Source organism: Manis pentadactyla, chromosome 1, assembly GCF_030020395.1.
Source record: "Manis pentadactyla isolate mManPen7 chromosome 1, mManPen7.hap1, whole genome shotgun sequence".
Classification (NCBI taxonomy): domain Eukaryota; kingdom Metazoa; phylum Chordata; class Mammalia; order Pholidota; family Manidae; genus Manis; species Manis pentadactyla.
The window spans coordinates 91,652,720-91,724,808 of record NC_080019.1 but is presented as its reverse complement, the minus strand read 5'-3'; the positions used below and the strand labels follow the sequence as shown (position 1 = coordinate 91,724,808).

General features: G+C 40.2%; 1 protein-coding gene across 9 annotated transcripts; it reads right to left on the bottom strand.

Annotated features, from left to right (window-relative positions):
- Positions 1 to 38,477: 38,477 nt before the first annotated feature.
- On the bottom strand, positions 38,478 to 70,460 carry MFSD1 (major facilitator superfamily domain containing 1). Of its 9 annotated transcripts, none has more exons than XR_005028564.2 (17): positions 70,186 to 70,457; positions 67,961 to 68,013; positions 66,979 to 67,091; positions 65,458 to 65,500; positions 65,083 to 65,150; positions 63,474 to 63,582; positions 59,408 to 59,510; positions 57,617 to 57,715; positions 57,063 to 57,174; positions 56,099 to 56,155; positions 55,606 to 55,762; positions 54,122 to 54,219; positions 53,406 to 53,518; positions 50,301 to 50,348; positions 49,428 to 49,485; positions 41,318 to 41,531; positions 38,478 to 40,365 (listed from the first exon to the last, which is right to left on the bottom strand). XR_005028564.2 is itself a non-coding variant. In XM_057499613.1 (16 exons), the coding sequence occupies exons 1-16, from the start codon at positions 70,355 to 70,357 to the stop codon at positions 41,486 to 41,488; spliced, it is 1,449 nt and encodes a 482-aa protein (XP_057355596.1). In that variant the 5' UTR covers positions 70,358 to 70,457; the 3' UTR covers positions 40,767 to 41,485. The 9 variants fall into 9 exon arrangements, 7 of the variants coding, with proteins under 7 accessions (XP_057355607.1, XP_057355612.1, XP_057355596.1 ...); XR_008996849.1 differs by having other exon boundaries at positions 38,480 to 39,351; XM_057499613.1 differs by lacking the exon at positions 38,478 to 40,365 and having other exon boundaries at positions 40,767 to 41,531.
- Between the last annotated feature and the right edge of the window lie 1,629 nt (positions 70,461 to 72,089).

Here is a 72,089-nt window from a genome sequence, read left to right as displayed (position 1 = left end):
CCTAATAGACATCTACAGAACTCTACATCTGAAAGCAACAGGATATACATTCTTCTCAAGTGCACATGGAACATTCTCCAGAATAGACCACATACTAGGACACAAAAAGAGCCTCAGTAAACTCCAAAAGATTGAAACCCTACCAACCAACTTTTCAGACCACAAAGGCATTAAACTAGAAATAAACTGTTCAAAGAAAGCAAAAAGGCTCACAAACACATGGAGGCTAAACAACACGCTCCTAAATAATCAATGCATCAATGACCAAATCAAAATGGAGATCCAGCAATATATGGAAACAAATGACTACAACAACACTAAGCCCCAACTTCTGTGGGACACAGCAAAAGCAGTCTTAAGAGGAAAGTATATAGCAATCCAAGCATATTTAAATAAGGAAGAGCAATCCCAAATGAAGGGTCTAATGTCACAACTATCGAAATTGGAAAAAGAAGAACAAATGAGGCCTAAGGTCAGCAGAAGGAGGGACATAATAAAGATCAGAGAAGAAATAAATAAAATTGAGAAGAATAAAACAATAGCAAAAATCAATGAAACCAAGAGCTGGTTCTTCGAGAAAATAAACAAAATAGATAAGCCTCTAGCCAGACTTATTAAGAGGAAAAGAGAGTCAACACAAATCAACAGTATCAGAAACGAGAAAGGAAAAATCACGACGGACCCCGCAGAAATACAAAGAATTATTAGAGACTACTATGAAAACCTATATGCTAACAAGCTGGGAAACCTAGGAGAAATGGACAACTTCCTAGAAAAATACAACCTTCCAAGACTGACCCAAAAAGAAACAGAAAATCTAAACAGACCAATTACCAGCAACGAAATTGAAGTGGTAATCAAAAAACTACCAAAGAACAAAACCCCCGGGCCAGATGGATTTACCTCGGAATTTTATCAGACATACAGGGAAGACATAATACCCATTCTCCTTAAAGTTTTCCAAGAAATAGCATAGGAGGGGATACTCCCAAACTCATTCTATGAAGCTAACATCACCCTAATACCAAAACCAGGCAAAGACACCACCAAAAAAGAAAACTACAGACCAATATCCCAGATGAACGTAGACGCAAAAATACTCAACAAAATTTTAGCAAACCGAATTCAAAAATACATCAAAACCATCGTACACCATGACCAAGTGGGATTCATCCCAGGGATGCAAGGATGGTACAACATTCCAAAATCCATCAACATCATCCACCACATCAACAAAAAGAAAGACAAAAACCACATGATCATCTCCATAGATGCTGAAAAAGCATTTGACAAAGTTCAACATCCATTCATGATAAAAACTCTCAGCAAAATGGGAATAGAGGGCAAGTACCTCAACATAATAAAGGCCATCTATGAAAAACCCACAGCCAACATTATATTGAATAGCGAGAAGCTGAAAGCATTTCCGCTGAGATCGGGAATTAGACAGGGATGCCCACTCTCCCCACTGTTATTTAACATAGTACTGGAGGTCCTAGCCACAGCAATCAGTCAAAATAAAAAAATACAAGGAATCCAGATTGGCAAAGAAGAAGTTAAACTGTCACTATTTGCAGATGACATGATACTGTACATAAAAAACCCTAAAGACTCCACCCCAGAACTACTAGAACTGATATCGGAATACAGCAAAGTTGCAGGATACAAAATCAACACACAGAAATCTGTGGCTTTCCTATATACCAACAATGAACCAACAGAAAGAGAAATCAGGAAAACAACTCCATTCACAATTGCATCAAAAAAAATAAAATACCTAGGAATAAACCTAACCAAAGAAGTGAAAGACTTATATTCTGAAAACTACAAGTCACTCTTAAAAGAAATTAAAGGAGACACTAACAAATGGAAACGCATCCCATGCTCATGGCTAGGAAGAATTAATATCGTCAAAATGGCCATCCTGCCCAAAGCAATATACAGATTTGATGCAATCCCTATGAAACTACCAGCAACATTCTTCAATGAACTGGAACAAATAATTCAAAAATTCATATGGAACCACCAAAGACCCCAAATAGCCAAAGCAATCCTGAGAAAGAAGAATAAAGTAGGGGGGATCTCACTCCCCAACTTCAAGCTCTATTATAAAGCCATAGTAATCAAGACAATTTGGTACTGGCACAAGAACAGAGCCACAGACCAATGGAACAGACTAGACAATCCAGACATTAACCCAGACATATATGGTCAATTAATATTTGATAAAGGAGCCATGGACATACAATGGCGAAATGACAGTCTCTTCAACAGATGGTGCTGGCAAAATTGGACAGCTACATGTAGGAGAATGAAACTGGACCAATGTCTAACCCCATATACAAAAGTAAACTCAAAATGGATCAAAGACCTGAATGTAAGTCACGAATCCATTAAACTCTTGGAAGAAAACATAGGCAAAAACCTCTTAGACATAAACATGAGTGACCTCTTCTTGAACATATCTCCCCGGGCAAGGAAAACAACAGCAAAAATGAACAAGTGGGACTATATTAAGCTGAAAAGCTTCTGTACAGCAAAAGACACCATCAATAGAACAAAAAGGAACCCTACAGTATGGGAGAATATCTTTGAAAATGACACATCCGATAAAGGCTTGACGTCCAGAATATATAAAGAGCTCACACGCCTCAACAAACAAAAAACAAATAACCCAATTAAAAAATGGGCAAAGGAACTGAACAGACGGTTCTCCAAAAAAGAAATACAGATGGCCAACAGACACATGAAAAGATGCTCCACATCACTAACTATCAGAGAAATGCAAATTAAAACTACAATGAGGTATCACCTCACACCAGTAAGGATGGCTGCCATCCAAAAGACAAACAACAACAAATGTTGGCGAGGCTGTGGAGAAAGGGGAACCCTCCTACACTGCTGGGGGGAATGTAAACTTGTTCAACCATTGTGGAAAGCAGTATGGAGGTACATCAAAATGCTCAAAACAGACATACCATTTGACCCAGGAATTGCACTCCTAGGAATTTACCCTAAGAATGCAGCAATCAAGTATGAGAAAGACCAATGTACCCCTATGTTTATCGCAGCACTATTTACAATAGCCAAGAATTGGAAGCAACCTAAATGTCCATCGATAGATGAATGGATAAAGAAGATGTGGTACATATACACAATGGAATACTACTCAGCCATAAGAAAAGGGCAAATCCAACCATTTGCAGCAACATGGATGGAGCTGGAGGGTATTATGCTCAGTGAAACAAGCCAAGCAGAGAAAGAGAAATACCAAATGATTTCACTCATCTGTGGAATATAAGAACAAAGGAAAAACTGAAGGAACAAAACAGCAACAGAATCACAGAACTCAAGAATGGACTAACAGGTACCAAAGGGAAAGGGACTGGGGAGAATGGGTGGGTAGGGAGGGATAAGGGGGGGCAGAAAAAGAGGGGTATTAAGATTAGCATCCATAGCGGGGTGGGAGAAAGGGGAGGGCTGTACAACACAGAGAAGACAAGGGGTCAGCTCACTCACATCTTCACACTGCCCAGTGCAGCCCTTGCACAAAGCTGGCACTCATGAGTGCTGGGGAGGTTAGCCTACACAGCACGCTCATTAAGTGAGGGAGAAAAGCTGTCATCAGCAGTCTGGGGTTTCTTCCTTGTTCTCAACAAAAAAGATACATGTGCTTACTTCTGGAATATGCTATTGCCAGATCAAGTGGTGTTTTAGTTCTAAGAAAAAAAGGGTTTGTCCTTTAGGTTTTCTCCGTTGACATAACCTACCTGTTTTTGCAGAGCCACAGAACAACTGGGGTTTTCTGGTAGCTTTTTCTTATTTGATTCAGGATCTATGGGCAATAAGATTTTTACTCAGTTAACGCTTGGGATTCTAAGTAGTAAGAGCTGGACATGAGCAAACAAACAACAGCCCAAATGGCATTTGAAGGACAACCTCTTCTCTTTCAGAATCCTTCCAGGTTTCAGAAAAATCACTCCACTCTTTAGAGCTTTGGGCTCAAACCACACAGGCTCTTGATTAAAAGTCAAGAGTATAATCTGGGAGAAATAATGACATATTGTTGTGAAACTTCCCTATAGTTTCTTATAATCTTTTAAATTCCTTTTGTGTGTGTCTTGGAAATATACATGCTGGTTAAGCCTGGATTTGTTACTTGGAAGACATATGATCCCTGTAACAGAAAGTTGTTTGTGCTCTGAACCAAGTTTATGAGTTTCAGCTTCAGTGAAGTAGTTAATGAGCACATTTAACCATTGTACTTAAACTATCTGCAAATTTCAAGTAGCACCTAGCAAGATGGAAAAGAGAAGGAGATTCTCTATCAGTTGAGAAAAGGAAATTAGAAAAAATTATCCCACTGATTGGGTAAAATGGTACCTGAGAAAGACAGAGATCAGGGAGCCACCACTGCTATGTTATCTTTCCTTTTGGCTTATGTTGGAGGTGGAAAGAAAACTTCAAAAGGAACTAAGTTAGAATTACGAGATAGTAGCTTCAGAAGCACATTGTGTAAAAATACAGTTAATGAAATTCACTAATTTGAAATAACCATAGGTGCTACAGCATGGAAGTTCAAAAAATTTCAGAGCCACACTGGTCTAAAAAACTATGGCCAAAAAGAACATCTGACTCTGCAACAAGAGTGGATTCAAGGAGTGACTATAACCTCACCCTGAGGTCACTTTTCCAGATACCACTCTAGCCCCTTCTCTAGGTATCTGCTTACTAAAATGAAGAATTGCTGACCACCTACTTCATCACAGTAATGCCACTTCCTGCCCTTATACCTCACAGACTTTTGCTGACCTCCACATCCAAGGTGGCTAGAACATGAAGCACACAGAGTCAAACCTTTATGAAATACTGAAAAGTCAACTTTAACAAAATGAGAGAGAGAACAATGAGGACACCGGACATAAAGAGACAGGAAGAGAAGGAGAGGGTTACGCCCTCTTCTAGAAAGTTCCATCATATCATTAAGGTCCAACTCAACTGCTTCCATCTTTTGAAGCCTTCCTAAACACACACCCCCAACCACAATTAATTGATTTCCTCTCCATGTTTCCACAGCATTTTGAGTATGATTCCTAAAAGCAATTTTTGCCTTATATCAGAGTTAGCAAAATTTCAGTAGAGAGCCAGTAGTACCTTTTTTTGGCTTCGCAGATCATATAGTCTCTGTTGCAACAATTCAACTCTTCCATTTTAGCATGAAAACAACCATAGACAATATATAAATTAATGGGCATGACTATGCTTTAATGAAACTTTACAAAACAGGTGTCAGGACAGGTTTGGTCCATAGATCATAGTTTGCCAACTACTTTTTGATATCATGATTACTTATTTTTGTGTTAGCTTTCACTCAGCCTATGAATTCTTCAATAGAGTATCACATTCATATTTGAATCCTACTCTTACACACAGAGTAAATGCTATGGACTGAATGTCGCATCCCTTCAAATTTTGTATTTTGAAGTTTAATCCCAATGTTAGGATACAGGGCTTTGGGGAAGTGATTAAGTCATGGGGGTGGAGCCCTTATGAATGGTGTTAGTATCCTTGTAAAAGAGACTCCAGAGAGCTCTTTCTCTCCTCTTCCATCATATGAGGACACAAGAAAACAGTCATCTATGAACCATGAAGAGGGCTCTCACCAGACAATGAATCTGCCAGTACTTTGATCTTGGATTTTGCAGCCTCCAGAACTGTGACAAATAAATTACTGTTGTTTATAAGCCACCCAGTCTATGGTATTTTGTTACAGCAGCCTGGATGGACTAAGACAGTAAGAGATCAATAAATTCTTACAAAATATATAAGCTGACAAAAGCTACCTGAAGAAACATTGTCTCATGCCTTGCTGAAGTCCAAGTTGACTATGACCATCAGACTTCCTTCATCCATAGTCTAGAACCAGAATAATTCCTTTGTGATTACTGAGCATCAGCTCAGGGAACTCACAGGGAAGTTCTTCTATGGCCCTGAATGTATTACAACTACTTCAAAAAGTCAGAATTATTTTTGTAATACTACCTCCCAACTTCAGCCTCTGTCCCCACCAACCCCCGCACAACATTTTACCACTGTCTATTCAACCCTTTTATGTTCAAAGAGCATTCTTCATTAAAATATGTATATATTTTATATATATATGGATTGAGAAGATAATATATTTTGCTAAACAATCAACATTATGCTAACCATCTTTTATTTGCTCTGGATATCACTTTTAAAAAATCTTCTATTGTCTTTGTCATTTTCCCAAGTTTCAACTCATTTGGGATCTTAGCTTCTATGTCACCATTTTTAAAGATATATACTACCATCTTACCATTGCCCTGGTATATACCATTTCTTTCATTTCTCTTATTACATAAATATATTCTAAAAATCTGAACTCTGTTTCTTTAGGTACCTCCATTTGCTCATTCAGATTATTCACCATTAGACAACCACAGATGGCTCCAAATTGTAAGAGGAGCCTAGAGACAGTAGCAATCTCACTAAAATAAAGCCTGGGTCTTAAACATTAAGATGGCAGTAATAATAAGCAAGTATCTTTTTAACCTATATAGTTTGTTACAGAACAAAAATAGATTAATATACATTCACACTTCAAATGAGATTAATAATATACCTACTATCCATATCAATAAATAGTATTTTATTAATACTCTCAGTATTAGGACTTCACAGGGAGCTAATAGAGATTATTGAGTGGGCCCTCCAAGCCATCCCTTGGTAGCACCTTTTGAGAATTGAAGTTGCACCTTTGTGAGCTTCCCATACCTTGGACTACCCTCCCTCCCTGCATACCATTCCACTGAAATGCTCACACCTTTCATTTCTCTGAACCTTTTCACATCTTTGGCATAGTCTGGCTGTGACTGCCCTCCATGGAGACATGAATTCTTTTCCAGAGGCCTCCGCCTCCTAACCTCAACCCTTCCCATGGCATTAACCAATACTTCCCTAATGGTCAGAATAAAAACCATCATGATAGTTTCCTTTTGGCTTCCTCTCTTCTTCAGTAAAGAAAAAAGTTATCAGGTTAAAAATGCTGGGAATGCTCTTTTTTTTTTTACAAAAATGGCTTCAACATACACCCAAGAATCAAAGTTCCCCTTTACTACGAGGTCTTAGGCTATGACAATGGCCAAGTTTTTCATAACCTTAAAGAAATATCCATTTCTAAATACGTTGGGGTTTCTTACCAAAAAAAGGAAACAAATCACCAGAAGTAGGTAAGCATGTTTAAGAAAATAATCTGTTGCACACTCTAGAATAATGTAATTCCCAAGTGAACCTGTTAGATACCATGCTAAGCACCTAAGTAGCAAGCTCTGAACTCCTTCAAAAATGCATTCTCCATCAGGGTCCAATATGATTCCTCTAGATCTTTTCTTCTTCTTTCATTTATTCTCAGCCATTCGCTTTCTCCAAAAAGCCATCCATCTCCAGCTATACCCAATCAATGAAGGTATAAAACTTTTTTATATTATTGAAACTCCCTTCTTAACAGTGTAAATGTGATCACTTTTTCATGACTGTGTCTTAAAATTCAGTCCTATTCCAAAAAGTCTTGTGGATACCTCTGAGAAAAACAGATTACTTTCATTTTAGCAGTGACCTTGGTACTTTTGCAAGAGTCTACCATTAAGGAATCTTAAATCTTATTGTAGAAATCCAAGGGCAATGGTTACCCAAAGATCATCTCTCTCTTCTAATGTTACAGTAAATGCCAAGTAAAAGAAAACATCATGTTTGTGGTAGCAGACTCCATACGTATGCCGGTCCAGACAGGTTCTGAGATCTGCTACCTTGCTTTGTCTACACAATCCTTCTTGTGAGAGAGGCTTCCTTCCCTTTCTGACCTGGACTTCCCTTCCCCACCACAGATAGGCTTGTATCCTTGCTCTAGGCCACCTGCTCAAGTTCCACTCTAGATTCCTTGATTCAATATTATTGCCCGTCTTCTACCAACCTAAGCCCAGGCAGAGCTCCAAAAGGAAGAATCTCTCCCTATCAAGACTATAGCCCATACTCAATCTCTGACACTTCCATGTCTAACCCAAGTCTCCCTTTCTCTAGTTCTCTGCTTTTGCCAGACACTCATCCCCACTCAGATAGAGAGGTCCTCTACCCTGGCTCAGACCCCAGCTGAAACCCCTTGGACGGCTAGGCAGAAATGTGTTGGCGCAAGGCATGACAGAGCCTCAATCTAGGTCATTCCAGGTCACGAGCCACCCCCAAATAGGCTTATTTGATTCAAGGATCTTCAACAAAGAATAAGGGAAACATCTTCTATATGCATAGCACTTGCCACTACCTAATGTAGATATCATGTATTTATTCATATATTTAGATATATATTATATATATTTATATTATATATAACTATTAGTATTATATAATATATATATTATATAATATATATAATATTTATGCTATATTTATATATTTAACTTATTTTGCTCATTGTCTGTCTCCCTTTGTTAGAATGCAAATTAGATGAAAGCACAGATTTTTATTTGTTTTATTCACTGTTTCCCAAGTGTCAAAACAAATGCCTAATACATAGTAGGTGCTCAATAAATATTTGGTGAATAAATGAATAAATATTCACAGTTAGAAATCTTCTGTTTCCTATGGGTTTACAGGTGTCCAATTTATATATTAAGGTTTTTTGTTTTATGCAAGAGAAATCATTTCTGGTTTGGTTAAACAAAGGGAGATTTATTAGATGCTATCATGGGACTCCCAGAATTGTCAAAGACAGGAGAAGCAGACATGGAAAACAATTGTCATTCAGATGGCCACAAAATGGGAGTGACCAGCACATTCTGATCAGACTGGAAATAAGGATTCCAAACTATCCAGTGTCTCTCCCTCCATTCGAGTCAAATTCCAGAAAGGGGCTTTGTCAGATTAGGGACTAGCCCCTTGGACAGTAAAGAATGGCATTAGAACACAGATAATGGGGAAGGGGTATATCCTTTAGGGAATTATTTAGGAAGGAGAAATTAACTCTGAGCAACCAAATATAAAATTCTCCAAAGAGTCAGGCAATTAACTTGGATTTAGCAACTCCACATCCTCACCAACCCTTAAATTGCTTTCCCTCTAAGAAGCAAATGTTCGTGTATTTTCTTCAACTACTGCATACTTAAATAAGCAAAACCAAATTGTATTAGAAACTTATTTAAAACTCTGTAGAATGGTGTTTTAAATACAGTTGAAATAAACTTTAGGAATCAATACTATAAAGACTTGAATACATTGACTCATTAAAAAAAAATGCTCCCACTTAGAACCTTCTCTAGTGGCCAGTCAAAACTTTGGGTTCTTTGATTTACAATGGTGGCCACTGTGGCCCAACCATTTAATCTTATAATCAACATCAATCACCAATTTTTATTACAACATTTTGCAAGCTGTGCAAAAAATATTTCTCCTGAGGACAAATTAGGCACCCTCAAAGTGACTCTTGCAAATAAATACTATTGGCCATAATTTCCTGTGCTACAGCAATACATTCTATAAGTGCCACAAAGGCTAAAAGCAATTGTATAATTTTAAAAAATAAAAGAAATAGCCTAAGAGATCCATATAATATAATGGCTGTCTGGTGACTGAATAAAGATTTTTAGTGGTTCAATGACAACATGTACTTTCATTTATGCCTCCAATGGTTGTCATCCAGAAGATATTAAGTGTGTCCAAATATCCTTCAAGACAGATCATAACTCACCATTAAGATGATGCAGGGCCCTATTAGGTTGACAGGCAGACTTCCCCATTGGTTCAGGGTGCTCATCCTGGAGCTTGCACTCAATAGTGAAAAAGTAATGGCCAAACAGAAGACACTATGCAGAATGGCTAATTGCCAGATACACCAGCAATAAATCAGTTCGATCCCATTAATAAGTAATGGTGTTCAATTTACTGTTAATTCAGATACTCCCAGCAAACCCAGGGAGCTCTTTAAAAGTAACTGCAGTAATAATTCCCCTTTATGTAAGTCAAATAAAATTAGCATTTAATCCAGGAGTTGTATCCTGTAGAAATAATCATTATGATAAATTATTTAAATATTTCTCAGCACAGATTCAAGGAATCCAGAGTCCTGGGTTCACTGCTCCAGCTTGGCTATCAATATACCACGGAGTTTATTGTCTCTGAGTTCCCATGTTGCTGTGGGTAAAACAGAAAGCCCAAAGTATTCCATAAATTGAGTCCAGATTTAATCACTATTGATTATAATACCAAAACAGTCTGTTTCCTCTGTCTCTATATGCTTACTTGATTCTCCAGATTTTACCACAAACAGCACAAGAGGGATATAGAAAAGCATTTTTAAACAAGAGGGATATGGAGAAGTGTTCAATAGAGAACCCTAGGGTTCACTGCTAATTGCTGTGAAGGTAGTTTTCTCCCTTAATCTTGCAGTTTTTCCTCCAAGAAAGTACTCAGATATTTTGCTTTCTTTTTCCTCCTACCAATTATTAGATATGACTATGTGATTCTCCCTGGGGACTGATATATCCAAAACCAATCTGAACACTTTATGTGACATTAGCCAAAAACATAGCAAAAAGAATGCCTTTATTTCTATAGCACCTTTGTTTTCTCCAGCATTACCAGAACTTTATCTCCAGCAAAGGACTTCAGTGTCAACACTTACAAACATCACAATTTTCCTCCCAGGATTGTTGTGAACAAATGAGGTGATGTTTGAATGGCACTCCATAAAACAGTAAAATGTCATACATACATTGGATGTGTGTAGGATATTATTGTTAATACAATTTAGGAATAACAATAATATGCACTTAGAAGTCTCCATAAAAACAGCCCTCTGTGGTCTATTAATCCAAGCCCTGACTGCATGCAGCCTGGTATTTATATGTGCACCACATCCCCTGAGAGCTATTCGGGACTGAATGCACATATTTAAAAAATATAATCACTCCCAAATTACAAATTATTTTTCAGAAGACCACAATGGCTTATTATAATAAGTAAACTATTTAAATAACATTATAAGCTTTCAAAAACCATACCAAGAAATGTGACACGATGATTGTTTTGCTGGTCTTCAAAGGGCAAAGCTGTTATATACAACTGGTTGAGCTATCAGCGTCATCCTCTCTCCAGGTAGTCCAGAAGGCATCTCCCAAGCTCTTATTGTCCTGTATCTTTTAAGATGGATCTACCTCACCATATCAATATGGATCACATGGATAACTCAATAAATTCAGTACCTGGGAAGATACTGGGATCCAGGCAGTGTGAATTTCTAGCACATAAACCACAAAAATTCCTGTTGATTTTAATGCTGCTTTCAGTAACCATATTTTTAAAAATAAATACACAAAAATTTTCTCACATTTTCTTCAGTACTTGAAATCTATTTTTAAAAAAAGATCAAGACCTTTTGCTCAAATTAATAACTAGCTTATGATGTGCATTAATTTGCTTGAGTTCAAAAGGCTCTAAGTCTAAGTATAGAAAATAAATGAATTAGTGCTACAACTCCAGAGTGCATTTAAATTCAATATTCAAGACATGAAGGATATTTTCCTACCATCTATTAAACCAATCAAGTTAACTTCTTGGATCAGAGAAAATATTCACATGGCAGTTCCTATTGTGAGCTCTTGGAAATGGAGGTTATCAAACAGGGATGAACTTGGATCTCTTGACAAAGCCAGGCAGGATTGCCATAAGGACAGGGGTCATTATATGCACCCAGCATATCCCATATCTGCCAAAGCACCACGTTTGCCCATTGCTACACAAAATCCTAGGCAGATTAGACAGATTGTGACAACTGCACAGGTGATCCAAGTCCCCCAGTGATTTTGTTCCAAGGCTGTTGTATTACACATTATACATTTCCAACACTGAGCCAGGGAAGCTCACTCATGACACAAACATAAAGAGCTGCAATTTGCATGGTTTTCCCATCAGAAGCAGAGTTTCCTAAAGGGTGGCAAATGCATCATAATTTTAGATGATGCACAAACTTTCACATTAAATTAGTAGTTATATATACACACACATATGTGTCAACTTAAATTTGAATTAAAAAATTTTAAGAATATAACAGTATGTAGGTATGGTAAAAAGTGGGAGGATGGTTTGCAAATTTCTGAGTATTTAGAAATGCTAAGGCTTTTTTTGTTACTAAAATTGTATTTATTTTTAATATTTAATAGTTTAGGATGCAGAAGTTCAGATTGAGAAACGTACAGGTGTAAGCAGTACTGGGGATTTTTCCTCCTTGGGCTCCCTTAATGGGCTGTTCAGTGAAAGCATGAATGTGAACAGTAACCCTGATGTTCCTGTGTACTAAACTGAACTATAGACATACATATATAAAATGTTCGAGCTTAAAGTTGTGGCCTGCACTGTGCAGATTTTAAAAAAAAACGTGGGTGGGGGACTCCCTAAAACCCTGCTGAGCTGAGTGACTGAGACCTGGGGCAGGTGCTCTGAACCTTCTCTGAGGCTTATTTGCAAAACAGAAGCAATAAAAATGCCCACTTAAGGTGGTCATGGTCAAGTGTAAAGGAATAATTTATAAGAAGCCTTTTTAAATATATATACAACAAATCTGTTGTTATTATAACATTATGGAGAAGGTCCACAGTTCTCCAAGAGGATTTAAAAAAAAAAAACCTACTTCTTTGGCCCTGATTTTAGGCTGCAGTTGAGCTCACCTCCAAGGAGTTCAGGAGCAGAGCAAAGGACTACAGAGCCAGGTCCATGCTCTGCAGCACTCAGAACCAGCAGCTGCCCTCAGCAGGAGCTGCCAGTAGATTCCCAATAGTTACCAGGAGTCAGCACTCAGCTTCCCAACGCCTTCACCTGCGAGGAAGTCTAGAGCAATAAAGCACCAAGCTCTTCCCCAGGAAGAAAACAGAGCTGCTATACAGGATCTGTTATAGTGGGACAACCAGACCACACTCATGGAGCCAGCAGGGATAGCAAAGGGGAACTGAGAAGTGTGCCTGCTGTGTTAAGGGTCACAAGCTCAAATGTGCTTCAGGGCCAAGAAGACAATGAACAAAACCGGACAAAGGTGGGCAGCGATGAATTGGTGAGCACACAACTCAGCTAAGAAAGGCAGCCATTGCCCAGTGCTAGCTGACTGTCATCAAACCGAAACTGACTTCAAAAGAAGAAATCACTTTTATGTGAAATCTCCCACTTGCTAACCAGGAACTAATTCCCCCAAAATTCTAAATCCTCTGCAAACCAATAAGTCTGTGGGCCACATTCCAATCTGTAGCTGCCAATTTGTAAGCTCTATTGTACCAATCCAGAAGGATCAAGTAAACCACAGCAAGGAAAAAGTAAACCACAGCAAGAAGTCCATTTTCTAATGTCATACCAAAAAAAAAAAAGGGATAGCCAGACTATAAACTAGAGCTAACAACAGCTTTGCCTAGGTGTTAAGTGTGACCAAAATGCTGACTTTCATAATCTTCTAAGAACAATTACCATCAACGTGATAGTTACCTACTACCTACCGGTCCCTGGATTTTGAAGTAGGATGACAAGCTGATGACAGCTGCATACATGACCCTCAGCCACCTGGCTTCCTAATAAAGAACTAGCAGCTTTTCCGCCATTTCCCAGCCTTCACCTCAACCTTAGGAATTTTCATCTCATTAAAGACCTGGCCCCAAAAGTGGCGCGGGCGACACAAAGGCAATCATGCTTACCCGTTATTCCCGTTAAGGCAAGGCTAACCTGGGCAGCCCCAGTCTTACTCTCCACATTTCACTTCAATTTGGGGTACTTCACACTCCAACAAAGGACGGTTCTGAGTATACCACATGCCTGACGCCAGCACATCTGCTCTGAGGCAACCCCACATCTCTGAACAGAAACCCATTACCTGCTTTTTTCCAGCCTGGAGTGTGTCTTCCAGGGAAAGAGGCAGACGGGAAGTGCTAAGTCATGGATTCCTTCCAAGGCAGCTGAAGTCCCCGAATTAGAGGCGGCATCCTTTGGCCCGGTTCACACTTGGGCGCTTGCTCTGGGCCGCTTCCACAGTCACTCCCACAATGCTTTGCGCTGGCGCACAGCCCTCCAGTGCTGCTGCAGGTGACTATCAGCTGCCAGTGTTAATGAATGGGGCGGGGTCTTCACTTGGCAAACTGAGGTGAGTAGGTCTAATCTCCTGTATTTCAACAAATGAAACAGGTGGGAGAAAGATTCTGGATGTGTACTGTCCTGAGGAAATAGGAGAGGTGTTTGGAAAAATCATGAAATTTCTAACTCTGCAAGGCAGTAAGATCTAAGCAATGAAATTCAAAAGCAATGTAGACTCAGAAAACAATATGCACTGAAAGAAATAGTAGGGCTCAATCTTCCCAACATTTAAAAAAAGAAAAAAAGATAGCCAATATTGACCTGGGGAACTTTGCTCCTTGGGAATTAATAGGTGTCAGACAGGCTTAGATGAAGAAACACATTGTCATCACCTATTATCAAGAGAAAGCTTTTGAATAAGGAAGTAAGAATTTGCCCTGCTAGGTATAGTAGGTAAGATTGAAAGGTCCTTAATGAAAGGCAATTACAGTGATTTATGGTCCCCCTGTATGCTGGGCTCAGGGACCTGAGACATGCCACTGTGGGACTTGGTACCAAAATCCACTAAACAACTATGTCTGCACCAATGGGAGGGCTGAAGGCCAAGAAACAGGAGCGGAACTGTGGAAATAATCCTCAGATTCAGCCCTGATTTTTCAATGACTAAAAACCTCAAATTTGACAACATCAGTTTCTTTTCCCAAAAACCACTATCGGGAGTGAAATCTGCCTCATCCCATCCAGGTCAAGAACTCACAGTTCTTGACAGTGGATTTTTTTTTAGTGTGTCTCAACTCCTAAAGACCAAGCAAGAAGTCTCTGTACAAACCCGACCCAGATACAAGTTTCTGCTTGTGCCACCCACAGCCAGATGCACCGACACCTGTGTTACTGCTCCCCCAGCCCGCAGGACAGGCTGCAGGGAGGAAAGTGCATAGAGGACACCTGAGCAGTGCTAAGAGTGGCTTCTCTGAGCGTAAACTCCACACATCGATCATGCTGGCATAGTAATCCCATCTGAGCAGAAACATCTGGAAACTAAAGCTCAGCACAACATCACCATAAAGTTGGTCTTAAATGCTGGTCCTATAGTTATCAAAAGAGGAATGGGATAATTTTGCAAACACAGCTTGCAAATGACCCATTTACCACCACTCTCCTGACTCCCGAAGAGCAGAGCTGAGAAGTTGTGTTGACAAAACTCAGGACTCAAGGCAATGCTAAAGCAGGGCTGAAGCTGTTTAGTTAAGGCCTTCCTTCTCAGAAATGGCCATAGAAACAGCAGCCTGGGGATAGGAAAGGCACACAATGGCAAGAAGCAGCCAGAAAATAAGGAAGAAAGAATGCTGAAGGGCCATATTCCTCCTGACCCTCCGTTCTTCCTGAGTGGTAGCTACCAAATAACTAGCCAGTCACTCCCCACAAAGGGTTCAATTGCCCGAGTACTACTTTGTGCCAGGTATCAGGGTACTGGGGCAGTTGCTTCTGAAGGCAGGGGAGAGCATTCAAGAGGGGTTTCAGAACAAAGGCAAAATTTGAGCTTGCCAGCAAAAATGATGAGGATAACAGCTAAATATACTGAGGGTTTACAGTTCTAATAACTGTATTAAATGCTTATGTGGATTATGTAACTTAATATAATTATAAAACAAGATGGGCAGGAAGATGTAGGAAAAGCACTGCAGAAGGAAGTAAGGAAGAGAGAAAGTGTTGTCATGTTTAGGAAATGGTGCAGTGGAAGGAAAAATGAGGAAGTAAAAGAGTCTGGACCAGGATCGCATATTCTTCAAGGAAGCCTTTCCTCATGGCGATTCCCCATTCCAATCACCACTCTGCAAATTGTCTCCTCTACACTTAAAGTGCACCCTATGTACGATGTGCCTATCAGGATTATATTTGCCTAGAAATATCAGACTATAAAGTAACAGGCAGATGGCAGTGTACTGCTGTCTCGCAGAAGCCCAGGGGAAGGCTGCCCTGTGCAGTATGGCAGTCCTTTGAACACAGGGCCCCAGGCTCCTTCCAGACTTCACTCCTCCATTCCTAGGTGAGGCTTTCCTCTGCATGGTCCAATGTGGTTACAAGAACTCCAGCAGTTACATCCACACCCAGAGAGCAAGAAAGTGACATGAAAAAGAAGGGGCATAGCTGACATAGAAGGAAGATTCTCAGAAACTGCCACAGAGTACTTCCTCTTAAACAGTATCATCCAAACTTGGCACTGACCACACCTAGCTGCAAGGAAGGGGAGAGATGTTTCTTCACTCTGCCATGCACCCAGTTAAAACCTGGGAATTCCATTACTGGAGAAGAGGGGGAGAATAGACGTTGGTGGACAACTACTAACCTCTGTCCATAGTAATTTATTTAATCTCTTGCTTCTTTCCATTTCAACTAGATCACAACTTCCTTAAAAGTAAGAACTCTTTTCTTTTCTTTAATGCATTTCATGGCATCTGGTGCACACCAAGCATCCAGCAAATAATGCAGGAAAAGAATTGATGAATAACAAATAAAACAAGCAAAGTCTTAAAATCTTGATCGTGTGTATGGAGTCTATTTTCATGGCCAAGCTACACACAAATAGTATGACCATAAGATAATGAAACTGATTTCATTTTCCAATATGTATCATGGGATGATAATGACTTTTTAAAAGCCACAAATCATAATACCATTAGAAACAGAGTTTTGTTTCTGTTTTTTAACAAACCAGATGCTATATACCCAAAGGAGAGTCCTCACCTTCAATGCAATCTTCACAGTCCACTGCAAGTTCTATTTTACAATAACTGGTGGTGTTCAATCTTTCATCTTTTGAGAGTGTGTTTGGAATTAGGAAGCATGAAAAAGTGATTCAGAACCAAGTCTGATGAATACTAAGCTAGGTGATCCAGCTGTATTATGCCATTTAAGTTTCTTTTTTAAGTATAATAATGAAGTAACTGGCCTAGATTCATCATATGTTTTTAAAATGCCTATAGAAAGTAATTTCAGGAGGGCAATACTTGAAATCTTTTCAAGAATGGTACTTAGATAAATGTCTTAATTAGTAGTTACTTATCATGTTTTATTATCTGAGTAGAATAATAATGCAGACATGGATAAGTATCTTAACATTATATATATATATATTTATACAGATGTAATTATGTGTACATATACATACATCCCTATTATTTAATGAGTAGGATTATGCATTATGAATAATGCCAATTAGCATTTTATATTTACATTGTGTGTATATATATGTGTATTATATATATATACACACACCATACATATATATTTTACATATTTATGTATACATATATTCACATAGATACGTGTGTGTGTCTCCCTATTACTTGAACAGAATTATCCAAAATGGATAAGCAAAATTTTTACCAATCTAGACCTTGCATGATGTAAAGCATTTACTGGGCTCAGCATGATTGCAGATAGTTACTGAAAAGCACACCAAACCAAACAAATTAAAATAAAATACTCTGACAGGCAAATAAAAATACAATAACAATATAATCAGTTAAATCATGTAATAATGTATTTTCAGAGAAACTGAAGGCATTTTACAGACATCAGTTTTCCTAGGGGAAAACAAAGGCCACATCTCTGCTGCCAGCAGTTCTTGGTTGCTTATGCGATGCTGAGCCATTATCTGATATGTGGAGAATTTTATATTAACCACAAGGAAAAAACTGAATCAATAATGTTGCTTAGAATGGATATAGCACTTCTCATCTTCCTAGCACTTTACCAACATTGATGAATTAAGCCTCCCATGGTCCCAGTGAAACTAAAACAGGGTCATACTCTTTTACGTGGAAAAGGAAACAGAGATAGGAGGTCAAGTCAACTGCCCTTAGCTCTGTGGGGAGGTAGGGTCAGGGCCAGCACCGAGGTGAGAACTCAGCATGTGGAGCAAGCCCTGCACCCAGCACACTCAAGCCACTTCCCACACTGTCTTTGGAGAACAGTTGCCTTGAAGCTTGGGCGCCACATTGTCTGAGACAGCTCACAGAATGTGTTTTCAAGCCAAATATCTATCAAATCAACATACATTGATTTTCTGTAATTATCTCCACAGAGCAGACTTGATTCTGAAGAGCTCATGAGATTTGAAAAATGTATCACCTATTTGTCAGACATGTATAATTTATGAAAGCTCTTTCACTCAAGGTCTGTAGTCCAAAGCCAGCAATTTGTGAGTTATTAACATGTTATTAGACATACCCTATTAAGATTTGCAGACTTTCAACCCCTAACACAAAAGCAAGAGAACTGCTATATAAATTGTCGCTTGTGATGTTAAGCTCAGAGGATTCTAACACCACTCTGTTGAGTCTTTTCTAAAGAACTGCCTCATACAAAAACACTATCAAAAAAATTATCCTTACTTTAGTAAATAAACTCTGCTTTAAAATAAGCCTGCTTTAGATAGACTTCTACTTCCCTGGAATGCATCTCAGTGACTTCCCTCCCATGCATAGAGCTTGCCAATACTGATGTTAAACTCAACTGATATTCTTAGGAATTTTTATATACCAATATATGCTCCTGAGTTGGAAGACAGATCATCTGTTTTACAGGTAACTGACTTGAAAATAACTACTTACACTTAATTCATGATTTCCTTTACATTAGGCATCACTAAATAAAATTAAATTTAGATACATCCTAAGAACATGGTAGGAATTTCTAGTAAGATAATTAACTTTATACCTATTATTGTCTTACATGTAGCAAAACGCAGCAAGCATAAACAGACATATTGCCATAAAATGGGTGTTAAGAGTGTAACCTAATTCATTTAATCTCAACAATTCTAATTTCAGGTTAGTTAGTGAGAGTTAATAATAACATATTGTCATGCTTCCTAGGAAGTTTACCCAGCAAAGGGGACCCAGCAGAGAAAGAGACCAATGCAAACCCCAGTGCAGGGCAGAGGGACATCCTTACAGAAGCACCTAGAGCTTAGAGCTGAAGGGACATGAGGGATAACAAAGCCAGGCAGAGCTCCTGACCTGTGAAGACCCTGGCAAAGGGTCTTCTAACCTGTAAAGACTGTTCTCTGTGAGAGAAGAGGGAACGTGGTGGGAGAAGAGAAAAGTCCCACAGGCCTGGGAGAAACTGGGACCAGGTGGCGCAGGGCTGCAGGCCGCCTGGAGCTTCATTCTGAGGGCAACAGGAGGCCATGGGAGGCTTTTGAGGCAAAAGTAGGAGAAGGGCCTCAGGAATACGTGAAACAAATGTCTATGAACAAAAAGGCCCTTATTGTCCAGCTCTTTTTCAAAACCTATCTTGAATCACAGTTTGAGGTGATGTTTCTGAATTAAAAAGAAAGAAGAGGTCACCTTCTCAAAACCACATGAAGTAAACCCAGTGTTCTAGAGAGTGTTTTTCACATGCAAAGCTACTACATCTCTGCGAGGTTGATAGGAGAAAAAGGGGGTTAATGGGAAAGGGAAGGAACTATTGTATTATTAAATATTTCCCATACACCAAAGGTCATAAAGAAACCATGACAAATACCCTCATGTCTACCAGCATGATTTAGCCAAGGTTAACCTCTTACAGTATTCAGTTTGTTTTTTGTTCTGAGTTCTGGGATTTTTGGGGTTCTTTTTTGAGAAATAAGACATTACAGACATAAACTACTACCCCTGTACATTTCTTCACCTCCTTCCCCAGAGGTAACCATTATTCTAAAATTCTTGTGTATCCTTCCTTTACATTTTTTTACTTTTTTATAAATATGTGTATCTATACATAATTTGTATTCTTGTCCATGTTTAAATTTTAAATAAATGATTTCATACTATATAATTCTACAATGCTTTTTTCCACCCAACATGTTTTTGAGATATATTTATATTGATGCATGTAGTTATAGTTACTTCACTTTAACTGCTCCATGAATATGGGATGATTATAACTTGATTCTCCTTTTGGTGGATATTTGGGCTTTTTTTTTTCTGATCACAAACAACAGTTCAGTGAACATCCTTATGTTTATCTTATCTCCTGATGCACATATGTGAAAGCTTCCCTGAGGGATAATATCTATGTAAAATGTTTTAACACAGTAGAGGAAATTAATCGGCTAAATTGAACTAATATCCTAATGGCTAGTCATGATAACAATGACAGAGATATGTTTAAGTTACAGGGAATAGTTCAAAGTCACTATTTTCAGAGCACATGTTCAAAAATATATGAAATCACTATATTGAGATGAAAAATGGGCACGTAGAGGTCAACCAGAACTTGGTTAAGTTTTTGATTCAGTGGTTGAAGCTCTGCAGGGTCTGATCTAAGCTGAAAATCTGATTGAAAGAGCTGAGTGTTTCTAATTTAAGATATATGCCAAGAGACCTAAATAGCATGGGAAATGGGAATAGATGTACTGAGAGGAAAAAAAATCTTGACAGGTTCAGGTTAGCATCTCGCTGAACAAGTTTTCCAAGCCCCTGAGGCTCATCCAACATGAAGAGTTCTATAGAATTAGTTACAGACAGATGAGAGTTTCAGTCTGGGTTTTTTCTTCTTAATTATTTTGTTCCAAAAACCAACAGTTTAGGTCCAGACTGGAGTCAGGATTTCCATTCACATCTTACTGCTTGATGCTTTTTTTCATCATCACTCATCAGCAATGCTCAAACAGCCACCTTGTCAGAACTTGCCCTTTGGCTAAGTGAACCGAGAATGAAAAATCCTTCTAAACTGAACAGTAGTCCCATGGGGGTGAGTGGCAAGGCTCCAGAGCGAAGACATTAAGTACAGAATCCATTCCCTCTAATGTTGACTGAGGGTGAAGGCCTTAGATCTCCCTGCTTGCCTACTAAGCACAGAGAAATGCTTTTTGACATCCTAAGACATCCCGTAAATCAAGCCCTCAATACGGCCACCACTGTCACTTAGACATACCACCCAGCATGTACTTGGAATTGAAAGAGTATAGAAGTTTCGAGTTCTGAGGAACTTGAACATCATCTAATTTAAATCCCTTGTTTTGCAGAAATGGGAGCTAATGGTAATAAATGACTTGTCCGAGCTCACACAGTAAACTACTAGCATATGAAGACTCCAAATCTTCTAATTCATGTTCTTTGTCCTGAATTATGTGTCTCGTACATAATGCTAATGTACCATAACAATTAAAAATATTTATTCTTTTTAAAATTTTCATTCATTAGACATTGCCAACATTTTTCAGCCTCAGTACTTAAGGTCTTCATTAGAAAGTTCCTGTGGAAGATAGTATTAACATATCAATCCCTTGCTCTGCCTCCCTTTGAGAGGATTAAATTGCCCCATTGATGTCAGGCTTGTCTATAAGACTTGCTATGGCCAATGACATGTGACTAGAAGAAAAGGATGCCATTTCTAAGCAGAAGCTTTAAAAACTTTTGCATCTTTCTTCTATCACTTTCTTTTCACTCTACTATGAGACAAGCATGTCCCAGGTTGGGCTCATTCATTCAGCCTGGGTCCCAGGACGAAGAAGAGGTGAACCTGACTCACAATTGACACATTGTGAATGAGAAACAAGTTTTATTGTTGTAAGTCATTAAGATTTTAGGGTTCTTTGTTATTGCAGCATAACCTACTGAAAGATGACTGATACAGTTACCAAAAAACAGGAGAAACAACAAAAAAGCTTGGTCAATCATCACAAAACAACTCATAATGTTGTGAGTAGGGAGTCAGTCCATACTAATGCATTACTTTTGAAGATGAGGACAAGCCATAATTTACACATTTTTTTCTTTTATGTATTCATTTCCACATGGCACAGACATACTTTCCAAGAGCAGTGTGAAAAGTTGTCTGTGGAATCAATAATAGATGCTTTTTACTCATCTTTCTCAGGAATGCACATCTCGTATCAAAGGAACAAAGATCTGTAAGCAAGAAACTGGGATGTTCTATCTCAGCACCAATAGCTCCTGAAAAGGAGGAGCCATAGAGAAGCCCAACATGCCCAGAGTGAGGGCCTTGCAGGCAGAGGTCTCAAGCTATTTCTCTTTGTGCCCATCCGTGATGGTAGTTGCCCAAAAACCACTGTCTCAGAGGCCAGCCTGTCATCATCAGTATAAATCCAGTAATAAAGTCTGTCCTCTTGAGGTGGGAGATGTGGAATGACCCCCAGCAGAACAAGCCTCTTGTCTCCTGCTTTTCTAAGAAAGTAAACAGGGAAATCCCTCATTCAGCTAAGATCTGTTGAGTGCCTATTATGTGCAAGGCACTATTAAGCCCAAGGATATAAAGAGCAAGACAGACAGACAAGTTCCTTACCTCAATTAATTTATATTTTAGTAGGAGACAGACAAAAACCAAGACAAATGATAAACAGATTTTGTGAAAAATATAGAAATAGGGTGCTATAATAAGGAATGATAGCACAAATTATTTTAAATAGTAAAAAGCCCTCTCAGAACATGACATTTTATCTAAGATGTGAAGGGTAAGACAAATTCAGTCATGCAGGGGAAGAGCTATGGAAAGTGTGCCCCGAACAGTGGGGGCAAGAATCACAAACAGTCTGGGGCATGGATGAGCATGACATGTTCAGGGCACCGACAGGCTTTCAAGGAGATGGACTAGTGATTTGAGTCCAAGGACCAAACTGAGCATCAGAATAACGAAGATGGAATAAGCATCAGGAAGTGGACTTTGGGGAAACCATGCCATTTATTGAAACAATATTGAGCAGAGAAACAGATTTGGTGGAAAAAAACAAAAGGAAATTAGGATTTCATTCTTAGCCACATTAGGTTGGTGAAATGGGTAAAATATCCAGGAAGTACCAAATAGGCAGTTGGATACATGAGTCTGGAGCTCAGGCAGAGAACTGGGCTATAGGTATGGACTAGGGAATTATCGAGATAAGGATGGTGTACAGAAAACAAGCTTCACCTATTGTGTAGAAATTATTTTCCTAGAATCACAAAATTTTTCTCGAATAAATCTATAAAAAGAAAGCCAAGACAAAAGGCATTAATGGCTTCAGACTAGAAACTGAGTTTATGAGTTTATATAGAAATGGAGTTATGGAATAAAGTTAGTGAGGTCATTAACAGGGCTGGTGGGCAAATGACAGTTTAGGTACATAAATCCAATCTCCACCCAGACATATTCTAATATATACAATTTCCTGTGACAGACATGCAATGAATAAATGCAATTCCCCTCAACAAGTATGTAAAACAAGCTTTGCAGTACCCATAGCTTCAGGGCTAAAGATTGTATTCCATAGATGATTATAATAAACCTCTATAATAAAGAAGGGAAATATTCCAGGAGATTTCTTTACCTTCCCAGCAAACAAACCAACCAGAAATTCAATTTCACGTGGAGAAGAGCAAGTATATATTGATCTAACCTTAACAGGACTTTTGACCCAGCTGGCTAATACACTTTATTCTTTGTGCCTTTATGGTAACTATTTGTAAATATTCCTCAACCTTGTCCCTTATCTTTGGAGCAAAGGATAAAGAGCAGCTCACTGCTCTGTATTCTCAAATACACTTGTGTCAACAATCTCCTTCCTCTTAAGATTTCCCATTAAATGCTATTTCTTATTAAATGCCACGGCCTACAATTTCAACTACTACATTAGCCAAGGTTGACTCAAAGTCTGCTGGGCTATGACAATCTTTTCCGTTCTCAGTGGACTGGGTGAAATCACCTTGAGACAAAGTATATACACAGAAGGGAAGAAGGCCTGGGGTCAGGCCCTGAAGAACTCCAGTGTTAGAGATCAAATTGAGGAGGGAGATACAGTGAGCGAGGCTGAAAAGAGTGAAGAAGAGGCATACTAGAAAAGGGTGACAACAAAGAAGTTCTTACAGGCATTTATTGTTTTTGCTGTCCAGGAGTCAGTTGCTTTCTTGTTGTAACAGGATCCCAAATATGCTTTAGGAGAATCACCCCTACCTCACTCTGAATGTATGGGATTTGGGGGAAGCCAATTCTCTCTTAGGTCCTGGGAGTGGTGCATTTACCCAAGACCTATGGCAATCAATGTATTCCATTCCCCTGGCCACAGCTGGTTCAGAGAGAGACATAGAGTTTGGGGCAAGACAATGGGAACACTCAGTGCCAATCCCAGGACTTCCTGCCTGAGATGTAATTTTTCCTGCTGGATTTTCACATAACTAAATGAACAAGTGGACTCAATGGCAGCCATCCTGTCACTATGAGGGGAGAGTATATCTGAAAATGGAGTCAATTTGGAGAAAGGTGATCCAGGAAACACATAGGGAGAAAGCAGGCTGGGCAGTACCCTGTGAACTCGTGCATCATTCTGTACCTGAGCCAACCTCTGCAGGACAGGCATGCATATTGAATATACCCACTGCAAACTGAGGCAGTAAGCTACTGCTTTGCTTGGTCACCTTTGCCATGGGTTTCTTTCACTAGCAATGACATCCTAACTAATGGAGAAAGTGAGAGACAGAGACTGCTTCAAGGAGTGTTCAACTGCTGTCTATGCTGACTAGAGGCTTAAACCGTTAGGGTTAGGTCAGAAAACTTCCATAGATTTGGCAACATGCAGGCCATCTGGAGCCTTGACAAAGTCAGTCTCAGTACGACAGTGGGTCGAAAGCCAGAGTCATGTGGTCCTGTGGAATATCCTCTATGTACTCGGATTATCAGTCATGGCTCCTAATTGACAAGATGGACCAGAAAGAGCCCTGGACAGAGAATCAGGAGACCTGGATTCCAGATACAGCTCACCCACTAGCCTTCTGTGTGACCTCAGATAAATCACTCACTTAACCTCCTGAGATTTAAAAGATTCCTGATATATCAAGTGATTATGTGTGCCTGGCACTCAGGGGCCCCTCTAGCCCTTAAAATCTCAGCACTATATCTCAGTGTTATATTCAAACTTGCTCTGTTCTGAAATGTTAATGGAAGAAGAAGTCATCCAAATCTACCCAGGTCTCATTAGCATTCTGTCCTATAAATTCTCCTGAGCTCAGTTTTCATTTCATAGAATCATTTCATTGAAGGCCATGTCACTGTTTCGGTGGGCTTGTGCAGAGCACGGGGCGTGCCCCTGCCTCTGTCACAGACTGAGTCTCTCCTCTGCAATCACCCATGTCACACGTCCTCTGTTTTGGGGCCTCTATGCCACTCTCACCACTTACTGAAGATACAGGCTATGGACACCACAGCATCTGGCCAGGAGTTTCACAGGCCTTTTGATCCTCTAAAAGGCAAAGAGTTTTGCTGATTAGCTTTCTTTCATTCTTGGCAAAGCCTTTGCTGAAGAATGTTGAATAGGCACTGCCCTTAACTTCATACCATGGGCCAGATCCACTGCAAACTGGACATTGTCTGTGAAGCAAAACGTTCACAGAAGGTCGGCAGCTGTGAACATGTATCCCTCTTATTTAGCTCAGTTGGGAGCAGGACAAGAGAGGTTAATTTTTCAACAGGGCAACATACCATGTACAGCAGCACTAACAATGACGTTTTATTTCCCTGAGTCAGCTTTAAAAATAATGTTGACTTTTATGGTCGATACATTACACATCACCATATTTATGTCAGAACATATTGGCATGAAAATAAATCAATGAAAATATTAATACATGAGCCTTGTGTTTAAATGAAACCTCTTGCAGCTCCACACCTTCCCCTCATATTTCACTGTAGTGCTCTCTCCGACCTCACCTCTGACATGTTTTATAGAACATGACATCAAGGCCTGTTTTCATTCTCCACAACTACTGTTTTTAATCTATCTTGTATATAATGAGGTTCAAAAATATCCACTTGGTTCTTCCACCATAAACATACATAACTGCATTCCATCATTAATAGGACTGTCAATTCAAATTTATGGTTAAGCATGAACAAAATATCTCAGAGTCAAAGCTCTGACTGGCATACTATTAATAAAAAATGAAACTCTATGTGTTAGAGACTAGCTTCAAATGTCATATTTGCTAACCACAATTGTTTCAGAGTCATGAGAAGTTTCTATTATAAGTGTGTGTTTTAGAAAGCAAGTTCATAACTTGGACATTATTAAAGAGAAATGTGATTGGGTGAAAAAGAAGTATGTGAAAACTTAGTGTGTCTTCTCTTTCTGATGCTCTTCAGTACGCATAGGACAGGTCACGTGCCAGCTGCTCACAGCCTCCTTCTGAGGGGAACTGTCTTTCTCAAAGCCACCACAGAAAGAATCATAAATGTTCATTCAGTGAGTGCTGCCCCGCTCCCAACTCCATGATCCCATCGCAGCAGCCCCTGGCCAGAACGACGGGGCCCGCAGCCAGCCAGTGTGCATGCACACCCACAGTGTGTGACAGGCCTGGCCGTGGCAGTCCCACCCAAACAGGAAAAATGGTGAATACCTTGGTCAATCAGAGTCTCTTGGGAAAAATTATTTGGCTTTGTATGCAGTTAGCCATCTGAAGCAGAAGCCAAAGGATGCCCAGAGGGAAAGCTGAGTCAAGAGAAGCAGGGAGGAATAAACTGAACAGAGAGAAATAATGAAAGAGAGAAACAACAGATGGAAGGGTAAAGAAATCAGTTGGTAACACGAAAAGGAAAGTCACTAGGTAATCCTTAAACATCTCCCCCACCCCCATATTTAATTCATCACCAAGTCATGTTAATTTACCACCTAAATATCAATTGAATCCACCTATTTCTCTCTGTTGCCACCCTCACCACTCAAGTCAAAGCTATCATCTTCCTCCTAAACTAGAGCAAATGTCTTCTAACTTGTCTTCAGTGTTCCCTTCTCGCCACACTCCAAATATCGAATCTACTCATGTTTCTCTGTTTTACACACACACACATACACACACACACACACACACACGACATACATACAGACATTAACACCATTAGTAGGACAGAATCAGAGCTAAATAAGAAAAGCTTTCATATGCTAATATAGAATAATCCTCATGACCTCAAGGTAGAGAAAGAGTCTTAGATGAGATTCAAGAAGTACAAACCATAAGAGGAAAATCAATCTTTTCAACTTTTAAAGCTAAGAAGTTCTGTTCCTCAAAGGAAATATATCAATAAGCCAGGGAAAGCCACAGAGTAGGAAAAAATATTTGTAACAAAACTGAAGAGACTTATCCAAAATATGTAAAGAACTCCTAAAAATCAATAACAAAAAGACAGCTCAATAGAAAAAATGAACACGAAAAACTGGAAGAATGATTTCATGCAAAAGGATCTGGGTTCAGATACAGCAGGAGGCCTTCATCGCCAATGCAAAAGCATCACAGCAATATGTGAAAAAGGGGTAACAACTCACAGGGAAAAAAAAGTGGGTTTTGGTGAGAAAATGCATTCTCTTTAGTGTGTCTCCTCTTTCTGATATTCTCCTGTACTCACAGGTCATACCACACACCCATCAGCGTAGCCTGGCCAGTGAGAGACAGGAGCTGGTGGATGAATGAATGCCTCCTTCTTTCTGCCCTGGGGGGACTTCCCTGAGGCTCCTTAAAGGGCAGTCTCTTGGGATTGAGCATTCAGTAGCCTTCTGTGGGGGCCATCTTCATAATGTGCCGTTACACTGTCATATCAGATCTCCCCCATTCACCAGCTCCCTCATTCCTGCTCCCTGGGATGGCATTCTTGAATAAAACAGTAGCACACTGAGTCTTAGCTCTGCCTCCTGGGGGATACAGCCTAAGACAAAATCATTCTCTCTCTTCCCCCACATGCTGAGTGTCCACAGCCATTATGGATTCTTCCCACCCCAGCCCCCAATCCTAGCAACACCCTAGCAACAGGAAAGGCTCCAGTGATGGACAGTATGGCAGCATGTTACCACTGTAAGTGACCTTTTAAGAGCAGACTGTAGAGGGAATTTGCTGCTGGAGAATAAGAGCTGATCTGAGGGAGGGTCCTGGAATACAAGGTGCCTTGGGCAACTTTACCTCTAGTCCTAGAGTCCCACTAGTCCTAGAGCCCCAGGCTCTGCTACTGATCTCTCTTACCCCAAACAAAACCAGTTTTCTGCATTTTGTCACACAGCCCACAAGGAAAGACTCAGCCCTGGTGCATTTAAAGGTCTTTCATGCTAAATGAAAGGAAAAGGAAAAAGTTACCTAAAGGTCCCTTTTTCAGGCTCCTTAAGCCCAGAGGCAATGATAGGCTTCTACAACCACAGGACAATAGAGCTGCAGTTATTTTTACTGCATTATTAATTTATGTTAATGACACCAGTCATTAACATTTATGTACTCTGACACCAGTCAGTTTGGGGGGATCACACAATTGTACAGAGTAAAATATTATGTTTTTAATAGTGATTATTTTTCCAGAGTAACATCAGTTGCAGAACAGCCACCTTCTCCATGTGACAATATTATGTCAGAGCAATGTGTCCCAATCACGCCTCATGTTTATACTAATTTGAAGCTGCCAATTATGTAAGATACTTGTCAACAGAAAACAAAAATGTGCAAGCTGCTATATAAATTAATTATTGAAATTAAGTACTCACTGCCTGTAGACAGTCTTCTAAATTATTTAAGGGATCCAATTTGCTTTCATTGTGAGAAAATAAAAGTCCTTGGACTGCTTAATTTCAGGACAATTCAATCATGGAAGACGGATCCAGATACAAAGCAGGCATAAGCCTACACTATAAATTTATAATAAAAAATCATTAAAAAGCTAATGTCAGTGCCTTTTATCTTAAGACTTGAGGTACAGTTTAGAACTGGGCAGAGAGTTACTATGTAGGTCTCATTCTTGACAGTATTTTTAAAGTTCTGTTTGTTCTTTTTTCTCTCTTTACCATTATCTCCTGATGATGCTTCTTGAGCTAGGGTTCTGTCACCCATAACAAAGGCACTAGGCATGGTGACTCCAGGGATGGTCTGCTCTCTCATTTCCATGTCTTCTTTCTTTGATGCGCGCCTGAGGAGTTGGGGAGGGGAGAGGTGGGTAAGAAAACACTCTGGAAACCTGGGAGTTTTCTGAGTCTCTGCTTTATAAAAAGAAGTCCAGGCTTTCACCCAAAGCATTGTGGGTAGGACCTCCATGGAGCCTCTCTGAACCTTGGTTTGCTCACCTGTAAAATGGAGGAATAATGCCTGCCATGCCTAGCTCACAAGATCTTTTTAAAAATCAATCACATCAGGCTTCTTTCAGCCTACTGTAACTCCATTTCATTGTGTGAACCTAACACACTAGGAGTTAGACACAAGGCCAATAGGGTAGTTTGATTGGTGGGGTTTTCTGTATGAATCATATATCACCTGCAGCCTCCATTCCTTGACCTGAGCCCAACGCCAATTCCTGCTTCCATTAAGGTTGGGGGTGCTGGCGGGAGGGGTTAATGTGGGTGTAACGTGTGTGTTGGTCTTCGTCGCCACCTAGTGGTCAGTTTGCAAATAACATCAAATTATTTAATGGATCTGAAACAGAAGTAATCTAAGGAAACCAGACTACATTAATCCACCATCTAATTAAATGTACCTGGGGGCCCCAGTTTTTTAAAAGCTGTTGAAAAATCAAATAATTTTATGTTGTGATGTGAATAATAAATCCCTAATTCATCGTTGTAAATTAAGAAATACACATTAATCAAAAGTTTTTCAGAATAACTTGAAAAACAACCTTTTACTATCTGAAGGCACTAACGAGACTCCTAAATAGCTTCACTTGTTTAACAATTTGATGTTACTCAAACTTATTCATAACATTTCGATGAATTCTTGAAATATGTATCTTATAAATACTGGTTAAAGGAAAAAAACAGCTTTTTCATTTTAGCTGTTTAATTTCTCTGGGTACTGATAACTATTTCACACCATTCAAATGATGAAGACTTCCCTTTCCGCCTTAGAAGGTGTCCGCCATGCTACTCAGAGATCCCCGCTGCTACAGGAATGACATGCCTTTATGGAATTGTGAGAGCGACGTTCAGGCTTCTGGTCAGGGTTAGCTGCAGTTAGGATGAGGATTTAGGGGAAGGGGAAGGGATAGGATTAGCGTTAGGTGTGTGGTGTGTTTTAAGAGGAAATTATGATTATGGTTAGAATAAGATTTAGGGTTAAGGGTGAGGATAATGGTCAGAATTAGGATTGGGGTAACGGTTCCGTGTGAGTCAGAATGAAGGTGAGGGTTAGGGGTTAGGTGTGGCGTTAGAGTTTGCATTCGGTGGAGGGTGAGGATATGGTTACAGTTAGAGTTGGGATTAGGATTCAATGTTAGGCTTAGTTTTAGGGTTAGGGTAATGTTTAGGTGGGGGTGAGGTTGAGGGTGAGGGATTAGGACTAGTTGCTAGGATTAGACTTAGGGTTAGCGTTTCTCTTGAAGGTGAGTGCAGGGTGATGATACGGTTATGGTGAGAGGATTAGGATTTAATGTTAGGATTAGGGCAAGGTTTAGGCTTCAGGTCACAGTTAAGTGTGAGTGTAGGTGAGTGTGAGGGTGAGCAGTTAGGGGTAGGAGCAGGATTAGGGTTAGGGTTAGGCATAAGGTTAGGTTTAGGAGGAAGTTGTGGTTAGGCTTAGCAGTTTAGGGTTTTAGGGTGAGGGTTATGGGAAGAAGTAGTTTAGGGTTACGGTTCCATGTGAGTGATGGTGAGGTTGAGGGTCTGGTCATAGGCATGGGGTTAGCGTTAGTGTTGGGGTTAATGATAGGTATAGAATGAGGATATGGTTGCGGTTAGAGTTAGGTTTAAGTTTAAATGGCTTTAGGATTACATTTAGGTATTGGTTTACATTTTGTTGTGGGTGAAAGAGAGGGCAATGTGTTAGGGTTAGTGTGGAGTGTTTGGGTTTGGGCCAGGGGTGGGTTTAAGATTAACTAGAGGGTGAGCATTTGGTGACAGTGAGAGTTAGGCTTAGGCTTTAGTGTAAGGGTTAGCACTACATTCAGGTTTCCGGTCACCATTAGGTGTGGGTGAGTGTGAGGTTGTGAGGGGTAGGGGTAGGTATAGTGTTAGGTGTAGGGTGAGCTTAAGGAGGAAGTTATGGTTTGGTTTAGGGTAATATTTAGGGTTTAGAGCAAGGGATATGGTTAGAATTAGGTTTGGAGTTATGGTTCCTTGAGAGTGAGGGACAGGGGGAGGCTGAGGTTTAGGGTTAGGTTTGGGGTTAGGGAAATGATTAGTATTCACAGTAGGTGTAGGATGCAGATATGGTTATGGTTAGTGTTAGGTTTAGGCTTCAATGTTAGGTTTAGAGTTCCTTTGGAGTTCAGGGTTGCACTTAGGCATGGGTGAAGGTGAGGATAAGAGAGTAGGGCTAGTTGTTAGGGTTTGGCTTGAATGTGAGTGTAGGGTGATGATATGCTTACAGTGAGAGTTAGGTTCAGGGTTTAACAATAGGGTTAGGGCTAGGTTTTGGCTTCTGGTCACGGTAAAGTGTGGGTGCAGGTGAGTGTGAGGTTGAGGGGCTAGGGGTAGGAGCAGAATTAGGGTTAGGGTTAGGCATATAGTTAAATTTAGGAGGAAGTTATGGTTAGGCTTAGCATTCAGTTTAGGGTTTAGGTTGAGGGTTAGGGGTAGAAGTATGTTCAGGGTTACGGTTCCATGTAAGTGACGGTGAGTTTCAGGGTCACTTCACAGGCACGGTGTTAGTGTTAGTGTTGGGGTCACCAATAGTTACAGAATGAGGACATGGTTATGGTTATAATAAGGTATAGGTCTGAATGGTAGCTTTAGGGTAACGCTGAGGTTTCTGTTTACGTTTAGGTGTGGGTTAAAGACAGGGCGAGAGGTAGGGCTAGTGCCTAGGTTTTGGATTTGGGTCAAGGGTGGGTTGAAGGTTAACTAGAGGGTGAGCGTTTTGTGGTGAGAATTAGGCTTAGGCTTTTGTATAATAGTTTCAGCACTAGGTTTTGTTTTCTGGTCCCTGTTAGGTGTGGGTGAGTGTGACCATGTAAGCAGTAAGGTTAGGGGTAGCTGTAGTTTTAGGTGCAGGGTGAGCTTAAGGAGGAAGTTATGGTTAGGTTTTGTGTAAGATTTAAGGTTTAGAGTGAGGGATATGGTTAGAATTAGGTTTGGAGTTATGGTTCCATTAGAGTGAGGGAGAGGGTGAGGTTAAGGATTAGTGTTCACATTAGGTGTAGGGTGAGGATATGGTTATGGTTAGAGTTAGGTTTAGGATTCAATGTTAGGATTAGATTAGTTTTAGGGTTAGGGTAACGTTTAGGTTGGGGTGCGGTTGAGGGTGAGGGAATAGGACTAGTTGCTAGGATTAAGGTTAGGATTAGAGTTTGTCTTGAAGGTAAGGGTGATGATAGGATTATGGTGGGCATTAGGATTAGGATTTAATGTTAGGATGAGGGCAAGTTTAAGGCTTTGGGTGACGTTTAAGTGTGAGTGCAGACGAGTGTGAGGGTGAGTGCTTAGGGGTAGGCGCAGGTTTAGGTTAGGGTTAGGTGTTCGGTTAGAATTAGGAGTAAGTAGTGGTTAGGCTTAGCGTTCAGTTTAGGTTTAGGGTGAGGATTAGTTGTAGAAGTAGGCTTAGGCTTATGGTTCCATGTGAGTGACAGTGTGGTTGAGTGTTGGGTCTTAGGGGTGACCAATAGATACAGAATGAGAATATGGTTCTGGTTAGAGTTAGTTTAGGTTTCAATGGTAGCTTTAGCGTTACTTTTAGATTTCGGTTTGTTTAGGTGTGGGTGAAAGTCAGGGCGAGTGGATAGGGCTAGTGCCTAGGGTTTGGGTTTGGGTCAGGTGCGGGTTTAAGGTGAACTAGACGGTGAGCATTTGTTCACAGTGAAATTTAGGCTTATGCTTTAATGTAAGGGTTATCACTAGGTTAAGGTTTCTGGTCACGGTTGGCTGTGGGTGAGCATGAGGGTGTAAGGGGTAGGGGTAGGGACAGGGGCAGTGTTAGGTATAGGCCGAACTTAAGGAGGAAGTTATGTTAGGTTTAGAGCGAGGGATATGGTTAGAATTATGTTTGTAGTTATGATTCCATGAGAGTGAGGCAGAGTGTGAGGCTGAGGGTTAGGGGTTAGGTTTGAGGTTAGTGTTAGGATTAGTGTTCACATTACATGGATAGGGAGGATATTCTTATGATTACAGTGAGGTTTAGGGTTCAGTGTTAGGGTTAGGGTTACTTTGGAGTTTAGGATTATGTTTAGGTGTGGGTGAAGGTGAGGGTGAGAGATTAGGGCTAGTTGTTAGGGTTAGAGCTATGGTTAGGGTTTAGCTTGAAGGTGAGTGTAGGATGATGATGTAGTTATGGTGAGAGTTAGGTTCAGGGTTTAATGGTATGATTAAGGCTATGTTTAGACTTCAGGTCATGGTAAAATGTGGGTACAAGTTATGGTTAGGTTTAGGGTAAGATTTAGGGTTTAACATGAGTGATACGGTTAGAATTAGGTTTGGAGTTACTGCTTCTTGAGAATGAGAGAGAGGGGGAGGCTGTGGGTTAGGGGTTAGGCTTGGGTTAGGGTTAGGGTTAGTATTCACATTAGGTGTATGGTGAGGATATGGTTACTGTTCGAGTTAGGTTTAGGGTTAAATGTTAGGCTTTTGGTTACTTTTAGGTTTAGTCGTGGGTGAAGGTGAGGGTGAGAGATTAGGGCTAAAAAATACGAGAGACTGGGTGGCTTAAACAACAGAGATGCATTTTTCACAATTTTGGAGACTGAAAATTCCGAGGCCAAGAAATGCAGGGTTTGGTTCCTGGTGAGAGCTCTCTTTCGGGCTTGTAGGTCACCTTCTCACTGTGTCCTCACGTGAGAAACCAAGCAAGTTCTCTGCTGTTTCTTTATTATTATAAAAGCACTAACCCTACTGGTTAAGGCCTCACTCATATGTCCTCTTTTAACCTTATTTCCTTACTCCAAACAGTTACTCTGGGGATTCGAAGTTCAACATATGAATGTGTAGGGAACATATTCAGACCAAAGCAGAAGGTAATAGCCAGGAAGCAGAATGATGGATCAGCAAAGCAACACTTGCTCTCCCATCCTCGCCCATAAAACGAAGAGCTCAGTTCTCTAGGGCACCAGGGTCTCTAGGAGAAGAGGGAGGAGCAGGGGCTGGGGAGGGAACTAAAATGCGTTGAGTTTCTCCTCCGTGCCTCTATTCTGACTACATCTCACCTCACGCTCACCAGAGACTGTCTCATTTTACAGCTGAGGAGACTGTGGCTTAGAGAGACAAAGTGACTTTTTTCAGCCTGTACTAGGGCGGGGGTTTGAGCGCCTTCACACCACAGCACCCCCTGAAGGTGCAGAGGCCGACGATCCACAGCAGGAGCAAGCCCACCAGGTTAGAGGGTCTAGGGAGCCCTACAGCGGTGTCTTCTCTGACACTCCATTTCCTCAGAAGTAAGATGGAACCAATAATGCTTCATCAGCAAGGTTGTTCTGGGGATTAAATAAAATAAGTGTGAGCTGACAGGCCAAGCCAGCACGAAACCAGGCTCCTCTGTGAGCCCTCACCAAGCTGGGACGGCAGCTTTGCTGGAAGTAATTAAGCATTTGCCAGCCCCCGACATGAAAGATTACAGGGAACAAAATGAATAAAAACTATTTTCTTTGAACCCACCCAGCCAAAAAGCTTTGCTCTCCCAGTCTGGCAGATTTTAAAGCCAGTCGGCAAGATGGCAAGCCCCTTGGCAGGCTGCAGCACAGAGCCACTGTCCCCACCTCAGAACATCAGTCCCAGCCTTCAGCCTTCAGGTGCTGAACTCACTACACCCGTGTCCCCAGTGTCAGGGACACCCTCTCCTTCTCCTCTGGCTCATGCCCCATGCCCAGTCAGCTCCTGACTCGGTGTCATCGAGGTCGGGTTCCTCCTCTCTCCACACTGCAGGGCCTCACTTGGGGTACTGACCATCTCTCATGGGCATGCACTGCTACAGCCCCCTTACAGTCAGACTGCTCCAGGCCCAGTTCTGGGCTGCTGCCAAGGTATCTTCTTCAAACAGCCTTATCCCATCACAGTCCTGCTTAAGAACATCCATCCTCCTTAAGGTAGTAGCATCCCTGATTTTCAGCCCCTAGCTGACTCCCCTGCCATCTCAGGACACGCCATGCCCTTCAGCCCCATCCCCTCTGTGTGTTGCCTTCCCCCGCACCAGCCCAGCTAGCCCAAATGCTCCTCAGCCTTCTTTGCCAGCAAGCTCCCCTTTGTTCGTCCCCCAAGCAGCCCAAATGGCACCTGGTCTAAGAAGCCTTTGCTGGACTCCCTCAGAGGAGAACTGCTGCATCCTGCAGGTCTTCATGCCATTTTGCTGGCCATTTTTCATACTGTATTGCAGTTAGCTGTATCTGCTTCTGACTTCCCACTGGACTGTGAGATCCTCGCAAGAAAGAGCTGTGCTTTACTCATCTTTGTATCCCCAGTGCCTGACTCAAAAGATGCTGGAAAAATGTTTGCTGGTGAAATGAGTAAGGTCTCTGTTCCTTTTTTGAGAATAAAGTTCTGTATACTACAGTTTAGTCAACACTTTATCTCCAAATGACTAAAGCTTTTCTCTCTTTCCCTGTATTGTTTTCCTGAATATTAAGCCCTAGAAAAAACTTCATTCCGTCCCTGCAGGCTGCATGCTGACTGGCTGACCAATGTGACTTCCCAATGTGACAGAAACCTACAGGCTCCACAGGGCTTCTTCCACACGGTCTGCATCGGTGGCCAGGTGCTCTGCTACGACATGACCAGCCCAGAGAATTTTGATCAGCCTTTTGCCTATGGTGGGGTTCTGACGTCGGTCGTCCAGAGTCTTTCCCCTCCTTGGTCACTTTGGTGAGCTACTCACTGATGGTCAGGGGCCTGACAAAGCCAGAGGAGACCCTCACGAGGGTGGGCAATGCAGCCCAGGCCAAGTCCCTCCAGCCCATCCTGATGTGCAACCTCTTCACCCTCTGTTCTATGCCCTTCTCCACTGCATGTTCCTTCTCCCTCACACTCTGCTTCCTGCCCTCACAGGACTGCCAGCTCTTGATGGTGGCCAGCTTGACCTACAAGAGATGGAGATTTCTGTGCACATGAGCAGGTACCTCAATCCAGTCCAGCATTTTCTGTCCGGTGGGAACAAGAGAGTCAGGCTCTTTCAGGAACTGAGGCATAACAAGGTGGGTGGGCAATTTCCAGTAGAATTTCTGGGAGTCAAGGCAGACAGACCCAGGGATGGGCAGATCTGGGTACCGTCAAGAAGCAGTTTGGGAAAACAAACTGTGGAATTGACAATGACTTGTTTTAACACAGTTATGGGCTAGTGGGAGATGGGCTCAAGATATAGTGGTATCCTGCTAGAAAGGATTTTATACCGATGCTGAAATTTTAAAATAAGAGAATGGAGAGAGCCATCAACACAAAGGAAAACTTTATTTCAAAGAGAGCTGACATTTATCTCCTCATTCAGGTATTGGCTCAAACATCACCTCCTAAAAGCCACTTCTGCCCACCCCAGCTAATGCTGCCCTCGCTCCCCATAACCCAGTCACTATTATATTTCCCTCTCCACTGTCTTTGCAGCACTTATTGGTACCTGGGCTTGTTGATTTGTTTTCTTACTTGTGCTCTGTCTCTTCCCCCTAGAATATAGGCTCCAACAGGACAGGGATCTCCTCTTTCTGACTGCCATGCTCGTAACACCAGCCTCCACAGCAGGGCACAGCCCATCGTGACTGACTACACAATGGATAGCAGTTGAATGAGTACGTGAATGGATAGATGGATGTATGAGTGAATAAAACCCTTACCATGCAAGAGCACTTTACCTGGAGTAACTCATTTAATCCCTTGGAGTTGGGAGCTATTGTAGCCCCATTCACAGATAAGGAAGCTGAAGCACAGAGCTTCAAGTACTAGTTCAAGGTCACCCAGCTGGAGAATGCCCACAGTGCAGGGTGGAAGCTTTGCATCTAGGCACCAACCTCTGAAGCACATGCTCCTAAGATTCAAGTTCATGGCCCGATCCAAACACTAGTCAAGAACCAGCAGGATTCTCCTTGCCAGCGCCAGCTCGTCATTTTAGATTAGCTCCATTGTTTACATAATTGCTATTATCTACAGGCCAAACTGTATACGGTAAGTGCTCTTTTACTGCATTCCCTAACCAGTGTTTTGGTTAAGTTTAAGGTCTGCATGATCAAGTGGAAGATACAGAGTTAAATGGCTGCATAAATGACCCTATTCTTATTTGCACATAATGTCTCAGTTCGTGACAGGAAAGTTTTATCACTGTCTTAAAGCATAACGTGTTCATTCTCTTTTAAAAAAAAACTTAACATCCGAGGTAATCCAAAAAGATAACCTTTAAAAAAAAAAAGCTCTCATATTTAAACAACAATGATCTCCAAGGAGCTCTCAAATCTAAACATACATTATTTAATAATTCATTATAATCTCCCTATAAAGAGGTGAATAAGCCTTTTTAATAAAAACCAAAGTGTAACCCCTCATTACTATCCCACTCTAATTACAGGAAATGTCTGGATAAACCATGTATCTGTCAAAAGTATAAAATTTTATTCTGAAAGTGCAGTTTATTGCTTTCAAGGCCACACAATAATTAGAACGACTGTTGCCTAGCAGAATTCCTTAGGATAATTAGTTTAATGAATAGGCAAGGATGTTTTCTAATTAGCAGGTCAGCTGTTTCCACGTAAGTGCTTCTATAGTAGCTCAGAGAGCTTAAAACTGTTCAATCTTCTGCATATCCTCCCAGCTCTCTCCTATGTTATTAACTGTTGGCCCTTTCTTTTCATAATACACAGGGACTATGCAGCCTACAGTTCCAGTCACCACCCCTTGCAAATTAATGTTTAACGTTATTGGAGAATTGGTGCACTAGGGATCCCCATTAAAAGCTTAAAGCCATCCCACACCCACTTAGCCATTACCTCTAGTGCTCACCAGCTTGTCAACCCTGGAGGTGGGAAGAAAAGTAATCTAAAATCCTTAGGATGCATGCATGCCTTTATCTGAAAAAGCAAGTGTCTTACACCCCTGGGAGGAGTTTCACAATCTTTAATTTTTGTTAACCTATGTGCTTGCATTTCTCTGATCCATATAATGCTAATTTTACTCCTGCAGATTATATTAACAGTAAAATATAAGCATCTATGTTTAACTTACTTCTGGATAGTTGGGATAAAAAAGGTTAACTTAGTGACATCATATCCTGATTTTCAGGGACAGTTATGTCAAGACACAAGAATCAAAAACTATTCCCTTTGGAGAAAGGGCCCCACTGTAAGGGGAGCTGAGAACCCACTGCCCAACATAAGTCAAGGGGATGTTTCCACCTCTCCTGTGGTTATTAAAAATCCACCTAGAGTAGACTCGAAGAAACAAGTTCTTCCTGAATCTACCCATTCAACCCCCATGCCTTGCCGATGGGTTTCAGCCCCAGGCAAGTTCACTATGGATTCAATGTGACCAAGAAATGATAGTAGAACGTTGTTGGGGTGAAAGGGTTATTTATTTCCATGGTGGCAGGTCAATCACTAAAACCCCATCCATTTACAGTAAGTCCGCATTGCAGCAAGCTGGTCCCTGCCTCTGAGCCTCTCTGCCTGCACAGCCGTCCTCTGGGCCTCTGTCCTCGGCACTGCCACCACTCCAGCCTCTGCTCTGCTCTTCTTCAACTTTACAGCAGTGCCACTGTGTCGCCCAGAGCACTGGGCCGAGCTCTTTATATAGAGTCAATAGCAATGTGTTACCCACACGTGTGTAGTGAGCTAGCCAACCAGCGCCAGGTGAGAATCCTGGCCACAGGCACTCTCACTTTATCCACACCCCACCCCTCCAGGATCCTCTCCCCTCAATCTATGTGCCCTCAATCCTCTACAATGGTCCCTGTGCGAGAAAGCTGGAGCACTGTAACCAAATTCTGTAACAACAACAGAGGCTACAACAATATACAAATAACAAAAATCACAACAAATTATAATAACCCTCAAGCCTGAGGAGATCCATTGCCACCAAGTAGTCATCCTGGCTGTATTCAAACCAGTTCTCAAACGAGTTAATCAAAAGGACCATGGGGGGGGGGCCTTACAATACCCACCTTCTCCAGCCTCTCCAGCAAAATGTCTTGCAGACACACAGGCCGATCTTGTTGCTTTGTCTCTGGCTTATGCTTTGTCCTCAGCAGCCGGAACAGCTGCTCTGGTCTCAATTGCCACAACTCCAGTCCGATTTCTGTCTGCCTGCTCCTGCCTTTTCAAACCAACCCACATCTGGGTCCTCGTGACCTTCATGGGGCCCTTTAAATTCTTCCTTCAAGAAGCGGACCGTATTTCTTTTTGTGCTTGAGCCTGAGGACAGAAGCAGAGCATGGAGCGCTCCATAGCCTGAGGAGGGGGCTGCGCCTCTGCTGAAAGAACCCATGGTTGCCGAGTCCCTCTGGCTGCCCACCAGCTTTCAACCAGGTGGGGTCTCCACTGAGGAGGAACTGATGCCTCCGGCACCGGCAGGGCCTCCGCCCCTCCATTTCTGGGGCTGACGGCTCCACCTCATCCTTCACTTGCCCCACAGCACCTGGCAGCCTGTGTGCTGCTGCTTCTCCAGCGGCTTCTTCTCGGGCCTCTTCCCTCACCTCCCCACAGCACCTGGCAGCCTGCACTCCCATACTGCTGCTTCTCGGGCCACGGCACTTCATAGTGATGCCATATCAGTCAGCTTTCTCTTGGGGTGGACCCCAGTCCTTCACCCCTTCACAGTACCACATGTCCACAGGGGACACTCGAATGTCTCCCCGTCCACAGGTGCAGCCTGCTGAAACACAGCTCCCACGAGCGCAGCCTGTTATTTTTCCTTGGTCACCAATGAACCCTGCCAACTGTTGCCAATTGTCAGGCCAATGGGTTTCAGCCCAGGGCAAGTTCACTATGGATCCCATGTGACCAAAGAAATGACAGTAGAACATTCTTGGGGTGAAAGCGTTTATACTCATGGTTATACTTTATTTCCATGGTGGCAGGTCAATCCCTAGAATCCCACTCACTTAGAACGAGTCTGCATGCAGCAAGCCGGTCTCTGCCTCTGGGCCTCTGTCCTTGGAGCTGCCACCACTCCAGCCTCTTCTCTGCTCTCCTGCAGCTGTGCCACCATGTCACACAGAGCATCAGGCAGAGCTCTTTATATAATTAATAATGATATATTGCCCACACGTGTGTAGTGAGCTAGCCAACCAGGGCCCGTTGAGAATCCTGGCCACAGGAACTTTGATTTTATCCACACCCACCATCCTGGTGAAAGCTGGGATTCTCAAATGTGTTACTGTCCTGGGCACCTAGCAACTTCAAAATCAGCCTGGCTGTCTAGATATGCTGAAACAAAATCAAAAGTCAGCAAATACTATCATATTCAAAACACCAGGACTGAGGTGGTACTGGATGCAAATACAACTGGTGGAGCAACCCACAACATGTCATGCATGGTGCCAGCCCTTAAAGAGGTTACATACTGTTGGGGAAACCAAACAAAAATTACAAACAACGTTAGCACTTATTAACAATTTTAGCAGTGACAGAAGAAATTATGTCAGGTGTTGATTAATTAAAAATGAACAATGCAGGCAGTATTAGGGAAATTTTGAGGGGGGGGGCGTAAAAAGCACTTTATGCTGAGAGGGCCATGAAAGGCATTGAGTATGCTCAAAGCTGGGTGAAATTTCAACTCGTAGAATTTCCCAACCAGTGGAGAAAATGGAAAGTTTGTGTGAAAGCCAGTGATTGGTTCCTGAAAAGGTCAGTAGGTGGAGATAATGTTCGAGGGGTGGGCGAATGTGTGACTGTGAAAGTTGCCCAAAGCCAACAAAAGAGCCACTCAAGGTACAAGGAAATGCAAAGGGCACTTGAGCAGGAGAGTAATATGCTCAAAGCTGTGACTCAAAAACTTAAGCTGGCAGCCCCCAGGTTTCAAATGGATTAGAGCAAAGAAACAAAATGTCACAGGAGACCTCTGCAAGGTCACCTAATTGGCCCTCCTTCCTTTCAAAGCTAGCCTACACACCACCTCCAGATTTTCTTTAAAAGGGCATTTTTCATCACACACAATTCTGTCCATTCCCTCCCTATATCCTCACTCCTGTAGGATAAAGCCCCGATTTCTCATGCTGACATCCTAGACCCATCACAGTCTCGTCGTCCCAGCTGAACTTTCGAACTCACAGGTTTCCTATCACATCTTGTGGACTTCCACCCCCCAGATGTGTGCCACGGGGCCACCATCCCCCACTCAGCACCCTCCCCAAGCCTCCGCACATGCCTCAGTACTCACCTTCCCAGACTTTGGGGGCTGCTCCTCCCAGCTGCCTCCCACCTCACTCTCTGCTGCTGACACACCCAGTGGGCTTATGGCCTTGGAGTTGGTGATGGGCTCCCGCATCACCTCAGGTCTGTTTTCTCTCGCCCACAAGTCCATTTCCGGCCTACAGAACATAGCCTCCTACAACGTTCTGCACATGGTGGACACTTGGCAGGCAGGGGTGATGCTGACAAAAGAGGGGGGAAGAGTCAGGCGATGGACACTCGGAAGGCCACTGTAGTGATCCAAGCATACAAATAATGGGCATGAGCAGAACTAACAAGAGTTTTAAACATACTGGAAAGAATGAAGAGAAATAAAATGGTTAGTTAGATATACATGGTAAGGGAAACGGCACAAAAATGACTGAGACTCCAAGCCTAATGAATCAAAACGATAAACTAGCACCTAGCACACAATAGGAACTCAACAGTCATTAGGGAAAGAAAAAGAAAGAAGGAGGGAGGGAGGGAGACTGCATTGCGGGGGTGAGGGGAGATTCAGACAAGTTAAATGTGAGCTGCCAGTGAGGCCTCAAGTTAGAGATGAGGGAGGGCCGTTCAGAGACAGCTGAGGCTCAGACTCAGGGTCTAGAATTATCTACACAGGCAAATGCTCAAAATTGTGAATGTAATTGCTATCTCAGAGAAAGAAGAGAACAGAGGACCTAAGAGATACAAGAACCATAAAAACAATCCGGACAGGGAACGCAGGGATGGGAGGTAAAGCTAGATAATAGTCAAATGAGAACAGTTTCACGAAAGAGAAAGGTTGTCAAGGGTGTCACATGAAACAGACTAGAGATAATGAACAGCTGTATCTCAGCAAACAACTTAAATGCCACCTCTTCCAAGAAGCCTCCCCTGATCACCCATTGGAAGGCCCCTTTCCCTTCGGCGACCCATTATCCACACCTCTTTAAGGCATATCTCCACTCCTACCAAGTATAACTGGCACTTTAAAAATCTCTTATTTCCTCTCCTACAAGATCTAGCACAGGCTTGAATATACAGACACCCACTAAATCTTTGTAGAATAAATGAATATATAGCAAGTGATTCTCTTATTCTCTTCTGTATACTTTTCTGGAATTACTGCCTAAATCCAACTGATGAGTACATGTCTATAAAACTAAATCACAAGTTGTTTGGGATTTATTTATTCTAACACTCACTCAACCTCAATTCAAAGTAATTCCAGGACACACAATACCTGAAAGCATTCTCACTTTTTAGCTCATATTTCAAAGAAAATAAAGAGAGGAAATTTTTAGTTTTTGCAATTAAGCATAATCTAACCCAACTTTATAAAGTTACATATACTCATCATCTTTTACTTTCTTGTAAACAAGCCAAATATCTTTTGTATTTCAACACCCCAACTTTTTGTTTTGTTGAAGGTTTTTTAAAAATGTATCAAACAACTTCAAAGGTAATGGCCTCAAAAATAATTTCATGAAAAGAAGCAGAACTTATGTTCTTGCAGCACGCTGTGGCTGGGCATTTTTATAGTGGTTAAATCAAGAACAAAAAGCAAAAAGTGCCACTTCAAGAAAATTAAGGAATCAGATTCTCTGAGAATGTTCCACTCCACAAGTAGAAAAACACATTAACAGCAAGACCTTTATAAGCATTAACCCAAAATTCAAAGACACAGCAGCTGAAGACTCCTTATGCTCCTTCTGTATAGCCTAGTTTCTTGCAAGAGTAGGCTACATATTTCTTATTGCAGTTTCTACCTTGAACTCATACTCCAAATCTTTACGAGCAGGCTGCTTCCCATCCCAGCATCCCACACCACCAAGATTTTCTCTACAAATGTACCAATGACTTCTGAGCTACACACTGACTACACGGTCAAGACCCTGATCTTTTCATCTTTTCACTGCTTTTGCCACTGGTGCCCACTCCCTTCTTAAAACTCGCTTTTGCTTCCATAGAATGCACCGTCTTGCTTCTCTTCACACCTCTTCCAGAAAGTGTGGGTGGGTGACCCCAAGACTCTGTTCTTGGCACTCTCCTCTCTATTCGTACACTCTTCCTGGGCATTCTCACGACTCCAATGGCCCCCTGAGAGCTCCCAAGCCTTACTCCAGGGAAATCCTCTCTCTCACTTCAAACCTATGCTTCTGTCCACACAACAGTCCTTCAGGTACTGTAAGCCCCACCAAGCCAAAACTTGAAATCACTTTCCTCCCAAACCTGCTCTTGCTGGTTAAATGCCACCACCAACCATCCAAGCCAGAAATCTGGGAGTCTTAATTCTGGCTGCTCCGGCCACCTCACATTGTCATGATCACATGGTCAGTTCACCCCCCCAGGGCATCACTGGAACTTGTCCTCTTCTTTCCACCTTCACCGCCTTAGCTCAAATTCCCAACACCTCATGTGAGCTTCATTGCTCCGACCTATGAACCATTCTTCCAACTCCAGGTTTGTTCCTCTCAACCTAATTCATTCCTTTCTTTCTGCTCCTAGAGTCATCTTTCAAAAATGCAAGCCCTACTTTAACCATAAAAATCTTCCAAAAGTTCCCATTTGCCTTCAGAAAGATCCAAATCCTGAACATGGAACATGGAACGAAAGGCCCTCAGCAATTTGCCTCATATCAAAGCTTTCCACCTAAATTCTCCAATGTGCCCCTTTCACGCCATTTTCATGAACCAGCAGGCTCTCTTGGGATTAGCTCTGGAAACTCTTGTCCACTCCACTCTCACCCCACTCCTTCTCTGCTTAGAACATTCATCCTACTTATCTTACACCCTGCAGCTCAAAGACAGACCATCTCCTCTGGGAACCTTGCAAGTATCCTAGTTTCTCCAACCCCCATGGGCCACAGCTGTGTGCCAGCCCCCAACACACTATCACCACCACAGCATCACCGACCCTTTGTCCATTCCCCCCAGTCACTGACATGACCCCTGAGGAAGACGGGCCACATTTTCTACATGCCTGAATCGTCACCTCTAGATAATGAGCTGTAAGTTCAATGATGCCAAAAACAGATGATCATACAAAAGTCTGTGCGTATCTAACATCATCAAGCATCAACACATTGTTATTGCATCATGCTTGTTTTTTCCCACTACTGTATTTCTCTGAATCTTAAGATGCTGTCAAAGATAAGAGATACCCCAGTTTCTGAGATATTAAAAGGTGAAATATTATGGGCTATGAAATATAGCATATTAATTTACTAACATGATCATACAAATGCATATAGTCATGAGGCTAGAAGAGCATTTTAAAAATCCAAGTGTTGAAAAATAAACCAAAGCTCTCTAAAATAACTCAAATGGGGGAGCAAAAAAACATGATATTATCTTAAAATATTTCAATACTTTTCCTTTGAAATGTTAAGAAACTGTTCTATACCGATTGCGGTAGCTGAAACATAAACGTGTATGTATTTAAATTCACATAACTTTAAGTAAAATTAAAGTCATTGAAGACATTTTTAAATGTCCATTCAATGTGTCTCGTCTTCTGAGGCCCATAATCCTGCTTCCCCAGCCACCAAACCTGCACTCTGACTCCATGAACCTCCCCAACAACACATGAACCCAGAGGACAGTTATTTCTCCTCTGACAGCACCATTCCATTTCATAACCAATATATGCCCCGTCTCCAGGCCAATATCCCTACTACCTGCATGTCCCAGCCCAGGTTTCTTGCTCCTCCTTGAGGGCCCTGTTCTCCTCCCAGCCCTATCGCTGCCGACTCAAACCCCCTCCTCTCCTCTTCCTCCCATCTCACTGCATCAACTGTTTGTCCACCTCTTTGTCCATTGTACCCTGTGAAATCTGGGCTCTACTAGGGTGGGGAGTGGGGAGACAGATTTGCCTTTTGTCCTGACATATCTACCTCTTCTCCAGGATAGGGTCTGCTTTGAAAGGTGAAAAGGTACCTAAACATAGTAAGACACAGAACCTCAAGATAATCACATTTTCCTTAGAAAAGTGAACAAGCCTCAATATTTGGGGGTGGGATGGGGGATAAGCCTTGCAAGAAGCTTGAAAGTGTCAACAGAAGCCCACACTTTCAGCTGTTTGTGAACAATCCAGTGTATCAAGTATTTCTGAGCATGCTTCATTTACTTGCCAAAAGGAATCAACACAATCCTAGGAGGGCCCAGCTTGTCCAACCCTTCAACTGTCTAGACAATGTTTTAGGTCATCCATCAATGAATACACACATCTAATGTGTGGTAATTAACAATATCTGTAAATGTCACAAATTAAGAATGTGAGAGCTAGAAGGCTAGTGGTATTCCATTTTACTAATCAGGAAATAGGAGCACAAAAAGCTGACTAGAAAAACTTAGGAGACAAGCATGGGAAGGTGATCCTCCTCAAAAAGACAAACTCCTACAAAGTATGCTAACTCCAAATGGAATGCCTTACAGGTCCACTGGTTTCCATTACACAATTGATCTGCAGTCAAATTTACGGGGGTAAATCAGTTTAGGGAGAAGAGCAAGTCAGGCAGGGCAGCTGCCGGGATGTGAGATGGGTAAGGATCCACTAAGGAAGACACATGCACTTGGGAGCAAGAGCACAGACATGAACATCTAATGGGGATAAGTGATAATAAGTTTGTAACAAATTTGGACGTCTGGCCTGTGTAATGGCAGGACTTTTCCGTATTTCTGACAAAACATCAGTTTTCCCCATCAACCTCTAGGTAGCAAATCTCTGCTCAGGGCCTAAACCAAGAACATGCAAGTGGAAGCCAAAGGAGATGAGGCTGAGGTGAGGCATTCCAGAAATCATGGGCAGCTGGTAGATAATTTGAAGCTGTTCTTTGCTATCACTGAGACCAAAAATGAGTGTTATTTCATTTGGCCTATACACACCATTCTCTAATTCTGTTGTCTCCTACAGTTCCCTCACGTGAAGTTTTCTTCCTGTCAATGGAAATTTTATTTCTAACTCAGAGTCCTGTTTAACTCCCACAAACATCCCTAAAGTTCTCTGAAAAAGCCTACCTGTTGTCTTCCTTCTTTCTGAACACTAATGCAACTTTCTTCAAACAGGAGCATTCAAATTTGTGTTGAATTTTGTTTGTGGGTTTTTTTAAACTTTTATTATACAATAAATATTTATTTGTGGAAACTCAGAAAACATAAGCCAAAAGAAAGCCATCATCCAGGGACATTTATGTGCACATCCTTCAGACATGTTTATTTTTACAAAAATAGCAGCACTCTTAATCTCCCACATAATAATGCCATCATTCATGCCAACATGCTAATGAAATCACTTCATAACCGCTTAATATTTCACTTTAAGCATACAATGTACTTAAAAAAATCCCTTATTCTTATAAACATGGGTGGTTTCCTATTTTAGGCTATTATAAGTAATTTTACAATGAAGATACTTTCTTAAAATATCAAGGGTATATTTGTCTGATAGATTTCTTAGGATAAATTATTAGAAAATCGGTAAGCCAAAAGGCATACAGCCCACTATTTCCCTTTAGGTCTTTTTATTCATATTGTTAATTTACCTTCCAAAAAGATGTTCTATTTACTCTCCTTTTTCTTTATGCATCAAAAAATATATTTTGTGCCTACTCTACTAGGCACTATTGACATGATCATCATTAATACAACAGACATTCCCTGCGCTCATGGAGCTTACAATCTACAGGAAGAGAGTGATGTCCACACCCACTCCACCACAAATTCGTTATTATAAGATCAGGTAAGCTAAGGTGGAAAGTACAGGGTTTTTCAAAGATCAAAAGGATTTTGGAAGAGCCTGATTACTGCCTCAAGGATCTAAAAGTTTCCACAGGAAGAATGTTTCTGAGCTGGGGCTAAAGTTTTGTTTTAAATCAACTGAAACCAGGTTGTAGAGAATCCTGGATAATATATTCTAAGCAAAGGGAGCAGCATCGACGAAGCCCTTGAGGAGAGAGGGAACATATCCCATTTGAAAAAACATCAGCAGCTCCCTGTGGCTGAAGCACAGACATAGTGGACAGAGTAAGACAGGGGCCAGACCACACAGGCCCTCACAGCAGCGGCTGACTTCCTGCACTCTTGCCAACTGGTTAGGTCAACAGTTAATAGGCTAGAACAGTCACATGGCAGGCAAAGCCTAGAGAACTAACTACTGAACACAATAAACTATAACTCAGAAAATGGGTGTGATGAACTTTCAATCTGTTGTAGAACTTTTAAGCATACAATGTTATGCCATGTATTTTAAACAATATAATCAGCTAAATACATTAGTTGTCTAGAGTACCTGTGTGCCCAAGGAGAACAAAACACATGAAGTCCTTGACTTTAATATTAAGACTGAGTCAATTAAAAAGTATTTAAGTTTGCCAGAGAAATTTCATATTCATATTCATTTCATGCGAACAACATAAATACTATGTAAGGTCCTACTCTGGAGAAAAAACTGCTTAAATACTCTTTCAATCACTGTAATTAAGTACATTTTATTCCAACTTATATTTTCTTAAAACTTCCACATAAAGAAGAGTTAAAAAGTGTTTTGATATTTTTTAGAAATAAAAAATTAGAAGACATTAATTATTCCTTTTGCAGTGCTTTTATTTACTCATGTGTATATCCAATTATCATAATTTAAAGGACACTTTTTAGTAATTAATTAGGCTATAAGAAAAAACCATAAAGTTTGCACCATAAATTTACGTCCCTAAGTTATTAGTAAGGGTCCTCTGTGACAAACACTTACAGAAACTCAGAAGAATCACTGCTCAGCAACCTCTCATAACTCACAAAAAAACAGACTATAATCTGCTATTTGTGAAAACAGAGGCTTCTCATAAAAATATCTTCCAAATATTTCCTATTATGTAAGAGAATGTCCATCAGAAATCCATTGTTTATTCTGTTTAAAAACATCCCTTCTACCCCTCAAAAACTTTTTTTTTTTTGCTTCAAGATAAAGAAAAGGCTAGATCCCTAAGATATTTTGTGAACATCTCAATACAAGATCCAATGCGTTCCATTATTTACTGCCCTACTGTCCAAGTTAACCTGCATGTCCTAGAGCAATTTTCTCTACTTCATTGTTGATTAGCCCATTTTAGAATTCTTCAAAAACACACAATACAAAATACACAGGCTAAAACAGTCCTCACAAATATACTTTGAAATAGGTGTATCTGAAATATAAATAACTTTCAGACCATTACTTTTCCCAATGACTAAATTCTTAATAAAAAATAAAATGGAGGCTTTCAAACCAATGATGTGTGCAGCCCATTCTCATGACACAGTCATTTAAACTTCTCATCTGCAAAACATAATGTAATAAATTAACAAAAAGGGGAAGAAAAAAACATGAAGCCCCATCTGGTTTACAAAATAAAAACCATAAGCATTTTAGAACATGTAATGCCAAATATTAAAAGTTATACATTTTGCTAATTTTTTAACTCCTTTTGATCATAGAAGTTAACATTGCACCAATGTAAGAAATTTTAAAAATACAGAAAAACAAAGAAAAAAATAAACTCTTATAACCCTACCATTCAAATGGGATTACTGATAAACGGGGTTTCTAAAAAATTAGCAGTAACAACAGGAAATAGAATTCCTGTTTTAGCATATACTCATGGAAAAAATTAACTTAAACCCTACACTTTGTACTTTAATCTCTTTCAAATGAATCAGAGAACACACAATACCATGCTAATAGTAGGAGAAGGTGAAAAATTACCTCAACTAGTTAAAGGAAAAAAAAATGTATCAGAGAGAATAATGAAAGTTCCCAGCACAGGAACTTGGGACAAAGACCTCTCCTCCAATCAATTACAAATACTACAGGTCTCTGTCTCTGTCCTTCTCTCTCTCAGAAGGCACTTTAAAGTCCAATTCTCTTTTTTTCCCAATTCATTTAACTCTTCATATCCACCTTTTTAAATTTTCTGACACAACCAAGAATTTTGTTATAGTTAATGCCAGAGATAATCATTACCTCTTGAAACTCAAGTATATGACTAACTTCTTAGAAGTCCAAACTCAATACCTTAAAATAAAATGCTAATGTTTAAGATTTTCAAAATAAAGACAACTTTTCTTTCTTTCTATACTTACTCAGCATGGGAAAGTTTTATTTCTTCCCTTTGTTTTGCAGAATAATTTAGGTTCCCACCTAAAACACAAATAAGCATAGAATCTGTTCATTATAACTACTGTAAATAAAGTCCAAACATGCACGCACACATACAAATATTTGCATTGGTGTTATCTTGTTCTATCTAGTTCACCTCCTGGAGCCTACCCAAGGGAAAAAAATGTTTTTTAAGAATCCTTATATGATACCACTTCTCAATTTTAGCAATTTTTTGTAAATCTGGACTTACGTATTGCTTTAGGTTTTGTTAATTGGGATACTGTATTAATATTCAATAATAGTGAAAATTAGAAGAAATTAAAGGAAATTACCTATGATTATTTAAACAGCATGTATATATACATTCTTCTAAGTATCTAACAAACTTCAGAGGCAAGTCAGAAAAATTAGTAAGGGTAACATCAAAATCTTATAAAGAACAAAGAAAAACAGCACAAATACATGTAGAATATCTTAGCAAAAGAAAAAATCTCTTAATTTCTTTCTGCATCAAACACTTCATCTTAAAATGCAAACTTGCAGCTATAAATTTGTTTACTTCTTATTTTTCAAAAAAATATAAGAGTAATGCAAAAAGGACTTTAGGTATTAAAAATGCCATACTTTTTGTGCAAATAAAAAGAACATCTAAAACTTTGCATTTGGACAGAAAAAATATGAAAACAATTTTAATAAATGTGAAGGTCCTAAATACAATGAAATGTTTACATCACTATGAACAGATCATTATTATATGAACTCAAGCGGTGGCCTCTAAAGAAGCATGCAGACAATCCAGGGACCCCACAAAATGATCTGTCCCAGTTTAAGAAAATATCTTAACTTCTACTTACCTTGGGCACGATTCACCAAATAGAGTAAGACCACAGATAAAAGCGATACTGGAAATGAAAAAACACAGGGCTCTTAAAAAACATACCTCCTCCCAGTGATTCCCATATAATCACAATTACAAAGTAAAGCTTAGACAAATCAAATCTTATTTAACTAACATTTAAAAATAAGAACACTATCACAGTATTTTTCAAAAATCACCAAAAATAAGTCACACACCATTTTCTCCATGGGCTACCTGAGCCCAGTGAAAGCACAGTCAAAAATGAAGCTGAGACCCCACAAGGGACCAACACACCCATGGGTCATCCCTGCATCTCTTTCCTCTACCTTTTTTTTAATTAATTATTTTTATTTTGGTATCATTGATATACAATCACATGAGCAACATTGTGGTTACTAGATTTCCCCTATTATCAAGTTTCCCCACATACCCCATTACAGTCACTGTCCATCAGCATAGTAAGGTGCTATAGAAGCACTATTTGTCTTCTCTGTGCTATACTGCCTTCCCTGTGCACCACCCCCAACATTATGTGTGCTAATCGTAATGCCCCTTATCCCCCTTCTCTCTCCCTTCCCACCTACTCTTCCTAGTCCCTTTCCCTTTGGTAACTGTTAGTCCATTCGTGGGTTCTGTGAGTCTGCTGCTGTTTGTTGCTTCAGTTTTTGCTTCCTTCTTATGCTCCACAGATGAGTGAAATCATTTGGTATTTGTCTTTCTCCGCCTGGCTTATTTCACTGAGCATAATACCCTCTAGCTCCATCCATGTTGTTGCAAATGGTAGGATTTGTTTTCTTCTTATTCTTATGGCTGAATAATATTCCATTGTGTGTATGTACCACCTCTTCTTTATCCGTTCATCTACTGATGGACACTTAGGTTGGTTCCATTTATTGGCTATCGTAAATAGTGCTGCGATAAATACAGGGGTGTGTATGTCTTTTTGAAACTTGGCTCCTGCGTTCTTAGGGTAAATTCCTAGGAGTGGAATTCCTGGGTCAAATGGTATTCCTATTTTCAGTTTTTTTGAGGAACCTCCATACTGCTTTACACAATGGCTGAACTAGCTTACATTCCCACCAGCAGTGTAGGAGGGTTCCCCTTTCCCCACATCCTCGCCAACATTTGTTGTTCCTTGTCTTTTGGATGTTGGCCATCCTAACTGGTTGGTGTAAGGTGATATCTCATTGTGGTTTTAATGTGCATTTCTCTGATGATTAGCGATGTGGAGCATCTTTTCATGTGCCTATTGACCATCTGAATTCTTCTTTGGAAAAGTGTGTTCATATCCTCTGCCCATTTTTTAATTGGGTTATTTGTTGTTTGGGTGTTGAGTTGTGTGAGTTCTTTACTGAATGACACCATGTCCATTTTACAAATTAACCAAACATCAGCACATGACCATTAGACTCCAAGAGGCCCATTCTTTGGATGTTAACCCCTTGTCAGATATGTCATTTACAAATATATTCTCCCATACTGTAGGATGCCTTTTTGTTCTGCTGATGGTGTCCTTCGCTGTTCAGAAGATTTTTAGCATGATGTAGTCCCATTTGTTCATTTTTTATTTTGTTTCCCTTGCCCGAGGAGATACTCTCAGGAAAAAGTTTTTCATGTTTATATTCAAGAGATTTTTGCCTATGTTTTCTTCTAAGAGTTTTATGGTTTCATAACTTATATTCAGGTCTTTGATCCATTTTGAGTTTACTTTTGTGTATGGGGTTAGACAATAATCCAGTTTCATTCTTTTGCATGTAGCTGTCCAGTTTTGCCAACACCAGTTGTTGAAGAGGCTGTCATTTCCCCACTGTATACCCATGGCTCCTTTATCATGTATCAATCAACCATATATGCTTGGACTTATATCTGGGCTTTCTAGTCTGTTCCATTGGTCTATGGGTCTGTTCTTGGGCTTCTCCATCTTTTTAAGTGTTAGTACTTTCCAGCACTTCCCAAAAATTCCTGCCAGCCTCTACACTGTTTATCTTTTTACATGGAATCATATAGAAGTAATCCTTTGGACAGTTTCGATCTGAAAACACCATGTCCATTTTACAAATTAACCAAACATTAGAACATGACCATTAGACTCCAAGAGGCCCAAAGCCAGTGAAGACCACAGAAAGTCAAGTGCTTGGCTTTGTGTGACTAACTTAAGTTACTTTTTAAGTTAATATGGCAACAAATGGCATAGTGTTTGTTTTGAGAACCAAATATACTGGAACTAAATTAAACTACATATTACAACAGCATAACCAGGCAATAACGCTTTCATGATCTAGTATTCTGAATTCTTACGTGACATGCTTTTTTAAAACAACTAATATATTTTTTTAATTTGATGTGCTTATTTCTAAACTTATGAGATAATAAAATGCACTCAGGTTATTCATAAGCTTAGTTATCTGCAACTACCACATTTCAAATATAATCTTTATTTTCTATAAATTAAAATGAAGTTTGATAAAATCATCCCTGGGGTTTGCCATTATAAAGCCATGATATCAAAGTTTTACAGACATCTTGATTATGATTATGTTACATGATAATTTTTTTCGGATGAACACAATTTATGCATATGGCGAAGACTGACAATGGAAAAATGCCAATTTATTTTTGTAATTTTCAACAGTTTCCTAATGCTTCCTATTTTTAACCAATGAATCATTACAGGTAAAAAGTAAAGAACAGGACTGAGAATAAAAGCAATTTAAAAGTGCACTCACACCTAAATCACACCAATGTCCACACATTCACACCAGGGTCATACTCAGGACCCTTCAAATGTTTACACTTTAAAGAAGAAAATGTTTTTTAAAAACCATAAATATTTAAAACAGAATATAAAGCAGATTTCCATTGCTGCCTTTAAGGACAGGCATCTCTTGAAAAATGCATGAATAAGAAAAAGAATAGGAAAGTCACCAGCTGGGACATTCTAATTCACAGACTAAGAATCAGGCAATTCTGAGAGATAAATTTTAAGAATTGTATTTGAAAGAAGAGAAAAAGAAAAGTAACAACACAGACCTAGAAGTATAAATGAAAACATTCTGCTATATACTAAAAAAAACTAAATATTGCCTCACAGCACACTTACAAGAAACACAGGCAATGAAGAAAACTTCTAAAAACAAGTATCCCCGAGTATCCAATATCATGCCAGCAACAATGGAAATGATTGCCAACCCAAGATTCTGAATGGACTGCATGCTACAATTTAAGAAATAAAAAAAATACATTTCAGTTTCAAAGAGTAAATTCACTTCAAATATTACTATCTATATACCACATACTATTAGTGTTAAGCCATGCTTTCAACCAGGGATGACCTGATTAGGTGTGTTTTTTATCCCATGACTATTTCCATTACTAGACTTTATGCTCAAGGGTAAGGGGTCCTGACTTAGTAAGTTCAGTGGAAAGCCAACATTTTCCTGCTGAATGAAAGAAACAGCTAAGTGAACACCAACCAATGAAGGAATTTCCCCCCTTTTGCCTTTTGGGCCAGAGACCAGAACTCACCTTCTTAGTTAGAAGCCCTCAGATAAACAGGCAGTGGAATGGTAATGCCAGCGATTACCTCTGATGGGTTAGCTTCACTTTAGCGCTCCTGCTGGAGGCTTTGAGCATTTTTTGTTGCCACAATATGATAAATAATATCATAAATACATTAACTTACTTGTCTAGTTATTTCTAGATTCAGAGCAACATGAAAGCCTGAAGATGGCGATTCAGGACACCTGGAGTTTTATATGATAATTAAATTGATAAAGCAGAAAGAGACATTATACAATTCATGGTGCAAATACTTACAAACCATATGCAGTTCCCAGCTGATGTTCAGGAACTACAAATGCCACCATCGGCCACAATGCACAGGCAAGCAATGAATAGGAGATTCCCAGGAGACACTACAGAAAGTAATACAGAAAAGGGTAAAAGGTGATTTAACTTTGATGCAGATTAGCAAAAGCAACATAATAGCTAATAAATGAATATTCAGGCAAAGTTATTACAATTAGGCTACAACTCATATTCAATACAAAAAAGTCCTGGCCCTAACAATATCCCTCTAGTAACAAAATACACACACACACACACAGTCTTAACCATTTTGTATTATATGCATATGTAACTGGCTGGGAGAAATAAAGCTAATTTGTAAAAAGTCATTACCAATGTTCCAGACAAGCTAATCTTCCAGTATTTACCAGGAATTACAAATGAAGCAATCAAGACAACATTATGCCAGTAGCTCATCATCCTACCTCTGGTTCATCAACACCCAAGTGGACAGGAGGGCAGAGAACCAACCACCACCACTGCTTGTTAAACATCATCTAATACTGATTTTTTCATCAATTAAAAAAGAAACCTTATGATTTAGATTAAAGTCAGATCATCTACACCTATCAGATTGGCAAAGATTAAAATACTGCCAATGTCCAATAACAGCAAGGATACTAAGACACAGATACACATCACTAGTAAAGCTATGTTTCTATAATTATGAAAAGTCATTAGAGGAAAAGTTCCACAATTTCTATAAAGATGCTAAATGTGGAAAGCCGCTGTCTAGTCTAGTCTCGCAATCTGTCCTGCAGAATTTTCACCAAGTGCACAAATACGTACGTTCAAGATACTCCTAACAGAAATGCAGCATTTCAGCCTGTGGTCTTAAAATAGACATTTTGAAGAACAAATACAAAACTTGATGAACTTACCGCTTTTTGACCTACTAAGAGCAATGACAAAAGAATGCAAAATCATGGACACTGGGCTGATAGTTTCATGTTTCTTTTTTTTTCTTTGAGAGGGCATCTCTCATATTTATTGATCAAATGGTTGTTAACAACAACAAAATTCTGTATAGGGGAGTCAATGCACAATCATTAATCAACCCCAAGCCTAATTCTCAACAGTCTCCAATCTTCTGAAGCATATCATGTTTGTTTTTTTGACACCTATGATGGAATGACTACTTTTAATGAAGTACAGAAAAATAAATGGAACTAAATAGATGGAGCTAGTTAAGAATTTTGGCTTTTATAAGACTATTTTATCTCAAGTTCTGTTTCAGCATTGGTTACTCTGTTAAATAAGCCAGATGCAATTAAAAACACCTTATGCATTAATAATCAATATTTCTATATCTTAAAAATAATTATTTCATAGAATTTGAAACAAAGTCATTGTTTTCCTGTCACAAGCTCTGCTTGTTTGGCTCCTGACAGTCACTTTACAGACCCCTCCTTGAAGCCAGGACTAAGCCCCCCAGGTGTTAACAGAGACATTACCATAGCAATCCAAGGGTTCCACAGAGTAAAGGCCAGAAGCACGTGGGAAGCAAGAGTGGTCACCACTGCACACAGGACCCAAATGATGTTCTTTCCTGTTTTATCCACCAGGAACCCAAATATTGGGGACAGGGGAGCTGATATGACGTACACAATACTGCCCAAAGAATAAAAAAGATACTTAATGAAATATATCACAAGTATAGAAAAAGAAATCCAAAGAGTCCCTAAAACCATTAGGCAAGCAAATTCTAGCTCATTTAACTTAATATTCTTCTAAAATGGTCATCAGTAAATAGAAATATAAAGATATAAAGAGTGGCCCAAGACTTCTTTGGTTTTCCATTAATGCACAGATGGCCACTTAGGATCAAGTCCCAATAACTTCTCGGTTTCATACTGTGGAGGTTAGGTCACAATGTCTCTTTTATCTCGTATAATGTTTGATTATAATTAAAGACCCACACTAGGCACTTAGAGATAATTGAAATACCTGTTAATAGCACTTGCTGCCTGGGAAGAAAATTCAAATTTCTCTATAAAGAAAACTCTAAGATAAAATGAGAGAGAGAGAGAAATAAGCACTTTGGAGAAAACTACTCTGTTTTCAAAAATAAAGGCAAAATAAAACGGAATAAAAATAACTCTAATTTTAGTCAACTTTCTTTCTTGATACAGTTTTCCCACCTTGTCTGAGATTCATCTTTAAGCAACTGGCTAAAGCTTTAGAGTTAACACAATTATTTCAATAACTAAATAAAATACACTGATGCCTATTTTTTTCCCCTTTTACTTATATAGCAAAGAGTGCACACAAATCTTCAAAAAGGCAAACATATTACTACAGGGAATTAAGACTCCTTCTTTTTCTTAAAAGCAATACTGGACAGATTCTTTACTAAGTAACACATAGAATTCTTATCTCAAATTATTTAAAATGACAGCCTGAATTTAAACATTATGATTAAGAAGACACACCCCCACACCGCTCTGTTTAGGCAGCTGTCAATGAAAATGATGAGGGGTACAAGAGGAAGCAAAAAATTTGATATGAACCCTGAATTTGGGTATGGCAGAATTACCATTCAGTAAATGGAAATGTGCCCAGTCACTATGAGCCAGTGCACTGTCCCCATTCTTAACAAGAAGCTTCCTAACAAAGAAGAAGTAAGAAGAGGAAATGACAAGGCACGCTAATCCAAACTCAAGCATTAAAATACGTCAATTTTATAAAACAGAACTGTTATTAGGTATTTTCAAGAAATAATAAAAGTATTAAACCAATACTAAACCTTAACCTAAGAAAATCAGTTGTATCCCAGGATGCAAAACAATTCCTGGGTAAATATAAATTTTAACTAGAGAAACAAGATTTAACAGCTGGAAAAATTACATTTATGTGACAGAATTCTCATTATAATTTAATCAACAAAAATGGAATGCTAGAGAATACTCACTTCCCAAGACCAATAAAAGGGAACACAGCAACATAATAGCACACACAGATGATAAATATGAGCCACAGCGATAAGGAGAAGTCCTTAACATCTGTTAATTTAATAACTTCACCTTAGAGAAGAAAGGGAAGAGGCTATCAGCATAATTTTTCAGATCTGTCAAGATTAATCTTCTTTTATCATGTGATTAACCTTTGCAATTCAGTTAAAAAAATACATTTCTCAGTAAATTACTGGAACATAGTTTCTGGGATAACCTAAAAAGACATTAGAAAAAGCAAAATCTAAGATTAGTATCTACCTTCCTGCTCTCTTCCAGAAATACTCACCAGTTTGCAAAAGCACAATCAAGAATGTAAATTCTGCTAAAAACGCCTAAGGGGAAAAAAAGTTCCCCCAAATTTAGACAAGTCTAATAGATTTGGAAATAAATAAAAAGCATGTATTAAGCCTCACTGGGTTTGTAACACTACATTTTGAACTTATCTCATTGTAAATTATCTCAAAAGGGCCATAATACCCCAAAACACCCCTTTGCTTGCATTGAGGCCTACCTGTTTTCCCTTGTTCTTTATGAAGGATTCTTTCTGCTCTCTGATCCAAGTAAGCAAGGGCCAGGGCACAGATTAGTGAAAGAATACACGTTATACCCCCTATAATAAAGAAAAAGAGAGATTTTTAAAAGAGAACCAAACTGAAGGTTGCTAAAAGACAGCATATTACATTAATAACATAAAACTTAGCAAAGGAAGAGCACGTGGTAAGCAATCTGCAAACAGTAGTTGTTATTACTGTGTTATTTCCCAGCTGGCTGGAGATTAGAGGGAAAAGACTAGAACAAACCAGTCTGGTCTTATAATGAAGAAAACTGATGACCAGCTAGCAAATTAGTCCTCATTTCTTAATTTAGTCCAGGTCCTGATTATTGACAAAGTTAGGGGGAAAAAGTATAAAAGCAAAGTCTGATTCTGTGATCACCTCATTTTCCTTCTGATTCCTTCCCAAGGTCTGTAAACCTGCTTCTACCCTCTACAGCCCAGAGGCCCCACTCTCCCACCACACAGCCCGTTCAGGCTCTGAGTAGTCAGGATTACTCAATGATGCTGGTCTCCTGTCGTTTAAGTAAATCAGGACAAAGACTGAATAAAGTTTACACATGTCTTAAGAATTTTAAAAAGAAGCTCCGGAAAATAGATGAATCTTTAATTGGCTGACGTATTATGATCCAGTTGAAAAACTGCTGAAATAAGTCTGCAGACGTGGGTTCTATTTCTGGCACTATAAAACTGAATAATCTCAACCACAGAACTTAACCTCTCTGGGCTTCAATTTCCCTATCTGTAAAATTAGAGGCTTTGATTTGACAGCATAGATCTTTTCTGGCTCTAAAATGCTTTAAAACTCTCAGATTCTGCATTGTGGATGCAACTAGAAGGAATACTGAAAAGCATCTGAGAGTAAGGAAGAATCTTAAGAAAAAGAATTGGAAAAGGAAAAGGGAAGAAAGAATCTCTAGATACAAATTGCCTGTTTAGGATTACCTTTCCACTGTCCTCTTTTTACCAGATTGAAACAAGGAATTATAAGGAATAAAAGATGACAGAGAACATCCACCCCTCCATTCCACAGGCCTCTAGAGCTCTGCAAGCAGTCCTGTACATACTGCGGGGCTCAGACAAATTCACTGTTCAGAGAAAAAGCACTAGCGGTGAGTCCAGAGGGCCTCATACATTTCTCAGTGACCCACCCAGCCACCAGCACAACTGAGCGCTGGCAGACAGCATTTAGGGCCAGAACAGACCTATACACTTCTGGTCAAACACCCACAGTGTTACAGCAGAGTAAACTGAGACAGTTTAACTTCCTTGTTTAAGATGACAGAACTAGTTTTAGCCAGGACTAGAGCCTAAGTTCCTGACTCCCAACTCAGTGGGTTTCCCACCCTATCATATCACCTCTGACTTCTGTAGAATCTAAGCTCCATAGGTATCCTAACTGAATTTGATCAAAAGGAAATGATCTCCCTCTGCTATTTATTAACACCTTACATGTGAAACTTCCCTGATTGTTTTCAGAGTCTTTACATACACTCCTTTGCTCATCAGAACAATGCTGAAGTAAACAAGGTGGTACAAGATCCTCCATTTTAAGAAAGTAGAAACAAAAACACGAACAGGGTGAATAATGCACTATTTCTACTAGGCCCAAGAACTAATGAACTCTGCAGATGAGACTAGAGCCCCAGTGGTCTAAATCCAATTCCACTGTTCTTCCCCCTCGGCCACAATACTTCCTATGACAAACAAGGAGAAGAAACAAAATGCGGGACATCAAGATTCACTAACCAATCATAAGTGTGACCCCAAGGGTTGTGTGACCAGTAGAACCCAATGAAGTTTCAACCTTAGCATACAGCCATCCCATGAGGTTCATGTTTACTGTACTTCCCTGAAAGATAAGGAAAAAAAAAATCAACACAATATTCATTTATATCTCTACCATGTTCCAAAAAGAAAGGATGTGAGATGGCTTAGAGAAATAGCTATAATAGGATCCAGATTAAACAAGAGATCATTTTTTAAAAATATAAGGAAACTAACTAGGATAAAGGCACAGATAAGATTACCACACAAAAAAATAAATGCCAATTTATAGAAAATGCTAGTGTTCTAAACAGCTCAGTACATTTAGGACTTTCTAGTAGCCAAAGCAAAAATGAAACATGAGTAACAAAAGTTTACAGGGTATTTAACACAAAAATAAACCTTAGCTCAGCAAATGCACAGCTTTTCCTGATACTGAAAGAAAAAATTCATCCCTAAGAGGGCAGTGAAATTTACAGTAGATAATATCCTCATCCATTTATGCATACATTTAGCAACTACTGAGCCCTGATTATATGCCAGTCACTGTTCTAGGAATTGGATTTATAATAAAGAAAATAAAATTTCTAGCTCTCACAAAACTTACATTTTGCTAGGGTAGAAGTAAAACATGTAGTATATTAAATAGTGACAGGTGCTTTAAAAAAATAAGGAAAAAAATAAAGCAGGGAAAGAGAATATAAATAGGTGGAGATCTCAATGAGAATGTGACTTTGGAGAAAAGATTTGAAGGAAGCCAGCTGTGGCCTATCTGATGGAAGAGCACAGTATTCCAGGCAGAGGGACCAGCCAGGGCACAGGCCCAGAGAGGCGGGCTGCTCAGTGTGCTCAAGGAATGGCAAGGAGGGCAGAGACTGAACAGCACAAATGAAAAAGGGAGAGGATGAGATGCAGTTCCTGGAGAGGAAACAGAGGTGGGGGGGAGCTATAGGCAATGATGACTTTTGGCTTTTATTCTGTGTGAGATGGCAAGCCACTGGGGCTTTGAGTAGAGAAATGGCATGATCCTATACACGTTAACAGATGCACTCTGGCTGCTACATTCAAAACAGACCACAAGTGGAGATGAAGATAGAAGGAAAAACATAAGTTAGTGGACTACTGCAATAATCCAGTTCAAAGATGATGGCTCTTGGACTAGTGGCTGTGGTGAGAAGTGGCTGGAATATAGATATATTTTTATGGTAAAGCCAGTAAGATTTGCTAACGGAAAATATGTGGAGTTGGCGGAGGTGGAGAGAGTAGTTCAGGATAACAACAAAGTTTTTGCCTAAGCAACTGAAGAGTCACCCATAACTGAGGATAAGAAAACCAAGGCATTAGCTGGCTTGGGGCGATGACAGGTAGAATATCAATAGCTGGGTTTTGGCCATGTCAAGTCTGATATGCCTACTAGACATCCATACAGAAATGTCACGTAGGAAGTTGCACATACAGGTGTGGAATTCAGAGGAAAGGCCTATACAGATTATATAAATTCAGAAGCAAAAACATGCTACTTAAAACTTCAAAACCATATTAGGTCACCAAAGAAGTGAGTGTCAAAAGAAGAGAGATGTCCAATACCCAAGCCCTGTGGCACTCCCAAACTTACAGGTCGAGAAAATTGAGATGGAACCATCAATGGCAGTAAAAGAGGTGGACAGAAAGGCAAGAGGAAAACTATGAGACTGTTGTGTCCTGGAATCCAAGAGAAGAATCAAGAATGGGAAGTGTCAACTGTGCTAAAGCTACTGACAGGCCATCCACTGAAGACTGAGAAATGAACGTGTCCTCAATAATACTGTCAAAGTTCACATGGCTAGTTCTTACAGAATGCTAGCCAGCGGCACTAATCAAATGAGCAATAAGGTATAAATGGAGACCTACTGGAATCTTTCCCCAATATCACTGAAAATATAAGCTCCTCAAAGACATGGATGTTGCCTTAATAATACTTTAATTCTAAAATGCCTAACATGATCTGGCTTAGCAAATATTGACTAAGCATTTGTCGAAAAAAATGAGTTTAAAATAAATGACAAAGGAAAATCAAAAGGGTGTTTGACTTCCAAACCCCAGCTAAGACATGAATGATAAGAAAAGTGAGACATCCACTGCCTGAAAGGTGTAATTAACAGTTCAAGTGTCTAAAAGCAGACAAACTCACAGCTCAGGCAACAGAAAAGTCATGGAGAGGGAGAGCCAGAACCCCTGTGAGCGTTCTGAATATGCACAGGTACAAGAGAAACACAGAGAGTGAAACCCCACCTGCTCCAGCAGCTCTGAAATGGAATCCTTTGGCCTCATACATTTCACAAGGACCCTAAACACACCAGTCAGATCAGAGCCAAGCAACCTGGCTGAGGGTGGTGTGTCTGCCTGAGCTCTAGCTCACTCCCACCTCCACCTCAGGTTTCCCCACGACTTCAAAAACCTCCACTCTGCCTTTCAGAAGCCCCTTAGATTCCTTTCCAGAAATGTGGGGCTCCTCAGAACACAGCAGAATGGTTCATAATTAATTTGTAAGCACACAGAAAAGAACCTGAAGATTACTAGAAACCACAATTGAGTCACTGAGAATGAGTCTTACTCAACTGATCCTTTCCTCCTTTGAAAAGTTATTAGACACTGAGATCCACAAACTGCTACAAACATACCTTGAATTGTGTAAGATACATAATGAAGTACTCAGAAAATCCTTGTGGATAAAATTTAGAAAATATAATTATCACACCAGTTATCAACGAATTACAAGTTAAAATAATATTTAGGTGTTTCCTATCAAATTGATAAAATCACTTTTTAAAAGTGATAATAGCCTATACTATCAAAGCTATAATAAAGAGGATCCTCTCATATCCCACAGATGAGGATAAAAACATCTCTAAGAGGATAATGTGGAAATCTATCTTAGCATTCCTAAGAAACCCTAACAAACTCTCTGACTCAGTAATAATTCCATTCCTAGCAACCTAGCCTTAGGAAACAATCAGAGATGCCAGTTTTGTAGAGTGTGGGACAAGATCACTATTTATAATAGTGAAAAATTAGAACCTAGGTATATAAGAACCAAGAAATGCTCAGTGACATGCATTATTTCATAAGATGAGATATTATATTAAAAACTTTTAAAACTTTTTGTACTAGATTTCTTCTTCCCTAAAAATGTTACAAGTATTTTCATGCCATTTATTAGTCTCTGAAACCTTGATTTTTAATGGCAAGGATTTTTTTTAAAAAAACCTCTATTTATAGGAGTTTATAGTGAAAAAAATCTAACAGGATTTGGGTCTGCCAAAACATCTTACAGGCTGCATTAACAAAAACATATTATTATTCCCTTGGGTACCCTATCAGATCAAACCTGAAACACCATGATCATTTCCAAGTTCCAAATGCTGGGAGGACAGGCCACCTGGAGTAAGTACAGGGGCGTGATCACTACGGTCAGGTAGCTGAAACCCGTGTCCTGTGGCCCAACCATAGGAAATGGGCATGTCTGACCAAGAACTTAAAGTGTTGTCTTCATAAGCAAAGTGTTAGTGCACATTAGAGGAAATAAACATTAACTAGAGGGCAAGAGGCTGAGCTATCAGTAAAAGCTACTTGCGCAGGCAGATTTCATCTCTATATGAGTTTGAGCTTCATCAAGTTAACTAAGTAGATGGGTTTCCCCATCACACAGCGAGTTTCCAATCACTGGAAATGTACAAGCCTGTCTTGGACAGCCATATGTGAAGACTTTCATAGCAGGAATGTCTAAAATGGCTAATGAAATTAGACAAATAGATCTAAGATCCCTCCCAGTGCTCAGAATCTTTAAACTAAAGAATGCACAACTAGCCGTTTCAGACTGTTTCCTAATTGAAATAAGGTTAGAAATGCCTTAATTAAAGTTATTAAATGTTATACTATGGTCTAAAATATATAAAAAGGCAATTTATCATACACAAATATACTTCATCCTGTAATTTTTAAGAAGTAACTATAAGACTAAATAAATATTTTGTTTCCTACTTGGCTTCATTAAGTTTGTCATACTTACAATTCTAGCCATGCTAAGTTGGAGTCCAAATACCAAGTTTAATTCTTTGCCTTTAAACCAACTCACAGCATATGTATTCTGGGCAACTGCTAAGGACTCCCCACCAATCCTAAAAGTGATGAAAGGAAGAAAAGTCACAGCTTTTAAAGAAATACCACAGTTAGCAAGGCCGAAGGTTTAAAATCTAGGTCGGCTTGTGACTACTTCAATCAATAGAATATGGTGGGAGGGGCACTGTGTTATCCCAAGGCTGGGTCATAAAAGGTGACATCTGCCTTTTAACTTAAATATTCACACTTGGAGCCCTGAGACACCTTGTCCGAAGTGCAACCACCCTGAGTCCACTATGCTATGAGAAAGCCAAACCACACAAGGTGGCCATATGTAGGCCGTCCAGCCAGCAGTCGTAGTCTTCCAGTCATCCTAGCCCAGGTGCCAGATGTGTGGGTCAACAAGCTTTTGGATGATTCCAGTATCCTGCTTTCCATGAACCTCCAGACATCAGGTGCAAAAATGAGCCAGCAATGCTGCACCCTGTCCAAATTCCTGACCCACAAAGTCCACAAGCACAGGGTAATGGTTACTTTATACTGCTTAGTGTCAGGGAATTTGATGTGCCACAGTAATAACCTTGATGAGCAAAAAGGATTCTGAGTTACCACAAAATCATCTATATGTCATATAAAATGTCCATGTGAGGAGAGTGGTCCATACCTTGTGAAAACACAAAAATTCACTTTCAAGCCACTATCTTCCACATTTGACATTCTCCTACTTCCTGGGTTTTAATTTTCCTTAAGTTCTACATATTGACCATTCCCCCTTCAGGCCTTCAATTTAGAGCTCCATATCCTAACACGAAGTCCTCCTCACAACTCTGTCCTGTTCCAAAATTATTTCCCCTCTCTTCTACTAATCCAAATTCTATCCTAATGTCAAGGCTCACTTTGTCTGTGAGGCTATTTCTGACCACACTTCCATCTGTGAATCCCTTTCATATTTTTATACACATTTTTCTTTCCTTCCCTCTCAGTTAAAGCATTTTTGGGGGATATGTTCCATTCTCTTTGATACCTGTGAGCGCTTGAGTAAGCTGTGCCATCTGCATCCCTCAGGGCAGGAAGCCCAAGGCTGGCCTCAGAATGGGCTTACTGAACATTGAAATTCATGAAGAGCAATCAACCTATTAATATTTTGCACACTTAAGCCTCTTTAACAGGAATCAAAAGGACTTGCACATTACCCACCAAAAAAACCCAGCAAATTGTCCATGAATCACTAACCTAGAAATTGATGGTCTATACTTTTCAAATGAGCTTTAAATCATAGTCTTCAATACAGTAGAAAAGTGAAACACCTAGGGAAATATCGTTTCCAGAGAACTATTTAATATTCAAGCCCCAGAGTTAACTATGACCACTCAAAATTGTTGCTTACTTTAAAGGAAAATTAAGACAACTAATTAATAATCTTACGTATATGTAGCTAGATTTCAAGGATTTGAAATAATTTCCAGAACAGACAATAATATGTTCTTTGTAAGTCTTTAAGAAATTGATAGATGAACACTGAAATAACATTAGGATGAATGAAACTATATATAACTTACCCAAACACAAACCTTCCAAATTCCATCAGCCAAAAAGCATTAAATATTCCACCCAAAGCAAAAACAACCTATAATGGAGAATATAATACAAAATCAATGAAAATGTAAGTTAGAGGTATTCAAGACAAGTTAACTTATGATGAATCACAACTTCTACAATGGTTTTACTATCCCTTCCAAATAAATCTGTAAAATTTAAATTAATTAAGTATAATTTAAATATTCATTCTGTCTCAAAGCTTAAAATAGACTATGTATTATGCTAGATGGGCATTTGTGGACTCTATGCAACTTAGGCATTCAACACACCTTTGTTGGTATTAGACAAGAATTCAAAAGTCAGTCACATCATCAATGAACTTTGGCCTTTCTTACCTGTCCAATGCAAACAAAGACACTAAAAATAATGGTGCCCCATCTGTTAGAGGGAAAAAGAATGAATTAAGAGTTTGTCACCAAGACCTTCAGTAACAATTCTCTTTGGTTTTCTTTAACCCCCCTGCCTTTCTTCCAAAAAAGAAAAATGAAGTGCTGTTCTGCCTCTGCTAAGTCAGCAGCTTTCCTAGCCTGAATGTTAATCTACAGAATTGACTTCTGAGAGGATGCCTGAGGTTTTAAAAATGGCGTATGTTAGTTTAAACCATTATTATCTCTTAAAAAAAACTTATTAAATAATCTTCAAGAAGTTCCCAGTGTTCCCATTTAAAAATGGACATTCTCTTTAAAATTTCTATTAAGAGTTCAGGATTGATTGCAAGGAAGTCTAGATTAAATAATTTTAAGTGATTATAATTCTTGATAGCTAAAAACTATTTTTAAAAGGACAAATACCAACCATGTTATTACATTTAAAAATCTCCCTACTCTAACATTCTACTTTGAATACCTGATTGTTTCTCCAGAGTAATAAAATGCTAGTACTAGAAGTCCTTAAAGATCATCTGAACACACTGTACTTCTGAAACTCCACTCTCTCCCAGGATCCTTGTGAAGAGGCCACACCACGTTCTACTGACTGATCTCCAGTACTGAGAAACTCGCTCTGGTCCCAAAATAACTCATGGTCCCTCCTGTCAACCCGACCAAAGTCTTCATCATACTAAGTTGAATCTGTCCCCATTTCAATATAATTTTACCCTACAGACCAAGTAAAATAAATTTAACTCCTCCTTTATACTCTAACTCTTCAAAAATTGGAAAATCCCCAAGTCGTCCAAACACTTAAGAGTTTCTTCAATTCTTTTCCACCAGACGTGGCTGGAAGACCCTTCATCAGTTTGCCCTCTGTCTTACAAAAATATTCCCAGTCTACATCCCTCTTAAACTCTCCACCAACAACACACAGACAATCATAAGTATGGAAAGTGGCAAAGCTCAAAGCATTGTTCCTTCTTAGCATCACACAAAATGTGATGCCCAAAGAAAGACAGAAAAAGAAAACCTCACTAAGGCTGGGAAAGGCAAATACTGCTGTGTGCCAAATACTGTGCATCCACCTCTCAATCTTCATAACCACCTGGCAAGGCAAGAATTATTATCCGTATTTTATCAGTGAGAAAACTGCAGCTCTAAAAAGCATAGAACAGCTCGGAAGAACTATGAAGTTGACAAAGTAGCAGCAATGGAATTCATACTCTGGTTTGCCTGATCCCAAGTGAGGGATAATTTAATTAGATAACTGAGTTACCTTATGCCATGAGCACCATTTACTAGTCCCAACCTTAAATGAAATACCAAAAAAGTTTTAAGAACCAATTCCACACATTTACTTTAAAAATTAGAGCAAATTATCATAGTCAATAAAGAAGCTTATTCAGTTATTTCTAAAAGTACCTTAATCTAGTTCTGTGTTGTCCTAACAATTTTACACACAGGTGAAATTTTTTTCAAGCTTACCGTATTCCAAATACTCGGTCTATCAAAAAGCCACCAAAGAAACACATAACCACATTAGGCCAAGAATACCAGGCATAGAGCAGCATGAATTTTGTAGTATTCACCTGCATATCCTATATGGAAAGAAAATAAAACTTTTTTTTCCAAACATTTAAGTTTAGCAACTAACACATCAAAAACTATTTGCATAGGGTAGGAATTTCTTAATCATTTATAGTCACTAACTGCTTTGACAGTGTCATGACAGCCTGGCCCTCACCCCAGAAAAATGGTTATACCTGGGATCCCTGGGAACTTCTTGAGTTCACATGCCACTTCAGAGGCTTAACAGAATCCAGGACCAATCAGATGCCCCACTATGGGGACCACTTCTGTCTGCATCTGCCTGCAGCTTCTATGTTATTAACTATATGCTACCCACATTGGGCCTCCCCCTACACAGTGAAAGACAGTATTAGCTTATCCCTACCCTCCTCCCACTAACTCCTACCTTTTTTCCCTTTGTTCTAGAATGAGAAGGGCCAATTTATGCATTTCCCTGTCCAAAGGTAAAAAACTTACAACTAAATAAAACTACTTAATAAACAAGAAACTGTAATAAAGTATCAAATATGTTTTTACAAAACCAGACTAAAAACACTAACATGGACAATCTTCTGCAATCAGTATCCTCTCATTTGCCATTCAGATGATTATGCAATGGTAGAGTGAAATGCAAACAAAAACCTGCCAATTTTTTGGCCAATATTGTGGAGACAACACTTAATTAAGGTTTGAAATAATATCAAGTCACCAGTGCTATAAATGAATTATTTGTGGGCACCCATTCCAACTCAAGAACACTCCCCGCTGTATGTGGATGTGTTGACTACACGTGCTAAAATGGACAGTTTCAGAATGGACAACCTGAGAACTGACTATGCTTCAGTGCTACACCTGCTCCAGAGCCAACAAAAGAAACAAAGGTGAGAAATCAACTTACCCGTTTAACCTGACTCTGAAGGGCAGAAGGATTATCATAGCAAAAATAGCTGCCTATAAAAAGAAAAAGCAAGTATTTTTTTTATTTTTTATTAAGGTATCATTGATATACAATCTTATAAAGGTTTTATGTTGGCAACACTGTGATTATTACATTCACCCATATTATCAAGTCCCCCCCACACACTCCACTTCAGTCACTGTCCATCAGCATAGTAAGATGCTAATAGAGTCACTACTTGTCTTCTCTGTGCTATACTGCCTTCCCCGTGACCCCCTACATTATGTGTGCTAATCATAGTGCCCCTTAATCCCCTTCTCCCTCCCTCCCCATTGACCCTCCCTTCCCTTTGTTAACTGCTAGACCCTTCTTGGAGTCTGTGAGTCTGCTGTTGTTTTGTTTCTTTGCTTTTGGGAAAAGCAAGTATTTTATAATAATACTGTCTATATAAAAGTTTCAAGTTGCAATTATTACTTAAATCATTATTTTAAACACTTTTACCAGGGGTCTCCAGGACTGACACTGGGAACTTTTTTGGGCCACTTCCTTGTCCACCAGCATTTTCTAAGTTGTAGCCAAACAACCCAGAGAAAATGTGTCAAATCATTTACAAACTATTACAGTGCACATATAGCAATATTCAGAACCTGGGCTAAGAAGTTAACAACTATTTGTTCTTCCATTTTACTTTCATCATGCATCATATATCTATTATTTTATTAATATTTTCATGAAGCAGCAATAGTTTCCTTATTTATAGCTACCAAAACACAAACACACTAAAAATTTCACATACATCTTCAGCAGTTTCCTGGTATGTTACCTGCTGTTACCATTTAGCTTGAAAGCAGAGGAACTACTCTGTATTAACCTGATATATGAAACCAAAATTCTGATTTTACAAACACAATAACCAAGGTCAAATAATTTAGTGAATACAGCAACAGGAATGAAGAAAAATAAAACAGAATTCTAAAGAATTAAGTTAAAACATAATCATGTCTTTTGGGAAACAAGAGTGGAGAGCAAGTTCACATTCATGCCCTCAGATTTATTTTTAAATATAGTAACAGACTTTCTGTAGGCCTCAGAATAATACTGCCTCCATTTCTCAACTAACTCTAAGTACATATTAGAAGCTTTCAGTTCAAAAGAAAAGAAATGTCATTAGAAAAGTATGACTTCTGAAACCCAGGCAGGTAACCATAATTTACCAAACATAATTTGCTTGTGTAGGGGCAATTTTAAGTGTTTTGTGTTGTTCTTGTTTTTTGTTCATAAACCCAGCCATGTGTGATTCCTGCCTTATCGCAATAAGGAACAACAATGTCATGCTTTAAGGCTAATGGATAGGCATCTTCTTCCCACAAAGAGGAAAGGACACAAAAAGAGTTGCAAAGAAATTAAAACCTAAAGCATCCTTCGGACCTATTTATATATATACCAGCAGTGGCATAAAGCTCTCCACCCAAATGTTGCTAAACCTAAATTACACCAGGTCCAGCAAGCCCCCTGAAAAACATATTGTCACTTCCATACCAAACTAATACTGACATTAGAATGTTGCTGAATAAATTAGTTGTTGCTGGAACATAGGCAAACGCTTTTAAAATTATCTCAAGAAACTGCTTTCAGAGTCATCAGATTTCATAACTGAAACAAACACTGCCAAGCTTACCGCCAAGTCCAACCCAGCACGATTGCTTCACAGTGGCAGAGAGGAAGGCTAAGAGAACACACCCACCAACTGAGGCTATCAGCAAGACACACTTACACATTTTCCCAAAGAGAGAGAAATAATATAAAAGAGTGCTAAAGAATTATCCATTCCAGAAAAAAAGTGGGGTTTTTTTTCGGGCAGGGGGGCGGAAGGGCAGTTAAATCTTTCCAAACTCCTTACGAAAAAAGTGTAATGAAAGGAATCTTGACGACCTAAGGATTCCTTCCTACCTGTGGCCGCAGGAAGGAGGTACTAGTCTCTGGAACAGCAAGCGTGGGGCAAACTTGGCCCAGCATGGTCTTCCCCGATCCCACCTGCGGGACACTATTAACTCCACAGACTTGGAAAGGGGTCGCGAAGGACAAAGAAGGGAAGCCCAGGGGCTGAAGCCAGAAGCTGCGCCGCGGCCGCGCTGCACCTGTGAACTCAGTGTGGCTCTCGGGGCTCGGGGAGGAAGCCCGAACTGTGACCAACAGTCCCGCCCCACCAGCCCCGGACGGCTCACCGAAGCCGAGGAGGCACATCAGCAAGAGCACCAAAAGCCGATGCGCCAGGCGACTGGGATCGCAGAGGGCCGCCAGCACCCCTGGGCCAGCAGAGGCGGCGGGGGCACCTCCGCCGGCCTCGCTGGGACCATCTGCCAGCAGCGCTCGCGCTTCCTCCTCCTCCTCCTCCATGTGGCCGGCCGAAGACCCAGAAGGGAGCGGGCCGTAGGTCCTGACGCCCCGCCGCCGGAGCCCAGCGAAGACTGCGGTCACGTGACCCCGGTCGTTCACGTGACGTCGGGCAGGTCACGCAGGGTCACGCTCACGTGAACGGCCGTGATCACGTGGAGGCAGGGCAGGCAGGGAAGGCGAGGACGAGGCAGTGTTTAGCGATTTGGTCTCACTGGGGCCTTGCCTTAGGCGCCCACCATCGCCCTTCGTTTCCTGCCCTGCTCCCATTGCAGGCCCGACGCAGTTCCGCCAGGAGAAAATGCGGGCCGCCCTGCAGGCTCGACGCCCGGCGCCTGCGTGATGTCACCTGCGCCATGACGCGTAAACGTTTGCCGTCCTCGCTGCGTTCTCCGCGGCCTTTTTAATTGCTCCTAATGCACACCTGGTTGAATACTTTGTGATGTTTTACGTCACGCGTCAGATACTAGGAATACAAAATGAGATGAGAAGCTCCCGGACCTCATAGTTTACGGTTTAGTTGGGAGAGATCGACCGAAACGTACTTTAGAAAACTAGGCTGAGTAAATGAATGCTGAGAACAACGGCTGAAATAACTGACTTACATAGGCATGCTTAGAAAAGCGAGACCAGTTGCACAGTTTAACCAGCTCTGAGCGAAAGTGGTGGCGGAGGGGGTGGGGAGGGCTGAAGCTCCTTCAACTTGATACCTAAGCTAGAATTAGTAAGAGTGAGCCAGTCGCACCTGTTTGAGGGGATAGGTTGGAGGTAGAAGGGGTGGTTAGGGATAATAAAGGTGCACGCATGAAACTGTGTGTTTATCTGGGAATGACAAGGAATTCAAAGAGTAGAAACACTAAATCTTTTCCATTAGGAGCGATGCAAGGATTTTGAGCAGAGTGGCAAGAATGCAAGATTTGTGTTTTTAGAAATTCAGTGTGGCCACACAACACTCCCCGCTACACACATTGCTTGGTGTCCCCAGGCTTTGTCAACAGAATTTTGAGAGACTGAATAACCGTGGGGATTACTAAGTAGTTAGGAAGTTTAGAGGTGGCAAGAGCCTATACAGGGTAAAAAAAGGAGCAAAGAGACAGAATTAGGTATTTAAGGGTTAGAATGGGGCAGACTTTGTGAATAATGTTACATGAGGTCTGAAAGAAAGGATAGACCTGAGATGGTTTTCCCGGATTCCTAGCATAGACCACCAAGAGATGAGAATATAGCAAGAGAAGAGAGTGGGAGAGAGTGTCAAAAGGAGAGATTAGCTTGGAATGTATAGTCTTTGAGATGTCTATACACCACATCTCCACTTTAAACCTCCGATTCTCTCAGCTCCAGAGGAGGAGCCCCCCAGGCTAGTGAAATGGTCTTGCCAAGGTGACTAACCCCATCTTCCCAGTTATGGTGGTCACTTCTCTGTCCTCTTCCTTGGGATCTTAGCATCAGTTGATGCAGTGGACGTCCTCCTCCTTCGTGGCCCCCTTGACGCTCCACTTGCCTTGTCTTCTTCCTAGTTCACTGGGTTCTCATTTGCTATCTCATTTGTCAGTTCCTCCTCTTCTCCCTGAATTCTAAATGTTCAAGTGCTCCAAGTGCCCTTCTGGGCTCACTTCTACTCCTTCTGTCCGTAGCTTTAAATGCCATCACAATATGCTGTCCTGCAGGTAGCCATTACCATGGGTGGCTATTGAGCACTTGAAACGTGGATATTCCTAATTGAGATGTGCTGTAA

Coding starts and splice junctions, on each gene's coding strand:
- MFSD1 (XM_057499613.1), bottom strand. CDS start 70,357: ATGGAGGAGGAGGAGGAGGAAGCGCGAGCGCTGCTGGCAGATGGTCCC. Junction 57,716..59,407: donor TGGGGTCACACTTATGATTG/GTTAGTGAATCT, acceptor TCTTTATTATAG/GGGGTATAACGTGTATTCTT. Junction 56,156..57,062: donor CCTTTTATTGGTCTTGGGAA/GTGAGTATTCTC, acceptor ATTTTATCTTAG/AGTTTTCTTTATAGAGAAAT.